The sequence below is a fragment of the Anas platyrhynchos genome, chromosome 1 (assembly GCF_047663525.1).
Source record: "Anas platyrhynchos isolate ZD024472 breed Pekin duck chromosome 1, IASCAAS_PekinDuck_T2T, whole genome shotgun sequence".
NCBI lineage: Eukaryota > Metazoa > Chordata > Aves > Anseriformes > Anatidae > Anas > Anas platyrhynchos.
Window position 1 is genome coordinate 102,988,111 of NC_092587.1, and position 72,089 is coordinate 103,060,199.

Sequence of the window (72,089 nt, forward strand, 5' to 3'; positions counted from 1 at the left end):
TTTTTCATTACCTATGGTTCTGCAGGAATCTGATGTGTTAACTTCAATGAAGTGATTTTTTATTGTTGTAATGTTAGTTGAAACATCCTGTTTAAATACATCAGCAGAATAAGGAAGAGTAAGGAAAATGTGAGTGTGCTGCTAAATGGAAGTGGGTGCCTTGGTAACAGCAGATACAGAGAAGTCCGAGTTACTGAATGCCTTCTTTGTTTCAGTCTTCACTGCTAAGGCTAGCCCCCACATGCTACTGAGCCCAGAAACAAGAGGGAAAACCTGAAGAGAGGCAGACTTTCCCCTGGTTGAAGAGGATTGGGTTAGAGGTTATTTAAGCAAGCTAGACACCCACAGATCTATGAGCCCCAATGGGATGCATGCAAGGGTGCTGAGGGAACTGACAGGCTTTGTTGCTAAGCCACTCTCTATCATTTTTGAGAGGTCTTGGAGAACAGGAGTGGTGCCTGAGGACTGGAAGAAAGCCAACATTACCTCAGTCTTCAAGAACAGTGCGACCCAGGAAACTCAGTCTCACCTCCATCCCTGGAAAGGTGATGGAGCAGCTCATCCTTGAGACCATCTCTAAGCACGTGGAGGAAAAGGTTGTGATCAGAAGCAGTCAACACAGATTCATCAAGGGGAAGTTATGTTTAACCAACCTGATAACCTTCTACAATGAGATGACTGGCTGGATAGATGAGGAGCAGTGGATGTTGTCTACCTTGACTTCAGCAAGGCTTTTGACAACGTCTCTCATAACATCCTCCTCATCAGGCTTCAGAAGTGTGGGATCCATGAGTGGACAGTGGGTTTAATGAGAACTGGCTAGATGGCCAAGCTCAGAGGGTTGTGCTCAACAGTGCTGATCCTAGTTGGAGGTCTGTGGCTAATGGTGTCCCCAGGGGTCAGTATGGGGTCCATTGCTATTCAACTTACCAATGACCTGGATGAAGGGACAGAGTGTACCCTCATCAAATTTCTATATCATTCATATAAGGCACTCATTATTTCTACCTATTTTATCACCCTTTTCTATTGATACATAACAGAAATACTCATTCACATCACTAACAAATAGTACCTATTAAGACTAACTGTTGCTGAACAGTTAAGACTTCTGCTGCTGAACCCAAATTAACAGAGAACCAGACCTCTCTTCCACTCAGATGGAAGAATCTTGTACACAGGGAAAAAGAGGATGCATGAATAAAAGCTTCAGGGATTTGAGCCTCTGAACCCAGACAATCTACTGGCAACGTATCTGAATTTCGATCAACAAGCATAACAGCGCCTAACAAAAACTGCTCGGCAGTAGCAGATTTAAAAAGTTACACATTCTTGAAACAAAAAGGTTATAGAATTCTAGGAAGTGTTTTTATCTCCATTACAGAAAATTCCATGTACCTCAGAACTCTGCAAGTGTTTTATAAGAGTTTTAATAACAACAGTGTATTCCACACAGTAACACTGCTTTATGGAAAACAGTTTTTTGTTGATTTCTTTAATCATTGTAATAGTATCTATATTGTACACAGGCGTATGGCCCTATTGAGAACCAAGCTTACTGTATACAATATTCTATATAATACAACACATTGTACAATATTTAGTGTGCTGATCTGTTTGACTTTGGAGTAAACAGCTTCCAGGAAAACAAAAAAAAAGGAAAAGCAGATGTTGAACTGAGCAGGTGATTAGACAAAAGATAGAACTTCAGTGTTCCCAGCAAAAACATTTTAAAAGAACACTATCAAATTGAACTGTTACTTCAACAAGAAGAGGAGAAAGATAAAGGACACTTGGTGAATATTAGCAAAAAAGCTAGTTTTATTGGTAGACAGCAGTGATCTACAGTTGTGCATAATAGGCTCCCAGCTCTATAAATCTGCTCTACTCCGCAGCACTTTCCTGAGAACGTGATATATTTCGAAGAAGCTCCATCTAAATGTCACCCTGAAAGCTTGCTGTGCTGAGGACCATTCTAAATGTCAGAACAGTCTCATGCGACCTATGACTGAATTTAGGATTAGTCTACATTACGTTTTCCTAAAATGAATTTCTAACACTGTTATGCATCTGGAATTTGGATTTTCATCTGTGCTGTTATCCAGTCTCCTTGCCTTCAAAAGCTCAGGCTTTTGTCAGTTTACCTTAGTTTCCAGGCTCAATGCACTTGGGAAGAGCAGTGAGCAATGATACAATGCAATGCATTCCTAACACATCCTCAGAAATAATATGAGTCTTGACTGTGTTTGGGATTTTTAGCTTTGCACAGATAAAAAGTCTTTCCTTTTACGCTGTTTATATTATTAGGAACTTCAGAGTCTGGCCGTGCTTCAATGAAACAGACATGCAACAGTGATGCATGTAAGCATGCAACAGTGGTTTAAAATGATTGAAGTTTTCAGCAAAACATGGATGGTGAAGAGCACGAAGTGGCTACAGACACTATGTCAGGAAAGGCACTCATTCTCAAGAGCTGTTTCCCCTTTCTCTGCTTTGTTTGGCTTTTCCAAACACTTTCCTACAACACCACCTGTCTTTTAGAGGCCAGTGTGTAACAGCCCTGTTCAGTTGTTAAAATATGGAAGAAATGTGACAGCAAAATGCTGTCTCTGGTCTCAGAGTCTAAGGTCAATCTACCTGAAACATGCCAGCCATCACTAAAAGATGTTAGGCTTCTGGAGTTTTAATAAAAATAAGTACTTATGAAGGATCTTTACTACTTCTGAGAAAGTGTACATCTATGTAGAGGAGAGAGGTTCTGTGAGTGACTTCACTGAAGAAAGCGTTCTTGTGACACAGATTAGATACAAGAGGAACCACATTATAAAGAAATGTTGTGAAGTTCCGTACCATAGAAAAACATTTAATCATTTTTTTGCATCTTGCTAGGCAACAGACAATGCAATTTCAAAATAGAAGGCACTGGAATACTCATTAGCTCCACTGTCCACAGTACTAAACGCGAAGAGATATAAAAAAGCTGGATCTCTACAGCTCTCATAACACAAGCAACACAGTCTTTAAACACATTTCAGGAAAAAGTTATTGAAATTCATTAAACATTTGAAACTTGACCTAACCAAGTTGAAGAGGCCATTCCTGCATCAAAATTAAAGCACAAACATATCAAAGGGAAAAACAAGATTTCTGAAAACAAGCATGGAATTAAAGATTGAAATTCTTAGAATTTCAGTTTGTACTCAGGTGAAGGAAATGCATACTTAAGCTTACAGAATACCAACTTGTTCAATTGCTTTATTAAATGATTAGTGCAACGTTCACTCTTTTGTTGAGATAATAACTAGCACTCAACTCCTCTTTTGTGTCAACTCATTCTATGTTAGTTCTTGGAAAAATCAAGGCATGAGAAAACCTTTGACAGAGAAATGGATTCTCTTGCAGAAGAATTCTAATAACATTTTCTGGGTTTTGGTACCACTCAAATCTTTCTGGTGAAATTGTGTGTTTTAGTAAGAAATAAAGCTAAAACTTCTCTTTTGAGAAAGATGGTTCTCTTTTAGAAGACATTTCACAAAACTCATAGTTTTGCCTTGACTGTTCTACCACTATCCATATTCTGACTGAATTTAATTATACAGTTTAACAAAAACTTATACCATACAGATACAAAAAAAGGATTAATTTCTACAAAAAATATATACATATATTTAGATTGTAAAAGTAACTTATTACAGAACTTATTACCATCTAATTACAAAATAACTCTTGGGCACACATTTGAAAGAGCACAGCTGAGGATTAGGCTATGTACAGCTTCATCAGTACCTTGTGATCACTGAACCACATAAATATCATGTTCTCAGAATAACTTCATAAGAAAAGAACTACAGTTAAGAAAACAAACGAGGCAAAACTATAATATTGTAGTCTGAGCTTAATTGCTGTATAAAAATCTGCTAAATAAAACACCAAAATAAGGTTTATGTAGGACTTAAGGTAGTCATAAGCCAGATATGCTGGCCCTCTGAAACGAGATTGATTTTGTCTTAAAGACTATATATGTCATTCTCATAACAGTTTGGATGACAAAATTGAATCAGGTGGCTGCTACTTATCTCATAATGCTAACAGTAGTCCCTACCACTTATCACGGTAATAAAAGGTAGCCCTCAAACTAGCAAGGGTATATAGAAGAGGTTAATAGCACAATCATCTAAATGTACAGTTAGTACTCTGCCAAATTCACTGCATTAGATTTTATTTAGTGTTACTCAACTGCATCCTGCATTACCAAGTGTAAAATAAATTGCATTTTTAGAGTACACTGTAATTGTTTTTATGACTATTTATTAGAAATAAATACTTCTACTGTTTTCAGACAAAATATATAAAAATTACTCCAAAATGCACATGTTGTTAGCCTCTTACCTTTGTTATAAAGTACCTAGTAATAAAACATTTGAAGAAGTTTAAAACTTCCTTTTCTTGTTTCTATTGGACATGTGGATTGGGTCAAAATGGTAGGCAATTCCACAAATTTGACCTTCCAATTGATTGTGTTACTATAGAAATACTACATGTGATTTTTCAAGAAGCTTTTAAGATTTTTATAAGATTTCTTTCCTGTAATAAAATGTCAAGTTGCTATGTTTTATATATACTGACCATGCAACAAGAAGTATCAGATGGATTAAACTCCACTATCAGAACTCACTCTCAGATAAAAGTAAACACTTAAGAGAAGCTGAAAGCACCATTTGCACATGTGTTTTGGACCTTCCACTTATTGCTTGCTTTGGTTTATGTCAACCTCAGGCATTATGCTCTAGGGACCCCTTTTCTGTAGGGAATTGTGCCCTTGCAGAAACAGAGGCAGAGCAAACTGCAAAAGAACAACCTGGCAGTACCACAGTAGTGATTTAAAGCAAACATTCAAGGATCAAACCATAGCATAGATGTTTATATTTCAGAACATTAACCAATTTCTCATAATCTTAGGAAACTGAAGCAATAGGAAGAATTGCCCACTATAGAATTTTATACTCTGTATCTCCTAATGTAAATACTGGCAAATCCGAATGCCCACACTCTTCTTCCAGGCCTACTAAAAACCCCACCAACAATTGTTTCATCACTGTTTGCATAATAATCTGTGTATTCAAGGCTATAATCAAGTGGGGGGGGGGGGGTGAAGGGGGGGGAGGGAAGGGTATGCAAGACTTCTTTCCTCCCCTGATTAACTGTGTAACAAACTAATTTAAATGCACAGGACTATAACCACTACATATTCACAAACAGACAATCTAAAATACTTTTTTTTTTTTTTCCCCTAACCATGTAAGCTTGTATGGACTTTCATTGGGAATAGCTCATCTTCAGTTATTTTTTGACCCTCCTGCATGCTTTGTGGGTGTTATGTGACAGTAAATGCACAGAATGACTTTAACCTGTCAGTTTAACTTTGAAGGATGTTACTGAAATGTCCTTGTTCATCAATCCATGGCAGTCATTTACCTGGGGACCTACAGTGTGAGAACTACAGGTCATGTTAGTATACAAACACACTCAAATTCATGAAATATAAAGCATATAGACCAAACTACCAATGCTCACACTGAAAAATAACCTCCCTTCCCTGTCTCTAAAAGAAAACTCTGGAAAAAGTTACCAGCTGAATATTATGAAGCATATATTTTAAGCTCCCTGCTTCAATCAGGAAGCAGTTTGGAAGTATTATAGATAAAGTCCTGAAGATTTTGAATGGAAATTGCTAAATAAATAAAATCAATTCACACAAACAAGATAATCTTGATACTTCAAAGTATATACAAAAAAAAAAAAAAAAAGTAAAAATCAACCAAGGGTCACCTTCATATATATATTTATACATTAGGGAAACTGAAAAAAAACACAACCACCATACATAACAGTGAATGCTTCACTTCAAAGCAAGGACTTCAGCCCCATCATCCCCAACATGTGTCTGAGCAGTAAACCTGTTGTAAGGCACCTAACTCATTCCCATTTTTTATTATTCATTTTCAGTGATCATTTTTACCAAAAGAATTTTCCTGAAGAATTATTTTCAGTTGAGTTTTAAATCAGTTGAGTTTTAAAGTTTGGAAGTGGGGCAGGGTTGATCTGTAGAAAACTAAAGCAAGGACAGGCTTAGGAAAAGCTGAGATAATCTGTTTTGTGGGTGTGTATCCACTGCAGGAGCTGCAGAGACCTGAACAGAGGTAAAACAACCAGGTTTATACTTTATCTGCTTTCACATCTGAGGGATTCTGGTACCCTCAATTAAGAGGGTGATTTGTACCCAAGAAAAGAGGATAAAAAATATGTTGTTTTCCACTGTGGAAGCAGAGAACCTTCCTTAAGCAGAGGCTGGCATTTGAAGAGCAGTGACCGTATTTTTCCCTGAGAAGCTAAATCCTGCCTGGCAATGCTTCTTTCCAAGTACCAGCTCCTGCTCACTAAATTAAGAAAGAAATGTACGGAGATACCTTTAACTGCCAGGTGAGGACAACTTGAGTGAGAGCAGATGCCCCAATGACCATGGTGGCAGGGGAAGCCAGGCCCATCTCACATCCCCATTTTGGGAACCCCACACCTCAGCCCTGCTCACCATGGGGCTGGGGCTGCCCCAGGGCATTTAGAAGGCTCAGCAACGCAACATCACAGCATGTCAGTGGCCTACTGCTTCATTTGTACACGCTGCCTGTCACAAAGTCTACCTCTTAAATAATGGCAAGGAAAACATCTCCCAAGGGATGATGTTTTGGCTTTTTAACCTGCTTCTGAAGTGAAGTACATTTACTGATGTCTTCTGTGCCCTCTCCCAGCCCCAAAGGGTACCTCAGAGGAGCCTGTGGATTACCTTTTCTGTCAGGGACTTGGTACCGAGCTGTCCTACCTCAATGTTTTTGCTCAGCTGGACCCCTTGCAGCCACCAGAAGCTCCCCTCCTGTTCCAGCCCAGCCCACCTGGCAATGCCAGGGCACCACAGCCCTGCGACCCAGCAGCACTCTCCAGAGCCCTGCTGCTCCATTTACACCTGGGTAAGAAAAGGGATTTAATCTCAAACTCTTCTTTTAAAAATAAGGGTAGTCTTTATCTTTCACCTTTGCTTTTCTCACACATTTCCACACTCCCTCAGCTTCATTCTGTATTCCTCCCAGCCTTTTCTAGGATCTTATGTTTTATACCTCTTACTCTCTCCCCCACCACCCTTATCTGTGATTGCATTTTGTACATACTTGTTCATCTACCTTGGCCTTTTTTCCTCTGCTCAGCTCATACTGTATTTATTGCTATATGACACGCATAACCTGTGGGCGGCCTTTTATTCATCCTTCAACACTTTCCATTTCCCTTCTGTGTTCCTCCTTTATATTGCTTTACCCTGTTTGATTTCAGCCAGCATTTCGCATGTTCTGACCAACCTTTGATATTCTCCTTTGTCTAATTCTTTATATCCCTAACAGAAGATCAAAATAGATCACAGCTACCATTTACATACTAGTATCCCCCTCTCCTACAAAATGCATGCACAGTGCTTTCATTGTTCCCCCTTAATACTCAGCTGCACTGTGAAGTATGTGGGCAGACAATGGTAGGAACAGACTTCTACCTGGCAAGCATTTGTGATGCAGAGGAAATACTACTTGGACAAGTTTACACAGACTACTGTATACGGTGCAGATACAGTGACCAGGGAAAGACAGCAGATAAGAAAATAGAAACCAACAGATGAGCCCAAGAAAGTAAAAAGAAGAAAAGTGAAAGCGAATACAAAGAATAAAACAGAAAAGCAAGAAGAAATAGAACAGGCTCAGCAATATTATCCAACAAGAACATGCTTCTACCTTAAAGCTAAACAAACCAACAAAAAAAAAAAACAAAACAAAACAAACAAACAAAAAAAACAACAAAAAACCCCACCCACAATAAAAATATACCACCTCAACTCCATACAAAACAAAACAAAACAAAAAAAACAAAAACATAAAACAACAAAAAAAAAAAAAAAAAAAAACAAAACACAAAGTGTAGAAAATTTGGGTAGTTCTAAAATATTTTGGATTATGGATTTTTAAATTTGGTCATAACCCAAAATATGTGCCCACTCAAGCTATTGCAATACCTTGTGCTAATGACAACTCTGGACCATTGGGCATTATTGCATTATTTTATGTTATTTTGCCCTCTTACTGTACGCTGCTGGCTCTCCCAGAGAGACATGCCTCTGTCCAACAAGGTGCTCAGGTTTCTCCAGCCACCGCCTGGCCAACACCACAGCTATCACCCAGCATCCCAACACCTGTGCTCTGAAGCTGACCCAACCACAACACACAACTCTCCAGCAGCCAAAAGTCCCCAAACAAGCAGCTCTAGCTCCCCTTTTAAACATGGGGCATACTCTTACTGGACCCTTACTTTTAAGAGTCTTTTACACCAATTCCTATTATTTATTTGTCAAGCTTGATTGTATACTCAGATGATAATCAGGCTTCCCATATGTGTAACACTTCATACACAGTTCTTATTACTGTTGAAGTGGGGGGTGAGTAATGAAAAAAGTGTAATTGATTTTATGGTTTATTCAAGTACAGTTCTTGCTTCTACTTTTAATTGTTCCAGTCTGCCAATATTACCCATGTCAGTGTTAAAATACCAGATCAAGGTAATTGGCAGCACAAAAATCTGATATTGGAATTTTCACCAATTAACAAGTTAACAGTTAATTAGGCTTAAACAACAACTGAAAAATCTCATTATCTCTGATGCTCCCACTACCTGAATTTCTCAATTACACCATGGTGGCCTACTTACAAGGAGCAAGGCAGGTAAGGAGCTATGAGACAGGGCAGATTGGAAAGCTCAGGATTTGCAAAAGACAGATGCCAGCAGCATGACTGTCAATAATACAACAGAATTCATGCTGGCAGTTCTTCAAGGAAAAACTTCCACCTGAGGTTCCCCTCCCCAAGTGCTAGTCAGTGTTTTTTTGCATTTATTAAGCCAAGAGTCATCTAAGAGCAAGAATATTAGGAAAGAGCTATGTGAGAAAGTTATACAGAACCAGAAGTAGCAGTACCTAGAGATATCTAGGTAGATATATCAAAAGTGTGACAAATAGTTGTAGTGATAATTTAAGAAGGTACTCATTTTTTTTCAGAAGTCAGAGAAAGGCTAAATGAATGCAAGTGACAAACATTCAGAAAAAAAAAAAATAAAAAAAAAATACCAGAAAAAAAGTTACTCAGAATTTTTTTCTTTTTTTATTTTTTTACTAAGGGGTTGAATAGTTGTCTTTGTCAAATCATCAAAACTAGTGTGATTTTAAGTTTGTGAAATCTTTCATTAAATCAATTAAGATAATCACTGGGGTGAGTTGATAAAAATAGCCCCGTCAGCACTTCACACTCAAACCATTAACAAAAGATACATAGAAACGGTCTTAATCTAAACAGGAAAATCAGCTGTTTTCTGTTGGGTTTAAACCACCTGAAAAGCAAGGCTGAAGAAGTCAAACAAATACTTTGCTCTGACCGTGACAATGGCCCAAGCTGGAAACCAGAAGACTATTGGAGAAACAGTATTATGAAACAGCCGTAAGTGGGACACTAAGCAAATAAATAGAAAGACAGGAACACCAGACTATGCTAATGTATACAGAATTAAGAAAAGAGTATATTCAAAAAGGAAACTGGTATCTTTTGCCAGGGAAATCTTTTTCAATCCTGCATCAGACACTTCTTGTATACAGAATGCACAAAGTACTGTAACACAGCTACAGATCTGAGTACACGCTTGGACCAAGTCACTGACTACTTCCATCACTCATTGCTAGAATGAAAAACAGCCTCAATTCATTTTTAGAAGCACACAGAATCCTTTGCTTCACTCTGCAATATGAGCATTTCCACCCCTCACCTCAGAAGTGCTGGGAAATCTACATTCCAGCAAATGAAGGCTGCATCGAAGGTGTTCTCTTTTCTTCTCTTTCCAAAGAGATGATGGGTTTGATACCCAAGTTAGACTAAATATTTATTTTTACAAATCTGGTAACTTTTTCGTAATACAAGCAAAATTTCAGTAGTCTATGTACAGTTCATTAGAGACATTGTAGTAACAAACTAAATCATCCATCAAGGATTTCCAGATTAAATAAGACTTTGTTTGTCCATCTGAAGTTTTTATGTCTGTGATCCTTAAATATTTTTGCATTGTTGGGAAGGGTTCGAGAACACTTCCATTTTCAGGGTCAGCGTAGCTAGTGCTGCTTAGCATCATTAAACAGGTATAGCCCATTCAAAAAGTGGTAGTGTTCATATCCTACAGTATATTTTATGTCTGTTCCTCTTTTAAACAAACAGCTAAATATCTCAAAATTTACAGTCATTCAGAGGCTTTGTTCCTTTGTTTTCCAATCTTACCAGTACAGAATAGAACAGAAAAGGAGGAGAGAGACCCCCCAACATGAAGGCAAGGTTAATCAAGACGTTAGGAATCTATCTCAAGTATAACAGTTTGGGCTGCAATTAGATCAGACCACTATTACCTTGGGGGGAGGCAACATAATGAGTTGTTTTTATCATATTTTTACCTTCAAGAGGGGCAAGAAAAGTTTTTGTTTTTTTTTCCATATCTGACACATAAGGCTATCATTAGTATTTAAGCAAAATGCCTCTTTAGCAAATCAGAACAGCAGCTTTTTTACTGTAATCCCTTTCTGCTACCATCAACATGCAAAGACCATCTTGGTATGGATTTGAAATTATACAAATCCACTGAAATTTATAAATATAGCAGCATGTTCTTTGAATTAAAACTGCAGGCATAATTACATGTTCATCTCCAGAAGTGCCACATGTAGTGCACAGTGTTGAGATGGCAAAAACTAGTAGTTCCCCTACTAGTGTAATGGTGCTAGTGCTTTTATACCAGCAGCTCAACCAGTCAAAGTGAGAGACAAGAGAATAAAACAGTCTTAGCTCTAGATTAATTTTGAACTTGATTTTGGAGAAAAAAAACAAAAAAAACAAAACAAAAAAAACACTTCTGCCTTAATTACAGACTTGCTTTTCAATTAATCAGGATAATTGAAGCATGACATCTTAAAATCTTCTAGCCTAACATCTCCCAAAATAGAAGTTTTTTTGTTTGTTTGTTTGTTTTTTCCCGCCAATTTAAAATCTTGAAAAACTTCTGGCTTCATATTCTGCTGGGTAATGCCACTGCATAATGTATCTTTCTTGTAAAGACTCGTGACTGAAGTATATTTTAACTCTGTTTTCCAACTACAATTGTTCCAAATAAAATAATTAAACTGCAGATGGCAAAAGAAAATATCCTCTTCTTGATCATTCTAAACTGATAGAAGCAAGCTGCACGGAAGCAGAAATTTCTCTATTTAAAACTTATTTTATATTTTTAAATCAGACTTTAACAGTAACATTGATACTTTTTTTTTTCCCCCTTAAGAACATATTTCAGTCACCTACAGCAAGGTTTTTAAACTCGCTATTAAGTAAAATGAAATGCTCCCATCCAGTGGTTATCCCCAGCATTGCAGACATAAGATCAGAAAGTAAAACAAAAATCTTTGCACTGAAGTAATTGTAAAAATGACCTAACAGCATGGAAAGAGCAGAATTTAAACAATTAATGCTTAATACTTTAGAACTGCCAGATCACAATTATAAAATATCTATTTGTAGAATAGATATAATTGAAAATGTTTATCTAATACCAACATTCTGAAATAAAATGGAATTTACTGAATTTCATGATTACTTTGTACAAGAATGAGTACTGCCATATTGTGAGATAAATAACTCCCATCTTAAAAACCTGTCTTCTGTCCTGTTACTTATAATGTGCAGCATCCAGAGCATCCAATAAAGAGTTCACTATGCTAGAAAAAATACAAAGGCACAGACAAAGCGCTTCTCTCTTAGGAGCTTTCAGCATTGTTTGTATTTCCCAAATGTTTCAACTGAAAGTGTCACCTCCAGATGTATTGGTCACAGATGACTGACAGCACTCTCTGTAGCACAGATACAACTGGGGAAAGTGCCCCCCCTCTTTAGTTTTAAATCATTACTCTGAGCACTGTTCTTTCAGCATTTGAAAAAAATGCTACTAACATGTCAATGGACTCTATTTGGCGTCTTGAAAGAGAGCAAATATTTCTCATGCACATAATGCATCTAGTCACACAAAGAACCAGTGGATTTTGCTGACTTGCCCTCAAATTAGAAATGCACCACAGGAGCTAACTATGAGGCACGGCAGCCATGCCACGTTCTACAAGCTCAAGTAATGCACTGCACATTTTTATGTCATGTCAGCAACTTCACCACTGTATTCATAAATATTAGATGCTGTTAACTCTTTCTGGGGTTCTGAATAACCTTCCTCTGACAGCAACAGTTTCTGCTTGCCCTGCTACAGGTCATTAAGATCAGTCAAATTCACAAGACACACAGATCACGACCTTGTCATATCCAGTCATTCAAAAGACAGCTTCAGTCAGAGAAAAAAGCAGAACATGGACTGCTATTTTCATGTTCTCTATGTACTAGCATAGTGTCTTTGTTATAAAATAGGCATAATGCTCCCCACCCACAACTGCTCTGCACTATTCCAGCAACCCATATGGTACCATTCATCTCTTCTCCTTGTCCTCCCCTTTTCTTGTGCTGTTCCAAGCTGAAATCCATGAGAGCCAAGCACAGAATGAATTATGAATTGAGGCTTTCTTTATTCATAAACACTCACTCCTCCCTATAAGCCTAGCCACTAACCTTAAGAGCTATTTCACTAATGAGAGATCAGCAAGCGAAGTTCCCCTACTAGTGTAATGGTGCTAGTGCGTTTATACCAGCAGCTCAGCTTTCTGAGCTGTGACAGCTTCTGCTTGGCTTCTGAAAAGCCCAGAAGGTATTTCTTTCAAAAGATAAACAAGAAATAAACAGCACAACCTGCCACTAACTGAGATCTTTGACCCACAAGCTAGCCATAGTTCCATATTTCACACCAGAAAGTACAACTCTTAAAACAATTGGTCAAATTCAGCCACTGGGAGGAGTATATCAGTGCAGGTTAGTGCAGAAGTGAGATGGAGAGAGCAGACCAAACTGCTGAAGAAACAAAATTGTACTGCATAAGCCATAAAAAAATTACTAGTTGTTTTCTCTAAGATGAGGAGCTTGAATGGGATTTGGACAAAGACTATCCCTATCCCAACACATCCAAAGCCCTAACAAGGCAGAGGAAAAAAAAAGAAAAAAAAAGAAAAAAAAAAAACAAACGTATTCTTGAATTTTCAGGATTGAAGGAGAAATGTCTCAGAACCTAGATCATCCTGGTAGCAGCACAACCCGCCTAAGAGGAGTTACTATGACAAGTTCTCTTGACCAGTTCACCTTGACCCCACAGCTCTGGAATACAGGGCCTGACCTCTCTGCAAATGGCAGGCACCACACACTCCCCAGGCACTCTTTGAATTTCTCATCTCATCATACCAGGTCCCCAGTGTAGTATCTGGGCATCCTACTACCTCACAGATACATGACAAGCCTCTCAACTGTGTGGAGCATTAGGCACAGAGATATTAAAGATCTACAAAGGGCACTCATTAAAACACTCATTGTTGGTAGGCCTTACTATTTGATGAGTGCCTTGTAGACAGCTCTGAAAAATTAAGTATTCTTACATTCAAAAAAGAAAAATGGAGCCATAGACCTTAGCAACCACTACTCAGAGTAGGATGCTAACAGGTATAGCTTCTGGGAACCTATAAGAGAAGCAGTTTTTGTCCTCCCCAGATGTTAAATCCCATTCCTGTTTCTGGAATTCTAACCTACAGGAATGAACCTTTCTCAGATATTAGGCACACAAACACTTCAAAAGCTTTAGAAGTACCAACCCTTTAAATAAATAAGCAGGGTGAAGGAGAGATAGAATAAATTAATACTACCACCACTGTGAAAAAAAAAAAAAAAAAAGTCTTTGAAATAGGGGCTGAAATTTAAGATTACCTAAGAAATAAGTAAGCAAGCCATGTAGATTATCATCTGGACTTGATATCACAGCCCAATAAATATTTTTAGTTACTTTATATGAAGTAGAATAGTATTAAGAATTGTTCTACATGTGAGGTAATTGTGGAGTCCTTCTGGAGCAATATCTTAAGAGAACTATCATTTTTGGTGTACACAAGTAATACAAGAGGGAATTCTGGACTCCAGTTGTCTGGATACAATCAATAAATCTTGTCAAACAAGCTTGAAGTTTAACTACTTACAATGTTGTATATATAAATGTTGAAGCTTTCATTTCAGATGTAACTTTGTATGTTTCAATAGATGCAGAGAGGGATTATTTCCCAAAGGCTTTCAAATATGACTTATTGATTGGTTAGTAATGAATTGGTACTCTAAGGCAAAAGCATAATTCAGATTTATCATTTTATGAACTTCATGTGATCAGGAATGTACTATCTTATCAAGAGTAGATCACGTATTCCAAGGTACTCTTCCCCCTTTTCCAACCACAAACAAAAATACCCTAATTCATTAGCTGTCCATGTCAGTGTACCCCTAATTCCTAAGAAAAGGAATCAAAATTAAGTAGAAAAGAAAGAGGTGTCTGGAAATCATTACAGTCAAATATATACTGAAAATGAAAGAAAAACTACAAATCTAGATGGAAAGATTATTTTGTGCTTGTGGTACAACATAAGTGAGTATCCATTTTATACTTAAACTTCAAAAAGTTATTTATTTATAGACAGTGGTTTGAATGCTCAACCCTTCAGTAACAAACAACATATTCTTATTTCTCTTTGGATTAAAAAAAATCCATCTGTTAACAGCATTTGTGTAACAAATGCTTTGTCTCTAATAAATACTTCTGCCCAATAGCTGTTCTATGATGAAATTCCTTGTTCATATCCAGAATTTGTAATTACTCTTTAATCTTAAGTATTTCTGAGAGAAGGGACAAGTTTCACCTAATTTTCTTTCATATCAAAACTTGAGTAGACAAAAAGTTATTAAAACTGAAAAAAGCTGTATTATAAAAATTATTACCATATAAACAATATATCTGAAGTCCTCATCTATTTAAGAGTCTGAGGACCACTTATTCTTGCTTCCTTATAAGTTTAAGGATTATCACTGTTTATGCAATATATATTAAATACTCAATAATATAAACATTAAAGCTTCAAAAGCTACAATTAAATGTAACAGACAAAAGACCAACCTTAACCAAAAATTCAGCTCCCTCATTTTTATAAGTAGGTTGATTAATGATGCAGTTTTAAATAATACCTTCCCTAAGAAAGTACTTCACTTGGTGCACAGATTCAGCCAAGTTTAGAAACAGCTGCTATTGAAGAACACTCATTTGTGGGACATTTAAATAAACGGTTGCTGAAGTTTAACAGCAGAAGAGAAAGAAAAAAATCAGCAAGTTGTATCATGGTAAACGCCACTTTAGCGCTGAAGTTCTGATCTTCATGGAGGGTGCATAGGACATTAAGGGAATCACAAACCAAACTCAGACAATTGAAATAAAAATTGCAGGTTTCTCAGCTTAACGCCCCAGAATCTAAGTTAACAAGCACTTAAATTTGGAAAAAAGGCAGGTGAAATTGTACTTAGCCAGCAAAGTTTAATATTCTGTATGTAAGAAGAAACTAACAAAGAAGTGCCCTTCCTAACAGTACTTCGGATATCTCAGATTAGGCACTCCGAAAATAAAGGAGATATTTGATCTTGAATTCATTCTTCTTTTATTGCTCACTTGTTATAGACAGATAAAACTTGCACAGCTCAAGGGTATTGTGAAGGTAAATTAATTATTTTGGGAGAAGCTATTCAGATATCACAGTGATAGTCACTATGAAAAGCCCCTAAGGAAATGAATAATTTTGACTTCAGAGTAAGGGTCTGAATAAAATGCAGGAAAATAAGGCCTGAGGCCACATGTTGTACAAAATAGTGAACATCTGTTCATTAAGCAAACCCAGTCCATCTCAAACTGAGTATGGGAAGAATACTTGCAAAAAAAAAAAAAAAAAAAAAAAAAAAAAACCATGGGTTAACGTAATTAAGAACTACTGCATAGCATACAACTGAAGGCAAACTTCTGTTGCAAGTCATTAACTGTTCTTGACTATGAACTCTACATTTTTCTTCTAATGGTTTTTATTATTGCATGTGGCATCCTTATTTGCTTCTCAGAAACAAAAACAAATCCCGCAACCTTTGTGACCACTTCGTCTATCAGTAGCATTACAAAATCTTATACCATAAACAGACAACTCTGCCTTGGGCTAGGGGAATAAAAGGCAGCAGTTGCTACCCTGTGTCCAATGCAGCTCAGAGATTCTTTAGAACAGAGTTGGCCAGAATGTTTTCACACTTCTGCTGATAAGAAGAGTCAAGAACATGGAGCATATTCTAGGTTGTGGATGAAAACGTGCTCCTTTAGTAACTGATTTTTCAAACAATTCATATCCCCCAACATACTGTCTTCCACGCCATAACTCAAATATAAGTCATATAGTTTTCTCTTCCCAAATTTTATTTTTCCAGTTCTCTACTTCTTACTAAAACTCCAAGATCTCCTTCTACTCCAACATTATCCCCACTCTTTTGACACATCACCTTGATCTTCTATTAGAGGTTTTTAGTTCACCATCCTGCCCTCCTCAGTCTAACCACCTTACGTCCGTCATTTTCATCTCCACTAATACTTAAGTTTTGTTCCCTAAGTTAACTTCGGTGCTTCCTTCAAAAAACACTACTCCTAGCTTCAGTTTCCCAAGTATTCCATATATCCAGACCTACTCTAAAATCAAGAGAACATTTCACCTTGACCCCAGACACTATACCATTACATTATCTTCTTATCCCAAGTATTTTTGACAGAGTACCTTATGGATCACATTCTTTACGTCTGGGTAGAGTCTGACTCAGAATCAAACTCATTACCAAGCCAGCTTTTCTTCTGTCAAGAACTGTTTCAGCTAGCCTGTGTTCAGCTTGGGATATCTCACACTTGGCTAGGTGTTCACAGAAGCAAGCAAGCAACAACAAAAAATACCCCCTCCAGCTTACTGCTTAAGTCAAATATTAGTTAATACTTCTAATTTCATCTTTGAACTAAAAAAAATAAGGAAGTTCCCCCCAAACACATTTATGAATACAGAATAAACTTGAGATACCTTTCAAAGACAAATATTTTCATATTCAAAATATAAATATATTTTAACAAAACACATAAAACTTGAATTTCACTTCCTAATTTTAATGAGGAAACCAGAACATACCACTACAAAAGAAAAATGCCCATTCATCTGCATAGCAGTAAATATGATATTATGCTTTCTCCCAGATTCAATTGGAAACATGATAAAACACTGTTATGATGCTGACAGGCCTCAGAAAAGAAACACTTTTAAAAGAAAACAGTGGGGAGAGTCTCCTCAGGTATACCTTGTTTTACCTGCATACCTGAAAAGTCTGAAAGGCAATAAGGCAGCTACTCAGAATATTTGTTCTAGTTAGATTCCATGCACTGGAGCTGATCTGTTGAGCTCTGCAAGTAGCACATAACATATGTAACTAGCCACCTCTGTTAAGGCTACACCCTTAACACAATAGACCCATTAATCTGTGTTTAAATAGCAAATGTGGTTGGGGTAGCAGTAATTACCTGCCAAGTCACGATCAACTCTGCCAGCTGACTACTGCCATTGTCTCCTTCCATAACAAGCCACGTTTCAGGCTGTGTAACCTCATCTCCTCCTGGAATTTTGTACTGGCTTTGCACAACTACCTCAGCAGCAACCAGAATGTGAGCCTCCTCAAATGCCTTCCCTACTTGAACTGCTTGGACGTGTAGCCACCGTGTGGTGCCACATGCCCAAAAGGTGCACCCTATTTCTAGTACACCTCTTTGGACTATATCCATGCCAGTTATATACTCCTCAACTTCAGCAATCATGACTTGATAGTCACATGATATTGTGAGCTACTTCCATACATGATTCTATACTGACCCCAGGGCGATGACAAGGGTACCAACAAGGAAGTGCAGTGCTTTCCCCAGTCATTGTTTTCCAGGAGGAAGAAGTCAGCAGGCACACTGCTTAAACAGGCGTCCTTGTTGAGGCAACGTTGTCCTCAGTAGTGTGTCTCCCTCTCCTCTGGGGTGTCCCAGTTTTATCCCCTCTGACCTGGTAGCTATTCTGACACATGGGACTGACACATGTCATAAAGGCCACTGGGCTCCTCCTTGGTAACATGTCTAAAAACGTGCATGTATGTGCCCCTTCTGAGCTGGGGGCTGCACCAGTTCCACGAGGGTCATTACTTCATGGTTGTCTTCCTCTGTTGCCCTTTGGCCAGCTTTTCCTGATGCAAGTGTCGTGGGCACAAGCCAAGCCACAGTCTTGTCAGCATTGTCTCAAAGCTTGGTTTGTTCCATGTTTTTCTCTCTTTTCCTCTGCATACATGCCCAGCAACATACACCCCCTGTGCTGGGCACTTGAGGACAAGGTGTTCCGCAACGGACCAAACAACACAACTGCAGTCAGAAGATCACTATGCTCTTATACTATGTCCAGCTGCAGGTGAAATCACAGGCATCAAACCCATGTGATGGAACCAACCTAAAAACACATGTAGACAACACATTCCATTAAGGAAAAGGTGCAATAGCAAAAACCAGCAGCAGGGCAGACAGGAAGAGCAAGACTGGGGCTTTGAATTCAGAAGCTAGTGGGAGGGAAGTTGCCTCTCGCAAAAGGAGATTTTTCTCCTCTTTACCAGGAGGCAAAGAGAAACATTTCTAGGACAGCTGTCTGCCCAGCAGGGCAAACCCTCACCATGGGCTCCTGCCCTCCCCATGACAATCCTCACTCCCTTGATTTTTAAGCTATTTTCGCCACTTTGAGTGAAGTGCCTCATCTCCCTAAGTAGAAGAGCCTCCAAGCACTCGCTCCACCAGACGGCTGTGTGATCCCAGTGCCTCTGCTTAGGACACAGCAAAAATCTTGCTGCACATCACTGTCATGCAGCTGTGACAGGCACTGGCTCCAGAGCAGGGTCTTGGGAAAAATCAAAGCTCCTAAAGGAGTTTCAACTGGTAAAACAGAAGCATGTTGATACAGCATATCCGTGCCAGCTGCCTGCCTTTGGGCACTGCAGAGGTAACAGCTAGTGTTACCTTCAGGAAATTCCACCAACTGATCTGGTAAGTTTCTGAGTCTCAAGAGACTTTGGGCCCTGCCTAACGCTGCCATGGATAAAGTGATTAATATTAAGTTTCATTATCACAGTATCAAAGTATCTTGTAAATTTACCATTTAAAGTAAGATTCTGAGTAATTTAGAAGTTACTCAAAGCATGGCTGTTTGGAAAACCAAATCAGAGAACATAGCTTTTACACTCTGCAGATACTGCAATGAAATCAGCTGTTCTCCTCTTCTGCTTTGCTCAGCACTTTAGATTTAAACTCAAATACAACAAATCCCATATTTATTTTAAGGACTTCAAACCAAAAGGTTTGTAAGCTGTTGTTTTGTACCTCCACAACCTACAACTTGAAAATACCATGTGTTTTTTGTCAGAGAGGTCAATATTTTCAAGCCTGAATTCAGAGAAGTGGAGAATAGTTCAATCAATTTATCACAAAATTAGTCCATCTAAAAAAAAAAAAAAAAAAAAAAAAAAAAAAAAAAAAACGAATCCCAACTCATGCAAGATTTTTTTCCAGTAATAAGCTTAATTCTCAGAACTCCAGACTTTGATTTTTTTCCCCTTCCTTAAGAAGTATAAAAAATTGGCTGAGAAAGCTGTCCTAATTAATATTCAGTTCAGCGATTAAGCATTCTCCCAAGTGACCTATATGTGTAATAGCATCAAGAACCACCTGCTCAAACTGTTGTTTTGCAGCGAAATATTAATCCCTTGTACCTTCTGTTACCAAGCTTGGATGCCATCTGAAATTCAAAAGGGAATGATTCATTGTAAATGCTTTGTAAACTCACTGAAATTTATACAAAAAAAAAAAGTAGCAATATGTACAAATAATTTGGAATAATGTAGTACAAGAAGCAGTTTATAGAATTTTAGATAATCTCTCCTTTTTGAAGTTCACTTCATAAAATATATGTATTAACAAACATTCATTACCACAAATGAAATATATATTTTTTTCTTTTAAATAAACCTTGTCTTTTTTCTTTTCTACAGAGAAATGCAAGGGATACAGCTACTTCAAAATGCTTGCATCTGTTCCTTAAGGAAGAGGTGTTAAGATAACACTTGATAAACATCTATTGCTTCAGAAGTATTAGCATGTAAGGGTGTACATGTTCCCTTTGCACAAGTCTGAGTTTCTCACTAGCACAACATACATGAATGTAAGTAGAATATTTCTATATGAACCATTGGTGCAGAAATTTGTCTATATCTGACACCTTTATGCCTAACACGGAAGTAAAACTGCAAACAAGACTTAGGACAACACATTTGTACTGCCTGATGGCAGGCAAGTGGAAGGGAAAAGAAGCAGTCAGATAATTGGCAGCGTAACAAATCCAAAGGTTAACATCTGACTTCAACGACTTCAAGAGTCTTCCCATTTCAGAAAAGTCTTTAAAAAAAAAAAAAAAAAAGTGCCCTCATATGGTTTCTGTCTTGGGACTACATATGTGAGAGAGACCTTTAGACCTCAGCTTCGTTCTACATTGGTAAGCAACAGATCTTAAAGAGAGATCTGAAGGCAGGTAACAAAGTTCAGAGTACAAAAGAAATTTTGCAAGCAACCTGGACAGCTCTTTATGTGGAAAAAAAAAAATTAAATACAATGATTTAAGTTATTCTCAGCATCATTCCTAAACTTATTGTACAATAACACATCTTCCCCTTGTCCTGGGAAAGCTAGTGTCAACCTGATGCAAGTGAACTGTACATAAATTATGCATAAACAATTATTAAAGGCAAATTCTACAATTGTATTAGAATTTCATGGCAAGGTTTTGGTAACAGGAAGCTGCGGCCCATGGAGAGCCCCTGCAGGAGCAGGCCCCGGGCCAAAGCTGCAGCCCATGGAGAGGAGCCCACGCAGGAGGAGGAGGCCTGAGGGGAGCTGCCACCCACCCATGGGGGACCCGTGCTGGAGCAGTTTGCTCCTGGGGAATGGATGGACCCCTTGGTATGGAGCCGTGTGGGAGCAGTGCTTGAAGAGCTGCTGCCTGTGGGCAGCCCCTGCTCAGGAAGGACAGCATCCTGTGGGAGGGACCCCACAGGGAGCAGGGGCAGGAAGTGAGCAAGAAGGAGCAGCAGAGACAAAGCATCAAGGTCTGACTTCATCCCCTGTTCCCCTGCACTCCTCAGAGGCAAGATGGACGCCAAGTGCAAATGAGAGAGGGAAAGTTGTTAGCTTTTAGTTCTCACTGCTGCAATCTGTTATCAATAGGCAATAAACTACATTAATCTCCCTTACGCTGAGTCTGTTTTGCCTAAGAGTGTCGAGAACATGTCCTCAAAGATGAAGCCTACAGAACACTCAAAGGGTTTGAGCAGCTGGCCTTAAGAGTCCTGAAGTCAAGTTGGGCATGCCTTCTAAAATCTGTCTTCACACAACTTTCATTTCTCAGTCCTCATCTGTAAAGTGGGCTGCACACATCATAGTGGAATCTTATGAAGGAACACATTAAAGGTGTGACAGATTCCAGTATTATAGTAATAGGCACAAAGCAAGTACCGAAGAAATGTTATAAAAATGAAATACACCACGTGAAGTATTTTGTTTTCACAGCTTTACCTCTGTTACACCTAATCTTTGGTAATCAGAGATAAAAGCCAAAGAAAAACCTTGAAAAGCATAACGATAAAAGCAAAGAATTCTGAGTAATAATCACATTAGTTGACTAATGTGATTATTAACCTCCCACAATCTAACTAGACCATATTGACTTGTGTGTTCATAAGGCTTTCATTTAATTTATGGGATTACTATAGAACATTGTAGGCTGGTTGTAAAACACAGACAAAATAAAACCATCCAACCAATTTTTGGAGGCAGATATTCAGATGTTTTTATAATTTTGAATATGAGCAACTGAATCAAACTTTTGGTATCTATAATGTATTTATTTTTGGAAGACATCAGTGGGAATTATATAGCTCTGAAAGGTTAATTGCAGCTGGATGCTTAACTGTTTTACCTCTTCTGAGCTATGAATGGTGAGGACCCTGTATGTTTGCACAAACTAAATATAAGGAAGCCATAGGCTTTCACTTGGGACAACTTGATTGAGATGACTGATGGGGTGAATACTCCCAGCTGTTTGCCCTTTCTTTGCTAAGCAAATGGACAAGAGGCTCAAGAAACAGCTTGCGTTTCCACAGCTTATATCTCAAGCATTCAAGGTGAACCAGACCAGCTTCAGTTTGACTGAAACGCTGTTTTAAACCATGAGAGTTGAGGGAAGTGAAGTCATGAGGAAGCTTTAATGCCCACAGTCACCCAGCAGAAGGGACCTTGCAACCCAGATTTGTTCCACTAAAGGCATTTATTTCAGTAGTGTACTTTCTATGTTATTAAAAATGGCTCACTTTGTATGTTTATATTGCTATTAAGAAATAAAATCCTCCATATAAATAGTACAACACATTCTGATTTCCATATTAGAATAGTTGTGTTTCTTTTCACAGTAGATAACACAATATCAAGTCTCAAGGCAGTACTGCCTTGTGGAAGGAGACAAAGAATCTATCTGAAGAACTCTTTAAACACAACACTTATGAAATATACCTCTTAGCTCAGAGAAATAAAAGTACATGTTAAATGTTTACTCAACAGGTTAAAACTAGTTTTGTACCCATGATATAAAAATGAAGTATGTAGTCTGACCTTCCAAAGCAATTTTAATAAGAACTAGAAGCTATAAGCCAATAGCACTATAGAATAAGATTTAGAGAGCTGGAAAAGAAATCGCCTAGGTTGGAAGAGACCTCAAGATCAGAGTCCAACCTCTGACCTAACACTAACAAGTCCTCGACGAAACCATATCCCTAAGCTCTTCATCTAAACTTCTTTTAAAGACCTCCAGGGATGGAGACTCCACCACTTCCCTGGGCAGCCCGTTCCAATGTCTAACAACCCTTTCGGTAAAGAAGTTCTTCCAAACATCCAACCTAAAACACCCCTGGCACAGCTTCAGCCCATTCCCCCTCATCCTGTCACCAGGCACAGGGGAGAATAGACCAACCCCCACCTCACTACAGCCTCCTTTAATGTACTTATAAAAAGCAATAATGTCATCCCTGAGCCTCCTCTTCCCCAGGCTGAACAAGCCCAGCAACCTCAGCCGCTCCTCGTAAGGCTTGTTCTCCAGGCCCCTCACCAGCTTCGTCGCCCTTCTCTGGACTCTTTTGAGCACCTCAGTGTAGCGAGGAGCCCAAAACTGAACACAGCACTCGAGGTGTGGCCTCACCAGAGCCGAGTACAGGGGGACAATTGCTTCCCTAGACCTGCTGGCCATACTGTTTCTGATACAAGCCAGGATGCCGTTGGCCTTCTTGGCCACCTGAGCACACTGCTGGCTCATATTCAGCCGACTGTCCACCATCACTCCCAGGTCCTTCTCTGCCTGGCAGCTCTCCAACCACTCATCTCCCAGCCTGTAGCTCTGCTTGGGGTTATTGCTTCCCAGGTGGAGGACCCGGCACTTGGCCTTGTTGAACTTCATGCAGTTGACCTCAGCCCATCGGTGCAGCCTATCCAGATCCTCCTGCAGAGCCTTCCAACCCTCAAGTAGATCGACACACACACTTAGCTTGGTGTCATCTGCAAACTTACTGAGGGTGCACTCAATGCCCTCATCCAGATCATTGATGAAGATATTAAAGAGGACTGGCCCCAGCACCGAGCCCTGGGGAACGCCACTAGTGACCGGCCTCCAACTGGACTTGACTCCATTCACCACGACTCTTTGGGCCCGGCCATCCAGCCAGTTTCTAACCCAATGAAGCGTGCGCCAGTCCAAGCCAAGAGCAGACAGTTTCTTGAGGAGAATGCTGTGGGAGACGGTGTCAAAAGCCTTGCTGAAGTCAAGGTAGACCACATCCACAGCCTTTCCCTCATCCACCAAGCGCGTCACTTTGTCATAGAAGGAGATCAGGTTTGTCAAGCAGGACCTGCCTTTCATAAACTCATGCTGACTGGGCCTGATCGCCTGCTTGCCCTGTAAGTGCCGTGTGATGACACTCAAGAGAATCTGCTCCATGAGTTTCCCTGGCACTGAGGTCAAACTGACAGGCCTATAGTTCCCCAGGTCTAACCTCCGGCCCTTCTTGTAAATGGGCGTCATGTTTGCTAGCCGCCAGTCAACTGGGACCTCCCCCGATAGCCAGGACTGTTGATAAATGACGGTAAGCGGCTTGGCCAGCTCCTCTGCCAGTTCTCTCAGTATCCTCGGGTGGATCCCATCTGGCCCCATCGACTTGCATACATCCAAGTGCCTTAGCAGGTCGCCAACCATTTCCTCATGGATAGTGAGGGCCACATTCTGCTCCCCATCCCCTTCCACCAGCTCAGGGTACTGGGTGCCAGAGAACAACCGGTGTTGCCGCTGTGAGGAATGTTTTAACAATTCCAATTCGTGTCCATAAATTCATGTGCATAAAGAATAATTCTGTTTGAATCCTGTCTGCCTCTGGGCCCTGCACTGGCAGTTTAATTCTTGAACCACAGATGCAGTGTGCCCCAGTCTCCCCCTCATTCCAGTCAATTTATCACGTCTTCAGAAAACACTCCTTAAATTTATGAACCTGTTTGCTTTTGTTATTCCTGACTTCTAGTTCTAACAGTTACAGCCTTTTTTCCTGTCTTCTTCAAGATTAACTTAACACTGCTATAGATGTGTCTGTGAATGGCTGGGGAAGAATGTTTTAATTACTAGTGAAGCGTCAAATAAGAAAGCTGTTTGTGTTTGATGTCTGGGAGTTTCAGAACAACTGATAACAACTAGTGACTGTTATGGGATACTATGTGGATCCTTGGTATCTGGCCAGGGGGGGCCAAGAGATTAAGAGGAAGAAAAAAGAAGCTGAAGGACGGTTGGGAGACAAGACCTGTGGAGAGTGTACAGAGAGTGTTCCATAAACTTGGAATAGTGCCAAGTAAGTACAAAGGGTGAGAGGAAGACTACGAGCCTTCAGCATGAAAGACCCCTAGAGACCCCCAGAGGAGACTGATGCGCATGCTCCAGTAGGAGGAACTGGACCCCGGAAGCTAATTATAATAATCTACTTTTTTAGAAGTAGTAATGAATATGTATTAGTCTAGGTGCATAAAAATCAGCTGCTTGATGTAACTGGTGTGCGTCCTGGTGGAGCAGAGACTCCCGGTGCACCCAGCGCTGTTTGCTTACCTCTATTCCTTTATATTCTTTTAATAAATCCTATTTTTTTATTTAATCCTAATTTGAATCCTGAGCCATTTATAACACCGCCTAAGACTGAGGCGAAGAAGGCATTAAGCACCTCCGCCTTTTCCTCATCTTTTGTAACTAAGTTCCCCCCCTGCATCTAGTAATGGTTGGAGATTCTCCTTAGTCCTCCATTTTGCATTAATGTATTTGTAAAAACATTTTTTGTTGTCTTTGACTGCAGTAGCCAGATTGAGCTCCAGATGAGCTTTGGCCTTTCTAATTTTGTCCCTGCACTGCCTCGCAACATCCTTATAGCCCTCCCAAGTGGCCCACCCTATTTTCCAAAGATTGTAAACTCTCTTTTTCCTCCTAAGTTCAAGCCACCATTCTCTGTTCAGCCAGGCCGGTCTTCTTCCCCACCAGCTCGTCTTTGGGCACGTGGGGACAGACAGCTCCTGTGCCATTAAGATTTCCCTCTTGAAGAGCACCCAGCCTTCCTGGACCCCTCTGCCCTTCAGAACCACCTCCCAAGGGACTCCACCAACCAGTGTCCTGAATAACTCAAAGTCGGCCCTCTGGAAGTCCAATACAGCGGTTTTACTGGTCCCCTTCCTGGCTTCTCCGAGAACGGAGAACTCCACCATTTCGTGGTCACTCTGCCAGAGACAGTTTCCAACCACCACATCTCCCACCAGTCCTTCTCTGTTCGTAAAGAGAAGGTCTGGCAGGGCACCTCCCCTGGTAGGCTCACTAACCAGCTGTGTCAGGAAGCTATCTTCCACGCTCTCCAGAAACCTCCTAGACTGCTTTCTCTGGGCTCTGTTGTGCTTCCAGGATATACCTGGGAAGTTGCAGGCCCCCACGAGAACAAGCACTGACGATTTCACAACTTCTGTCAGCTGCCTGTAGAACTCCTCATCAGCCTCCTCATCCTGGCTCGGTGGTCTATAACAGACCCCCACCAGGATGCTTGCCTTGTTGGCCTTCCCGCTGATCCTAACCCATAGGGACTCAACCTTATCATTCCCAGCCTCAAGATCTGCAACATCAAAACTCTCTCTGATATAGAGAGCCACACCACTCCCCCCTTCCATGCTGCCACTCCCTCCTGAAGAGCCTACAGCCAGACATTGCAGCACTCCAGTCATGAGACCAGTCCCACCACGTCTCCGTAATGGCAACCAAGTCATAGCCTGCCTGCCGCACGATGGCTTCCAGCTCCCACTGTTTGTTACCCATGCTGCGTGCATTGGTGTAGATGCACTTCAGCTGGGCCATTGCCTTCTCTCTCAGCCTTGCCATTGTTCCCCCAGCACAGCTCTAACAAGTCTTGTTTCAGCCCTGTCCCCCTTCTCACCAAGTTTAAAGCCCTCTCAATGAGCCCTGCCTGCTCCTGGCCCAGGATCCATTTTCCCCTTAGAGATAGGGATCTGTCCGTGGCCATCAGGCCAGGTGCCAAGTAAAGTGCCTCATGGTCAAAAAAAAACCAAAATTTATGTCTTGGCACCAGCCTCTGAGCCACGTGTTTATCAGGTGGGCTTTCCGTGTCCTCTCTGTACCCCTCCGTGCCACCGTAGGGATGGATGAAAACACCACCTGTACTCCCGCTCTATCCACTAACCGTCCCAGTCCCCTAAAGTCCCATTTGATGGTCTTCAGGCTTCTCTCTTCAACGTCATCACTGCCAGCCTGGACTATTAAAAGAGGATAATAGTCAGAGGGGCGAACCAGGTTGGGAAGCTTTCTGGCAATGTCCCTGACCCTGGCCCCAGGGAGGCAGCAGACTTCCCTACGGGTAGGGTCAGGCCGACAAATAGGTCCCTCTGCTCCCGTGAGAAGGGAGTTGCCCACAACCATCACCCTTCTTTCTGTCCTGGTGGAGGCAGTCCTGAGGCATGGAGTCGACTTCCTCGCCCTAGGCATCCTCCTGGGCAGACTTTCTACCTCTTCCTCAGCTACCGGCCTCTCAAGCTCCAGGGCCTCAAACCTGTTGCGTAAGGGCATCTGTGAAGGTGGGGCCGGTGGGGGGGTACATCGCCTGCGATGTTGAGCAGGGACCTGTCTCCATTCCTCCTCAACTTCTAGGTCCCCTCCCTCTGCCCGAGAGCAACAGGGCAGGGGGTCCTCCCCCATTTGGGGGGTCTCACCCCAGCACCTTCAGGCCGCGCAGGGAGTTGCTCCACCAGTCTATCTCGCGCTCACACTCCCTGATATCCCTCAACCTCTCCACCTCCTCCTTGAGTTCTGCCACCAGGCGGACCAGGTCGTCTACCTGCTCACACCTCACCTCACGCACACAGTGTCTCTGCCCCACGCAGGTGGTAGCAACAGGCTCAGGCACTCCCTGCACCCAGAGACCTGAACTGAGCAGGCAGTCTGGGTGTGTACAGACTTCCAGGAGAGCACTGTGCCTGGTGTACACCATTGCAGCTGAGCAGACTGCCCTTAGAGGTGTTCGTATGGGGGGGGGGGGGGGGGGGGGGGAACGCTCTGCCCTGCCCGCGCCAACTGCCGCGCCTCTCCCTCCTGAGGTGCCACGCGCTGTGTGCCCGTCCTGGTCGCAGCGCTCCCTAGGGGCAGCTTTTGACGGCTGGGGAGGGGGCGCTGCTGGTTCCGCTACGCCTCGTTCTCCTCCCTTGCAATGGCTGCCGGGTCCTGACGTCATATTAATGTCATCCTTGCCCATCCAGCAGAGAGTAGTCAGACACTCAATAATGGAAAAAAAAAAATAATTTCCCTCACCCTTTGGCTATGATGAAAAGCAAGCTTTTTAGCCAGTAGAACAAAGGAATTACCTAAATGCAAACAGACACTATAAAATTGTATTACAGAATCATCTAGGTTGGAAAAAACCTCCAAGGTCACTGAGTGCAACCTCTGACCCAACACTAACAAGTCCTCCACTAAACTGTATCCCTAAGCTCTACATCTAAATGTCTTTTAAAGACCTCCAGGGAGGGTGACTCAACCACTTCCCTGGGCAGCCCATTCCAATGCCTAACAACCCTTTCAGTAAAGAAGTTCTTCCTAACATCCAACCTAAACCTCCCCTGGCACAATCAAGCCTAACTGCAAATAGCATACCTGAATAATAGCTGTAATTTCTTCAGAAGTGCTCTGCATCAGTAGGGGGAAGAAGAATGCCCTTCACTGGCTTTTGTAAAGAAATTAACATACAGGAGAATGTTAGAAACTGAAGATTGTATTTTCTCTACAGCTAGTGAATGACACGTTGCTTTCTCCCTTCAAATAAAGTACACATATGGTAACAAATACACCTATTATTGAAGTAGTGCCTTAGATCTAAGATTACAAAGGTAAGATGCACGTACTTCACATAACGATACTTTCCCACACAAAAAATATATTCAGTGTTTTTGAATTCCACAGCACAAAATAATTTCTCTGTTATTATGATACAATGCCTATGGAATACTGACGCTATCATTGGGCATAGGATTTAGCATCACTGCCTTGGGATGATCAGAAAGGTATGATTGACTTAAATTTACCCTATACTAATAAATTTTACATCTTAATGTATTCAATCACATACAATGAACACAAGGGAAAGCACTGTGACAATCTATCAAAAGCCTTTCAAGCCAAGGCCACATTGCTAACCTAATTTTTATTTTTCAGTCTAACAGCTTTAAAGTAAGTTTATGTTAATATTAACTGAGAAGGTCCCAGTGAAGTCAATTACAGACACACCCTAATTTAATCGACCCCTGAATTTAATCGACTTTTTCCATTTCTGATATACAATCTTTAAAATCCCACCATTAAATGTGTTCCCTCTTATTTTTCCTTTAGCAAAATAGGTCCTTAAAATGACCCAATTAGCCATTTTTAGTTTTATGATTACAAGTAATCATAAATCTGAGTAAGACTTAAGAAGTTACAGATTTTTTAAAAGACCACTAATGTGTATTTTAGCACAAAAAAAAAACATTTTCTAAGTTTACCTCCACTTTCTTTGTATATAGTTATAAAACAGTTTCATAACACTTTTGTGCTTTCCAAGCAATGCATTGATATAATTCTTATGGAAAAAAAAAAAAAAAAAAGGAGAAAAACCATGTGCTCTGGTGTTACATTTTCCAGCTACCATTACAGCACACATGGAGAGAAGACCTAACTTAAAGTACATTTAACTAGTATTCCACATTATTGCACACAACTTGCCTGCCAACGGATTTTGTCTCCCAATCACAGGTCTACTTTCACTTATTGCTTAAAGTTTATAACTAACTCAATATCCAAATATGTCAAATAACATATCACCATTTCTCAATCACTTCACTTTACAAATTATTTGGACCACCAGTTGCCATTCCACACTGATCTCTATCTAAGGCCTTTTTCGCTTTCCCCCTTTCTGCAAAGGAAGCAAGGAACTCCACCTGCACTCAACTTTAGGAACAACCTGTGTATCGTAACTTTAAGCACTTATCTGCTATAGATCATTTTAATTTTCATCTCTGTTTCTAATTGTCTGTAGGAAAGAAGTATTTGCTTAAAGACGGAGTACCAATTTAAAGCAGTAGGAGCCATTTCACAATGGATTAGTCTGCACAGCTGGATTTATGTATCTACTTCTCTTAAAAGTTTTAAATGGCCGCCCATCAATTCTGCATCTGAGCACCTGCGGCATGTAAACCAGCAACTGAGAACTGCAGGGATCATACTGCTGTATGCATAGCACAACTATTAGGAACCACACTTCTGTTCAGAGATACTGAGCTGCAGTCTTCATGATTACTAGTGCTAAAATGATTTGGTTTGACTGAACTATCTCCAAAGCAGGTCAAACAGTACAGCATATATAGCCTTTTTAGCATTGAAGGTGATCTTTGGAGGATGTGTTTTGACATCGGAAAGTATTTCAATCAAAACACGTGCTAGATGAAACCAATTTTATCACTCTTAGAGTAACCCTTGAAGATCACTTATAATGGTCACAAGGACCTCTTTTCTACTTTAATCTAAAATTCCAGGTAATGCACATATTAGGAGTGCATTAAAATGCTCTTAACCTGATTGGATTTCTAAAGGGGATGAAAGGTGAATAAATGGCTAAGTGTTACAGAGAAGTCTGAAAACTGAAATTTCCAATTCTGAATTATTTATGAAAAGCAACATAGTAAACACATTGAATAGCATTTCTTATTAACTTGTGAAATTAACATTGCCAGCAATTTTCACAATACAGGTTTCAAGCCTACCTTTCCGTCAAAGAAACTTCTCACATTTTCCACAGCTCTAATGCCAGACAGAAGTACACCACAAAACATTCTATTCCCCCCCCCCCCCCCCCCCCGTTCATTACAGTTGGATAGAACTCAACAGGGACAGAGGTCCCCATATTATGACCAGTGTTTCTCTGGACTGCCACTGGAGTGGAGTCCCAGTCCTTGGGATTCTCAGGAAAATAACAGCCCAGAGATCCTTGGAGTGTTATACCAGGTGTAGTAGCTCTTAGTGGAATTTGCAGGGCTTCAGTATGGCTTACTGAAATTATGAGTCAGGAATGCTAATGATTTCAAGCTCCTTCGGATCTCGATCTATAGAATTGCCCCCATTGAATGGGAAAGGACAATAAAGAATTATTAATAGACAAAACAATAGGAAACATTCTAAATTGAATAAAACAATAGTCTGGTTATGGAAAAAAAAAATAAAGCACCTATATTAAATAGGAAATAAATCCTGATCTATCAGAAGTAACATTCATTGATTATTTTTTTTTTATTTTTAAATATTTTGGTAATGACAGTGAAACCTGAAACACTGTTGCAGACAGCAAAATGCTATGAGGATGACAAAAGTGTAATAGAATAGATGCTGATGATACATACAGTACAGTATATAAACACTGCACTGGTGAGAGAACACAAAATATTAGTGAGACAACAATAGGTAAAGTAGATATATTGCCACAAACTGAAGAAGGGAGAACATGGTTAAGAGGATGTGCTTGAGTTAGTAATAATCTGCAAATTGATTAAATCCCTTCTGTGTCTGTCAAGAGTCAAATCATAGATTTCCAAGGAAAGATTTGGTCAGAAACAGCTTCTGGAGTAGTCAATAGAATAACAACACAGAAATTATTAGACATTCTACTGAAAAAAAAAAAAAAAAAAGAAAAGAAAAAAAACAACACTTCCCAGGTTTAAGAAGAAATGCTATTTTTCAATATTGTATCTGGCAATACACTACCAGATGGCAACACCAGTGAAAGTTATTTTTAATTATTAGCTGGAAACGGCTAGCTTCTCCACAACATACTAGTGATGCTCATGAAGAAATGACTGCAGGAAAGAAAATACTGCAGTCTGTAGAGCACATAGCAAACAGTTTTAGATCAAGCATTCAGAATAATGCTTGAATAGTTTACTCACTATTCTAATGGTGATTGGGGAAAAAGTTGCAGGTACTAAAATGTAAATAAAACACTTTATCAAGAATTTACAGAATTTGGGGTGAGTCTATGTGGGAATGAAAGCACACAAGCTGTTCTGTTTTACCCTTGAGTATGTAAAGCCTTACTTTGCAAAAATATGGAGAAAAAGATCATTAAATCATTAGAAAATAAAGTAAAATCTGAGCCTTGCTCAAATGCAAGATGCAAGTACAATCAGATCCTTAGCTATTTATGATTTTTCATTAAGTTGCCGCACACACAATATTGAACTGATTATATACAATTTCAGTTTACTTTCCCATGACATACAATTATCAGCCATCATTACATAAGACCAAGTTATAGCTACTAAAATAAGATTTATATATCGTGACATATCAGGAGATATGCATAGCAAGAATGACTGGAGAAAGAATACAGGATTTAAGATATAAAAATATAAAATATAAAATACCCTCTGAATTCTGTCTTGCTTTATTGTGGACTTAGATGTGTAGAAGACTATTTTCTACTGCATTTCAAGCAAAGGAGGGTACTTCAAAGGAAGTACCTCTGGGAACCCACAGCAGGAGAGAACGGAGAAAAGAGCACATGAGGGAAAGGCTTTAGAGTCACATGTTTATTATCAACTAGTGCAAGAAACTAAGTAAAAGCTGAGTTAAATAAATGGATTTTCAATATTTGCAGCAAAAGGCTTCTAAGTTAAAATACCTCAGTAATTAGCTCAGATGAAATTTAATTACTCATAGAAATACCATTGTCTTCATTAGTAACTGGCCCTTTGCTATGGATTATCACATAAATCTTTTCCCATACTGTATCTAATTGGAAGTAAACAAGCCAAACCTTGGTGTAAACCCATTCAACATACACAAATTAAGCCAGTATTTATGCTAGATCTTATTTTCTAAGAACTCCAATATCCATTTACGGTGCCTAATAAAGAATCAAATGCGACAGTAATGCTTGGCTGGTCCCCTGCCAAAATGCTTGATGCTGAGTCCCTGCCTCACTTAAGTGTATAAATTGATATAGCAGATCCTCCAGCTCCTAATCTGAGGCAACTACTTTCCCCTAATCACAAGCTCCATGTTATGAATTAAACATTAAGACATTTTCAAGAAACATCTACGTGAGCGAGAAAGAAGATAGTCAGGAGAGCAGCTCCATGGGGGCACTGGATGCACAGCATCACGTTGACCTGGCCGTGCCAACAGCCTGTGATACTCCAGGGAAACCCCCCCTACCCCCCACGGGACATCCCTGCAGGGCTGCAGCAAGAGTTGAGCCACTGCCACACCCTTTCGGTCTCCTCGAAAAGGAACAGTGCTGGACTGGTGCCAGTCAGATGCTGCTGTAGACCTGTTTTTTCCAGTGTCTTCATCTCTTTAATCCCCCAAAATGAAACAGCATCAAGTCCATACAGCCGCATGTAATTGCTGGAGATGTTGGCTGCATGGAGTGATGGCAATATCCCAGTCTTGGGTACTACAATACAATAAGCAAGATGCTTCTGCATAAGGAGACAGCCCTACCACCCAAGGCCAGGAGCCGCTCCTTTCAGACACAGTTGGTTTGAAAGCCTGTGGGACAACAATACTGTGCCTTATACACATCACGGGCAAGTCGCTGTAATAGGTACTGCAGACACTTAAAGCAGCGGTATTTCCTCTGTCCCCTATTAACATCATGCATTTGGAAGGCAGGGCACAGCATTTAATACCTTCCCAGAACTGTGAACAAGACACTAACTAGAACTCTCTTATTACAATGACTTACAGAGTAGATGTAACAGGTACTTGCATATTATCTTCTGTAGAAAGGTTAGTAAGTTCTCCACACTGTATTCCTACAAATCACATATTTACTTAGTAATATAGGTACACGAACTAAGAATTTACATACAGATTATTTAAAGAAGTGAAATTCTTCCTGTTACTTGGAGCTACCAATACCATTTACAGCATGCATGCAAAACAGTAAGAGTAGTATTATATGTAAGATTTATTAGCATGATACCAAGAAAAGCTTCTGTAAAGACAGGCCCTGCAGCCAGCCTCCAAACAGCACATGCAATGACTTATTTCAGTTTATATCCAAAAATATTACTACCAAGGCAAAAATTAGCATTAAGCAGTATATTATCATAGTTACAGAACTCCTTTTGCCCTGTAAAAGGGGAGAGTGAGTGTTGGTCAAACAGTTCTTTATACATGTAGGAAAGATGAAAGCTGTTTGCACAATTCACTGGTTGTGTCCACCTGCTCACATCCACAAACAAGTAGATTAATAGGCATCATATTAGATGTAACAAAAAGTCAATATAGGAGTCTGGGGTGGGGGGGGTACGGGACGGTAGAGAAAAACACTTATGGTATGAAAAACACTTATGGTATGTTGGCTCTAAGCCAGCAAGGAAGGTTGAAGTTGCATCTTATTGACAGAAGAGTTATAAATCCATACTGCATCCCCTTCTCCCTGAAGGCATCTTCAAGGCCTTCTTACTACTGCCTTGAAAGAGGAAAATACTAGACATTAAAGTGTCATCAGCTCTGGAAATCAAAGGTGCTGTCATACAATCTAGTGTTTTACACTCCAAATATGAGTATCCACTGGAGATTAGCAGAAAAGTAGATCACTTGCAAGGGATTAGTGAAAAGTGTTTAAACTTTATCTAATTTATATAGATCATAAATACAAATTAACCTGAGCTACACAGGAATTTATGGATGTGAAGACTGCACAGGAAAGTTTTAGGTGTTAAGCTGAAAAAGTTTTTTTTTTTTTTTTTTAAAAAAATCACCATCCTTAACATACATATTCCCTGCTACAAACCTGACTAACTCCTGTCTTCATTTGCTTACATGGTACTTGCAACTTCCTTTTGTCTTAATTTGATTTTTTTCCCCAGCCTCACTCTTGGATCAAAGTGATTATTACCTCTCAATACACTAGGCTAGCGTAATACAAGTGCTCTAATGGAAATATCTATTTTAACCTATGACAGTTATTACTACAAAAACAAGCAGCAAGAAGAATTAGAACCATTTGTTCTCAGGCTTTTATGATGTGAGGACACTGCTGCCTTCAGAGAGCTTGTAAAGCTTTCTCACAGAAATGCTTTCTGGACTTTTCTGTATAAATTAATTAGAATGCTTCATTTCCCAGTATAACGTTTGCCACAATCACCTTTCCAAGAATCACCTCTTCTAAACAACTAATTGCAATATTTTCACAATAAATGTATTACTTTTCTCCAGTTTCACTGGAGAAAAACATATCACACACCTCAAGGTAAATAAATATTTAAATACAAACAAATTAAAAGAAACATTTTAAATGCTATTGTTTTGTTTATTTGGGTAGCCTGAGAATTAATACAGGGTTCTTATCAAATCTAGAAAATGCTGAGGAGCACAGAGTGTCTGTCCTTTTTTTTTCCTTTTACTGAAAGAAAAGAGTATTTCAAATTTATGTAATCTGTCATCAGAAAGTCCCAGGCCTTCGCAGTGAATGACCTTGTAGAGAAGCAAAGAATCTACTAGGATTGGTAAGATTTACGAGCTGACTGCAGTATAAGGCATAAATCACAACATTACTTTCACTCAGTTGATATGAAGAAAGACTGCACACAACATGGATGGGACAGAAGTGGTTAAAAGTTTCTCCATTAGATTATATTCCTATTAGACCTGTAGTCAAATTTAAACACAATTAATCTAAATTATTTGCTTGCTTTCTTAATTACAGTAAACCCAGAAGAAAAAAAAAAAAAAAGTATAGCTATCTTGAGAGCTCACAAAGCTAAAGCTCATCATAGTTTGGTTATATTGGCCCTGTGTACATGATGCCCCTCATCACACATCTACCCCGAAGGTTATTCATCTTCAGCTTGAGAGTACAGAATCATGAAATTAACTCTTTAAAAGGGTCTGGATGAAGGAAAACAAAATGTCTCATATAAAAAGATAAAAAGATAAATCAAGTAGCCAAAGCAACCAAATTACATAGAAGAAACAAATACATCAACGGTACAAAAATGTTAATGACTATTAAAATTGGATTTAACAGGCCATGAAAGATACCAACCCTTAACACAAAAACAAACATGAATACAGTAAATAAGAGACCTTTCACATACAGTTTAAACTTTTTGTCTTGTGTCTGTAAAACTTCTGTCAAAAACAACAAAACCTCCATCAGATAAGGTGCCTATTCAGCAAAATAGAGTTTTATTTCATAAATTTGAATAGAGCATCTCACTCCCGTTTTGCTGAAGAGTAGCAGGCTCAATGATCTCCAAGAGCAGCATGTTTAATTACATGGGAAGCCAAAATAAATGAATTCCTCATAAGAGGCATCTTACTCTTTTATGGACCTTGTATGTTTGATTACATTTGTGGGGAGGGATGGAAGTAGGGAGGAGGAAGTGTAGGCGGTGCAGCCATTGAAGTTTCAAGTTGGAGATAATGACACTGAGACCTGTGAGATGAAGTTCGCAGTTTCACATGAAAACCTTTCATACGTACGCTTATTTTAAGATGTGTATTATTTTAAGCCCGTGCCATGTGCAGTGTACTTGAAGTACAGCATGTGCTTTCTGATTTGTACATGCTAGAGCACTGAAGATCATTCTCCAGCTGATGGACATCCTAGTGAAACAACCAACACAGACTGATTTTGCTTGTCATATACTTGCATAAATTAATATGTAGAATTGCATCTAGAATCACAAATGCCCACCTCCTCATCTTTTTTTTCGATAACCTAGAGAACAATATTTCCAAATCTCAATCACCTTTGTAGAGCACAGGTGACCATGCACTGCCCTGGCTGAGCCCACCTTTGAGCTGACGTGTAGGGACAGAAGAACCTTGAGAGGTCTCTTCTAATCACAGCCTACTGAAAACATCTGACCAATTTCTATGTGCAACAAAACTTAAAAATATTGTATATTTTTCTGCATCAAGTGAGAGTTCAAGGAAAAGTAGTGACATGCCTTTCACACAGTACTCTTGAACCTTTAATTTCAGTTGGACAGTGCTAAATATCAATACCATGAAACTTGAAGCCTTACACATTTCACAAAGTTCCTCTGAGAACATAATGCTACTTTAGGGCAATAAACTTTAGAAGTTTTCTGCCAGATTAATGGACCTTACCACTGAAGGCAAATTCCTACGTGCACTTCAAAAACAAATCTTGTGTAAACAGGTCATTCCTTAATTTCAAAATAACCTCTAAAACACAGCAAATCAAAACAGAAGTCAATAATGGGCAAGTGCTTGGCACATGCATATACATATGTGTCTGTAGTATTACAGTTTTCATAATAAAGTTTCCTTAGGCAGCTACTTTACAATAAAGAAAACACACAGATTTTATTACCAGTAATGATTGATGTCAGCCATTTTGAAACAAACTGCAGACAGAATATAAAGAGAATGGCTTGCTTTAAACTTTAACTATACACTAAACTATTTCTCAGCAAAATGAAACTTCTGTTCCTCTCAATAAACCTTTTTTCTTTCTAACTTTTGAAGTTCAGAATATACGTGTAATGCTATTTGCATGAACTTTGCAAAAAGATATCTAGTAGATGTTATTTACTCACTACATTAAATGCAGCTTGAGAAATGAAAACATTTTCACTTTCACAAAAATATTTAAACAGCCAAGAAATAATCAACTTTTCTACTACTTATTAGGATAATGGAAGCAACATCCTTATCCATGTATTTTTAATGAAATGATCTTACAACTATGAAGCATACTCCTGAAGCACTGAAACATCATTTAACAAGATGGAAAAGCTGTGACTTATATTTATCTCATCCAGAAATGAGCTGTCAAAGGTAAATTGTCATGTAATTAATTGTGCATTTACTGGCAATTTTTGAACTGTGAATGAAAGGCTGTACTGAAATAGCAAGTCATTGCATACTTTCATCTGATACATTCGAGACAATTCTTTGAATACCACTTTCTCTGAATAGAGTGCTAACAAGAAGATCCTCCCTTTAATAAACTGTCACCTAATAAGTATTACAATATATATATATATATATATATATATATAATTTTTTTTAATATTTCTTAGTTGGCCATCACTGGATGGATTCCGTAACTGATGATGAGATAAAGACTCGATCTTCAAGAAATAATTTACCTCCAGAGAGAGCACTGGCATGGCGTAAGAGGGAGTTGGTGCAAACATGGCATAGGACAATCTGCCTTTACATGCCTGCAGTTCAGTAGTCTCCAGTTCTTCTACTTTTATTCAAAAGGGATCTAGAAGGGCTACTGATAGCCTTTTAACCTCGTTTCACTCTACCCCAATGATACTACTTGTCTACTCTGCCTCTCTCTCCCCATCCGTTCTTTATTTTCACACCATTCATTACTTACTGAGCATGTTTTATTCAGATGCTTTGGCAGACTGTTTGCCTCAGGTTTTTGCTTTGGGAAATTGTGATTTGTCATACCAGTTACCAATAGGCAACACAGCTTTTGAGATACCTCTTTGGCCGCTTCAGTCAAGTTTTGCCATTCCAAAACCTTTGCGGGGCTGCATTCATCCTGCAGGAGTGAGGCTCTAAGACCAGAACAAGTGGCAAAAGGTAAAAATAGATTCATATTTCACAAGCATCATCATTCAGTCAGTACAGGAGCTGATGCTGTGGAGATGGGCAAACTCAACTTACAACAAAGTGGCTATTAGGGTCAGAACCCATGACAGTCCTGGTATTTTTACTTTAATAAAGCTTTCACAGGACTTGTTTGCAGGGAGCTGTGTTTTTAAAAAGGTTAAAAATGACCTTACTGTCAGGGGTAGGTGTTTATTTAGCAAGTAAAACTTAAACAGTAGCTGAAAACTGAAAGTAATCTTCCTGAAAGACAACTCTATTTCAGTTATCCAACATATTAAACAAACTTATTTGAACTAGGAGCTTCATGACTGAATATCCTTTTAGATATTCACTTCAACTTACCAAGACCTGATGGTTTATGGGTACGGTAACTTTTTAAAATAAATTACATGCAGAAAAAAAAAAGACAAATCAATCCTGAAATACTTGAATTTAAAATCCAATATAAATAAAACTCTGAGCTGTATTTCAATAAATATACATTAGGACACTTAGTACTTGTACAGGTTCCAGGATAAAGCGTTTTATACCACACGCATTGTATCATTCTCTTCACTGCCAATTTTAATTATTTTTTATGAAGCTTACTACAACAGCGACTGCCAAGAGTATTTTTGAACTATACATTTTTATTAAAATATCTACAACACTATTTTTGAAGGAAAGATTTATACATTAAAATATGTATTTAAAATAAAATAAACTAAATCACTACAGAAATCACTCAAATATCTCTAAATGCTTTAGGCTTCCACAGTAAGGAGACAGAAGACAGGGCCAGCATAGTCATTGCTCAGTTCCTCCACCACATCTAAATTCAACCACCTACCAGAGCTCCACAGTGAGGAAGCTCTAAGAACAGAGAGGGAACAGCACTGCAACACAAGATAACATGTAGAGTTCTGGTTGTCCTATCTCCCATTATTCTTACTAGACCACTTGGACATAGTGGACAAGCAGAGGTTGCGAAAGCCTGCCATCCAAATCTAAATTTGGATCAAAGCACAAGTCTCTCAGCCTAGGTGCAGAATCCCAAGTGAGTGCTCTCCAGCTATCCGTAATAGGATGCTTCATGGGAGAACAGTATGGATTAGTTTTATTTTGCTGGAATGAGTTTCAGTTTCATTTAAAGGAAATGAAGTGATTACTTTGAAACAGTTTAATGTATTCTACAACACATTCTTATAATCTTTGGAGAGACATTAAAAGTACATATATTTTTCATTAGCACCTACTTATGTAAAAGGGGATATGAATTGTAGCTGGTGATTTGATTTAAATGAAACTTTTACAGTATATTTAAGTAGAGTTTGGGGTTTAAGCTAGGACTACAGAGTGATTCAGAAATGAGTATAGCAGTTCCTCCAGGTAATCTCTCCTCCCAGTTCTTCCTATCCCAAGTATTTGCTTTCCAGAAAAATGTTTCCTGCCTAAGTAATGGAATACAGAGCTAGGACTCATGCTTCGTTGTGGCTTTTGCAGGCACTGACTTTGCCCCACAGATTTTCCCTTCTGATAGTGCCATTAATACCTAATTAGATAAAACATGCATGCATTCTCCAAAGCACAATACATTCCTAAAACTTATAGCATATATTCACATATATACACATATAGACATGTTCTAATCTGTCTGTAAGTACACATATAGTTTTTAAACAAATGATTGCAACTTCCCTCATTTATGCTGCCAGCCAAATGGGCAAATTTTCTATTTCAGAGTGCCTGTGTATCAAGAGGTTCAAAAATGAGGAACAGCAATTTGACTTAACCTGATTCAGGAATTCTGCAAACCTATATAGTCCTTTTCTCCCAAACACTTTTTTCCTCCCAGTACATGAAGATGCTTAGGCAGTATTTACTGCTTCTAATGAGAGGAAGGAAGGTTATGTAGTGATTCAAGATGAATCACAGCAGAACTCCCCCCCTCATTGCTCAACCACAACAGGGCACTGCCTTCTCACTGTGCTCCCAGGGAAGGATCAGCAGATCAGCTCCAGCAGTGGCTGCTCTTCCTGTGTCTGTAATACACCATCTACCGCTACTCTGGTCCTGCAGATAGTGGAAATTGCACACTTTTCATCTCAGCAAATTTTGGATGGGATTTCAGGCACTGGGGCGGGGGGGTGGGAAGAGGATAACACTGGTATAGTCTGAGGAAATCCTTCATGCTGAATATCAGAAGTCTGCTGGAAACAATCCAGGTATGAGAATCCTTTCAAGGGGAATGCTGTGAACAATATTAAGTGAAGCTTACCCAGCAGCTGATGCTTTCTCTAATTGACTTGATCTGATGACCTTCCCATAAGTTGGGAGAAACATCTGTTTGAGATGTTGCTGAAGTTATATTGCTTAAGTACAAACAGTAACTTCTTGCAGACAATTATGGGGCTAAAATTTTGCTGAAAACGGTAACTTTATAGTTGCAGGGAGTTGCATTATGTTCCTGGCTTGTTGGAAAGCATTTAGTTTATCTTATTTTTAGTAGAGAAATTATTTTGTAGATATATATTTCCACACAATCATGGAAAAGGACCAGGTTGAAATAGACCTTTGAAGTCATATGGATCAAGCCTCCTGCTCAAAACAGGGCCACCTTTACTGTTAGATCGGGTTGCCTAGAGCCTTGTACTGTCAAGGCCTGAATATCTCCATGGATGGTTGTTCCCAGACCTCTCTGGGTAACGCATGTCAGTCCTTGACCATACACTCAGTAAATAATCCCCTCCTTGTCTCTGACTGTGAGTTTCTTTCCTGCACCTCATGGCTGCTGCTTTTGTGCATATTTGAGGAAAGTCTCTCTGTGCCTTCCTCTACATCAGTCTGCTGCCCCCTTAATGGTCTGTGTCCCTCCACTGCAAATTTTGTCACCATCTTATTTCAGTGGGCCCAGAACCTGATACAGTATCCCAGATACAGCTCTATAAGTGCTTGCTACAGGAGCACAACTGTTACCACCAGCCCATCTACCACGCTCTTGTTAATGCCACAGATGATGTAGCTCGTTTGCATTACCTCCAGGGCATGCTGCTGACTCATATTTGTTACTGCCCACCAATGCATCCACGACCTTTCCCCGAGAGCTACATTATACCTACACTATACACTATAAGAGGTACCTCCAGATCACCTGTGGCTTTGCACATAGTATTTTTTGAAAGGCTGGTTTGAAAGGATGACTTTAGACAGCAGGTTTTTAGTGAAAATTAACACAAAAACAAAAGCCTGCCAGCCATCTCACATGCAGCACCCAGAACAGATCTCATTTCTTCCTCTGTGCATGCACAGATCTCATGCACCAGTAGGTGATGCCACAGGCTTTGGAGGGGCTAGGTGACCAGTTGGCCAGCAAAGCTCCCTGCACACAAAGCAGGTCCAGGCAGCAGTGCCATCTGGGTCCTACTCAGTGTCACCATGGAGCTGCCTATCTTCACATCAGGAGACAGGAGCTCGGTTATGCACATACACTTGGCAGATTTGGCCATGCTAAAGGCAAGCTGTGACACTGCAGTGTCAGTTTGCGACATCAGGATTAGCTGAAGTGTGAAATTGAAACCAATGTTGGGACTCTTACTTCCTACATCAAAGCTTAACTCACTTTTTTCTCCTTTAAAACCAAAGCCACTAGCTACTGTATAAATGTAGTGTTATATGTGCATACACATCACATATATATATAAAATATTGATTCCTTTTATTAACTTGTCAGACAAGAAGATGGTGAGAGGAAGTTACTTAGAGATTTTTTTAGCCCAGTGATATGCAGTGGTTAGAAATAGGCACCGTTTCTAGTGGCTCTTTTCAGTACATCTGACAGATGTACAGTTCAATACAAATTAGTTTAACAGTAATTCCAAAGCTTAGTTTTTCAGTTTCTAAGTAGTTAGAATTGTTACCGTATTTCAGCATCCTATCCATAGTCAAAACTAGTTAATAAAGCTAGATCTGTGAAAAAGTCTCTTTAATCTATCATCTATCCAGGCCTTTCTTCCCACAAAGAATCCACAATAATCTCAAGACTGAGAAATGAGATTGTTATTCATCGTTTTTGGAGTATGTTTGGGGCATATGGGGGAAAAACATATGGAGCACACATGGTTTTTCTCAATAGCACAGATAAAAAGATGGAAGGGAGATAATTTGAATACTTATGTTCAGCTTTAAACATCAACCTGGTGACTCTGAAGCCCAGCAAAAACGTTCTTTTACTGTTTCTGAGGGTATACTGACGTATCCTGTACATTTCAAATTAAATGCAACACTGAGCATAACCTGCTTTGTCACTGGATATAGTTACCACATACAAGAACAACAAAAACATCCCACAAGACATTGTTTCAGTTTAAAAGTTAAGATAATTTTCTCCAAGTAGAACTGTGCTGGGAGGGGGGAAAGAAGTGTCTGGGGGCCAGAGATCAACCCACCAGCGACACCCATTATTTTCTAGCACATGCAGTCTGGGCTCTGAAGCTTCTCTGCTTTAGCATATTGCACAGCCTTTATCCTTGATCATTGAAGAAAACAACCTGTCAATGCTTTACACTGACAACTTTGAGAAAATAGATTCAGAAGGATTTTTTCTGCATACAGAAAAAGGTGCTTAGAAGCATACACCCAAGATTACCAGCATTACTGCTGCACTCTTCAGAGAGCACAGATGCCTTTTCATTTAGCATCTCCAGAGTTTCAAAGACAGCACCTACCTACTCTACACAGCCATGAAATTTCACATATTATGAAACATTCACTTCTTTTGCAAATCTAAAACTTATTAGATTTTATTATTCATCGTCTGTCTCTTAAGACAGCATATCAATATTAACACTGCCAGAGAAATCATATAGTTGGAAGTCTTTTAGGTTACCTGAACAAACAATCGAGCAATTACTGTTGTATGATATTCTCAAAGTTTGCCAAGAAAAGAGACAAGGTTAGATGCTTCAAAACATTCTTCAGGTTTCTTTTGGTTCAATGTTAAAGAGAGAAAGTGTTTTTTAATTACCTATGAGTATAAAATATGTGCTGGGGTTCTTCTGGCAACAGAAGAATGAAGCTGTAATATTCAGGTAAAGGAGAAAAGCAGAATGGGTGTAAAATGCTGGAAGTGACACATTTGACTAATGTGCGAGAGCTCAGAATAAAATGAGTCTCTTTCATACTTCAATCTGCATTTGAAACTTACACTGGGTAAAATGAAGTAGTTAATGGTATGCAGTATGTAAAGAGACCAAGATATGAGCATTCCTCTTCAGTTTCCTGGACCTCAAGAAACATAATAGCTTGGGTAACGTGTAGAAAGAGGCAGGAATAACTGTTGAAAAACAAAGGGTTTTTAATTTGAGTTTACTATTCCAATTGGAAATGGCAGTAGAACAAGTGTTGGGAGCTCTCTAACTTCCATGGCAACCCATTCACACTGAAGTTATGTGACTCAAAAGCTGAGTTCTTTAAATGCAGACATATGGCTTTAAAACCTTTTTGATTTGATGCCCAGATACAGGATAATTATTTCTTCATTTTATTGTCCTGGTAGACTCTGAGTATTCACACATCACAATTTTACTCAAATTACTTGAGTTCTCCTTCACTTTTCAGTTTCCTGCAAGGCTTTACTTTTTTTTTTTTTTTTTTTTTTTTACTTCAAACAAAAATGTTAATTGAAATCCACAGCAAAATTAAAAGATATGTCTGGTAACTTAAAGAAATTTCATATCTTCTAAACACCCTGTACATGTCATTATACTGAGAAAGTATGTTACCTGCTTTTAATTTACTACTTGATTGCTAGAGGATTAAAAATTCACATTTCACTTGAAGGTTTAAGTAGTCATCAGCAGTTGCAGTATGTATTCTCAAAAGGACGTAGAATACACTTCTAGCACAGTATAAGTCTACCAACACTGAAATATAGCCAGCTTTGTAACATTGGGCCTAATTAAATTAATTTCTTAATATACACACACCACAACCATATGATTTCAAATGAAAACAAAATAGCATTGCTCACATTTCATATCTTTTGTCCCCATCAAGAAGTTATTGCCACTCTTTTACATTAACAGAGAAGATAACATTTTGGATAATTTAAACCTTAAATGCAACAAAGCTGTGTTTTGGTAATTATAGAAAACACACATAAGACATGACCAGACTTCTCCCTCCGTGAGAAGTGTAGTAGTACTAACCTAGCATTTTCTAATCCATTGCTTTGTTTCAAGGCAACACTCGTCAACTTGGAAATTATGTCAATGCTCATATGACTAAGACTAAGCATGTGCTTAAGCATCTACTCATACCAAAACATAAGATCATCTCAGATTTAAAACAGTGCAATACTCAATGCCTCTCATTGTCCAGAAATTCTAAATACACTCAGAACCCTGGAAGGCACCTTTCACAGTACAAGTGAACACAAAACAAATTATTTAAAGTTACTGTTTCAGTGTTTCTTTCCAATATGCACAGCAGAAATAGCTTCACCATTCACCAATATTTCATACCATACTTGTTGCATTTTAATACAATACCACAAGAATTCTTCAAAGAAATGTTTTTCAAGTCAGTGACTGCAATATCAAAATGGAAGCTTTTTTAAAAGAAAAAAAAAAAAAAGTCTTTAAAACAACAACTCACTTTTTTTTTTTTAAACACAATTTATATCACAGAAAACCTTTTTGCATATCTGGTGATTAGCTGCAAAATGTTCATAACTTATCCCACAGATATGCTGTACAGGTTTTTTGGTCAGCTTTTAATATCTGCAGAGATAATATCAATTTCCATACATTTTATTCTCAGTAGAAGTTTCCTACAGAACTGCAACACATTGTTTACAGACAATTTTTAAGCCTAGAACTGCAACAAATCTAAACACTATTATCATTCCAGCAGTTAAGAACTACCACTTCTGTCCAAACTGCACAGTGGAAAGGTTCCACCATTGGTCATATGCACTCCCTGGCATCCTTCTTGTACTAAAATAAGATAACCTGTAGCTGGAAAAAGCACAGCATTTTTCCCCACTTGGGAGAAACTTTGCAGCTGGGAGAGTGAATTAAATGCACGACAATCTCAGCTCACCTGTAACATTTCCTGAAGTTGACCTGACATATATCAACAGGAAACAGCTATCTACTTCCCTTTAATTTCAGTGCCTTTGAATTGTCATTTAGTTTCCTTCCCACCCTGTTCAACACAAAACAAATAAATGACAAAAAAAAAAAAAAACACCAGAAAATGCTTGCATATTATGTCTCCCATTACCTCTCTCAGTACCAGACCTTATAGTATTTAGATCAGAAACATACAATAATGCTTCATTATGCAAATAAAAACACTAACCTAGACATTTTTGCCTCTCTGCATTCTTGCAGCTGTTATTATGCATTACCATCAGTGAGATGGAAACACAACATGGAAAATATTTATGGCACGCAACAAATATTTTGAATATTACATGCTTACTGCAGATATCACAGCTAAGTAATGCAAAGTGTCTCTATAATCTCTTCAGCAACAATTTCCAACAATTTCTCCAGACCTAAACAATTGGAGACACACTCCAGTCACAGAGCACAAGAAAACAGATCCAAGCATCTATATAATCTCATAAGGCACTGAGACAACATTTTCCAAACATCACTTGACTTTTCAACTGAAATATTTCAGATTAGTCCTTGTCAAACATATCACACAAGTTCAGAACTTCAACATAAACCCTTGTTTCTCCAACAAATCCTACACAATATTAAGCAAATAACAAAATTGCTGACCAAAAAAGGAAGAAAAAAAAAAAAGTGAACCTTTTGAACAAACAGCTGAATATTAAAAGATTTTCACTTACCTTGTCCACTGATCTGGTAACTCCACAGCAGCAGAATTGTTGCTAATATCCAATGTGTCCACCCAGTTAATCTGACACGTTGTGGTCTTCCAGCCATTGCATTATTGGATGCTATATAAAGAAAAAATATTGGATGTTTAGTTATAACAGGAGATATACCTCAGGGTGGGAGAAGAGTAGGGGATGTAACACAGACAAAACACCACAAATTTCCTCAGTATGCATCCCCCATTACATTAATAAATACCCCTTTGTAAAAATGCTTTTTAATTCAGAACCTCCCTTACTCTGTTTGTTCAAGACTCATCTCATATGCCATTACAAAATGGAAGTAAGTTGCTTTGAAAATGCTTGCATCTACCTTTAATACAGAGGTCTTATGTTTAGCAAAAACAACAACAAACACCAACAACATAAATCAAACAACAGGTTCCAATCTTGCCCAGTTTAGGAGTCCTGAACAACAAGAGCTTCACTGAGTGATACTTAAAAGTTTTTCTGTGTAGTACAGCATTGTTCCAAGACAAGGCTGCAACATAGAACAACATTACTTTTGAGATTTTTCCCTTCCTACTTACCCTCTCATATGGAGGAAAGGAAGGCAATAGAAACTACAAGACTTTTCGTGTTTGCTCTCCCTTCCCTCTCCCCCCCATTTATTGTGACACAAACCTCCACTTTTTCATTTAGTCAGTTATACAGTTACTGGCCCAGGTCACTCTGTTTTCTCATGTAGTTCAGGTAGCTGTTTATAAGTTACATTTTTTTTTAACCTCAAAACTGGCTAGTGAAACCAGCTCTTTTGCAAAGAAGAAAAAATACTCCGTGTTGCAAACACCTTGATTTTTTCACTATGAGTTTGTTTTAAACTCTACTGGAACAGCTGCTATTTCAGCAAAACATTGCCCTCCCTCATGCTTGATAGATTCTCTGCTTCCCTTCTAATTAAAGCATATGGACAGAAAAGGGGCAGGAATGCTACAAAACATTGTTTGTTTGGCATCGCCTTTTTAACTCAGAGGAAAGGAGGGGTAAATAAACTAAAAATTGTAGTCCCAAAGAAAATATCTAGAACAATTAATATGAATAATTTCCCTAGAAAGTTGGGGGGGTTGTTTGTTTTATTATCTTGTTTTATTTTTTAAGCCCCTGCAAGTTCAAAAAAGCAGATTTGTAAAAGTAGCATCTTGGAAAATAGTTTAAGGAAAGAAAATTCATGAAATAGAATAACAGATACATTTGTAATTCTCAGTATAAGCAAACAGATGGTATTCAATTAGTTATTTACCTACTTTACTACTATTAATTAAAATCTGTAAGATAATTTTTAATTTCACTGACTACAGAAAGCTAGAGTTTGACAGAAAATTGACATTTGTATCTATAGCCCTGTTAACTGCAACATAAATATCACAACTAAGAAAGCATTAAGATAGTACATATGAACCCCTCAGAGAACCACTAGTGTTTAAGAAGTTTTTACTTCGAGATTCATAACTAATGAATAGAGAAAGACAACTGTTCTATTTCTTATCTTGTGAAAGAGATAAAAAATAAATTACACTTAAAAATAAAAAAAGAAAACATGCAACAATAAAAGGTCAAATATATGCTGAATTAATGAGCGATTCAACACAACTTTTTGCAGCTGTGCACATACAGAAAAAAATAATAATAAAAAAAAAATACAACTACATTTGCCAGATAAACAGCCAAGAGAAAATGGCAAGAGTACCTTCTTGCCATTTGTTGACAATTAGCTGTAACTAATTTAGAGTGAGCCAGGTGCAGCCAGTTGGCAGGAAATCAGCTAACATGGATAAATCTGTCATACAAAGGAGTGTAGCAAAGTCTGAAAGTAGTTATAGATAAGGCTTTTGCTGAAGCAGTATGGGTGTGAAAGACTATGACATTTTCACTCGTGTTATCAGAGATGTATTGCTGACTCCATTACAATCCAAAAATAAAAGCTAAAAATAAATGAACACAAAACATCCTTTAAAGTATTTGGAATCTTCTAATCATTGGGATTTGCTGTTGTCTAAAGGAATAGCAATGATATATTAGAACTTTACCTATTACAGTTTGCAAATTCAAAGCAAAAATAAACAAATAATAATAATGCATTTTTACTGAATAAATACATACGTACCTGAAGCCAGATTCTGAGCTTCCTTAAATGCATGAAAATCCCTGGCACAGGCAAGCATCTTTAGACCCATATAACCAAAAGCATAACCTGATCTGATGCATTTAAAAATAAATTTATCACTGAGGTATTACGTTGTCTGTTACAAAGACTGTATCTTCTAACCTCATTTCTGTTAGTGCATTACCTAGTCCATTATAAATACAAGATCCCTCCGAGGGCCATCTGTGGAACCAGATATTGTCCGATGAGGTCCTCACTGCAGTATCCGGATTGTTTATGCAGTTTAATGAAGAGCAATGATAAGATTTTTCCTATTTAAATTCAGAAGCAACATAAGAATGGTGCAGCAACATCTGTATCACATCAGAGGTTTTCAGTACTATTATAGCTGGGGTAGAGCATTCCATATTCTCATGTCTAACTGGTAGCCACTGCTTTCGTGCTTAGCAGGTGAAAAGTAATGAACTCCCACCTACGACCTCTAAGAAGCTAGGTGGAGGGAAACTGAACAGATAATCAGATACACCTGTCAGTTTGGAGACATCTGTGGCTCAAGTTAGACATTAAAGGGGTTCACAAGCTATGTATCTTACTAAATCATTACTAAATCATTAATTCAGTAAACTATAGGATTTGCTTTCAGAGCCTTTCAAAACCTAAGTGTCCTGGTTTCAGCTAGGATAGCGTTAAATTTCCTCCTGGTAGCTGGTACATGCTGTGTTTTGGACTTAGGAACCCACAAGCTTTTCTTTTTATTTTTTATTTTCTCCCCCATCCCACCAGGGAGGGTGAGCAAATGGCTGTATGGTGCTTAGCTGCCAGCCAGGTTAAACCACACAAGCTTTTTGGCTCCAACATGGCACTCGAACCCCTGAGCCTGAGGTTGAGTCTCGCACTCAACAGAGTGAGCCAGCATAGCAGTTAGTACCCCTGTGTGGGTCCAATTCCCCGACAGGGAGCCCCCAGAGCACCTTCCCCAGCGTGTTTTTTTTACGTGCACTACAGGGACTTTATCCCCTTCTACAGTATGTAACAAATTTGATAGGGCAGGTCTGGCTCGGTTGGCAGATCCCCTAGTGTCGACTAACCAGGTGGCCTTTGCCAAATACGTATCCCAATTTTTGAGTGTCCCAGCACCCTTTGCCTTCAGTGTACTCTTTAACAGTCCACTGTATCACTTGATTTTCCTGGAGGCTGGTGCATGATAGGGGATGTGGTATGCCCATTGAATACCACACTCTTTTGCCCAAGTGTCTATAGACACTGGGCCAAGAGACACTTGGGCCAAGAGGTTGTTTTGGAAATGAGTCCCATTGTCTGACTCTATTCTTTCTGGGGTGCCATGTCACCACAGGACTTGCTTTTCAAGGCCCAGGATAGTGTTCCAGGTGGTGGCATGGGGTACAGGATATGTTTCCAGCCATCCAGTGGTTGCTTCCACCATTGTAAGTACCTGACACTTGCCGTAGCAGGTTTGAGAGAGTGTGATGTAATGAATCTGCCAGGCCTCTCCATATTTATATTTCAGCCATCGTCCTCGATACCAAAGAGGCTTTGACCGTTTGGCTTGCTTGATTGAAGCATGTTTCACAGTCATTAATAACCTGTGCTATAGCGTCCATGGTCAGGTCCAACCCTCGATCACAAGCCAGCCTGTATGTTGCATCCCTGCCCATCGGGCTTTAAATAATTCACCCTTATGTTGCCAGTTCAGGTCCACCAGAGCCACTTCAATCTTAGCAGCCTGATCCACCTGCTGGTTGTTTCAATGTTCTTCCGTGGTCCAGTTCTTGGGTACAAGAGCATTTACATGGCATACTTTTACAACCAGACTCTCTACCCGGGCAGCAATATCTTGCCACAATGCAGCAGCCCAGATGGGTTTGCCCCTTTGCTCCCAGTTCTGCTTCCGTTGCTGCAACCACCCCCACAGGGCATTTGCTACCATCCACGTGTGAGAAACAAAGTTGTGTTTTTACAGTAGAATGTGTTTTTGCAGTGGAAAATTCCACTATCTTTGCATGTCCAAAAGTGATTGTACAGGCATGACAGTGGCACAACAGTGAGGAGTATGTTCAGCAGGTAAGGGGAAGGTCCCACCGTCCCAAAATAAGGTGGATAGCTAAGAAAAAACAGGATGAGCAGTATGAAATCAGTAAAGCCAAAAAAATCACAGGCCCTGTAGTCATGAGACAAGGAGGAGAAAAAAAGGAAGAGAATAAATTAATGGTTGATCAAATAAAATTGTACGTATATGGTATAGTAATAAGCATAGAGTAGTTTGTGAACCTGTAGTACTCAGCCAATGAGAAAACAGGAGGAATCAGGTGTTGGGTAATAGGGAATGTAAGGTTATGATATACTTTTACTGTGCGCTCCTATTTGCAGGACACCTGCCATTGCAATCATGAATAAAATAGCTTCACAGAAGACCCTGTCTGAAAAAAAAATGAGATTTTTCTCACAATTTGTGTGCTCCTCTGGGATCTTGTCACCTTCCAGAGAGTTATTGCCGCCACAGAAAGGAAGGTGCACCCCACTGATTTTAGCAGGCCCACTGGGGGTGGTGGGTTGTCTCAGTATGGCTGGCAAAGGACCGAGACTCTTAAACGGAAGACAGGCTCTGCAAAGCGCTGGGGAGACGGGAGATCAGTAGGCACAAGCACAATTGTTGAGAGACCAGGTAATTCTAGTCACGGACCAAGGTAAGACAAGCTTTACTGTATTGCCCTGGGGGGTCAAGGAGACTCTTGTGTGGAGTGTGAATGAGACATACTTTTAGCATGAAGCAAGTGTGGAGTCCCAATCTGTGGTTCTGTAGTCCCGTGAGAGGTGCAGCTGGAGATGGACGAAGCGAAAGATGAAAGGAGGAAAAGGAGTCTCAGTGAATTACACGCTGGAGCAGTGGGAAACAGAGAAACAAGCTGGAGGCACCTTCCCCCATCCACTCACTCTCTTCCACCTCTTCCTTTCACCAAGTAGCACAGGAGGGCTGGGAGTGGAGGCTGCAGTTGGCCCACGGTGCTTCATTCCCACCTCTCCTTCATGGTCACTCTCTCCCCTGCTCCCGCATGGGGTCCCTCCCACTGGGTGCCAACCTTTCTGGGCTGGTCCTGTGTGGATTTCTCCATGAACAGCTGCTCTTTGGGTGCTGCTCCAGGTGTGGGTCTGTGCTGTGGGTTCTATCCATCAGGATCGGGTTGCTCCAGCTTGTAATCCCCATGGGCAGCAGAGCCCTCCCAATCACCTCCTCCTGCATGGGCTCCTCTCCACGGGCTGCAGCGTAGAGATCTGTTCTGCCATAGTACACCATGGGCTGCAGGGGGGGACAACCTACTCCACCATGGGTCTCTCTGTGGGCCACGGGGGGGCTTCAGCTCCAGCACCTGGCGTACCTCCTGCCCTCCTTCTGCACTGACCTTGGGGGTCTGCAGGAAGGTTTCTTACTCCTCGCTCTCCCAGCTGCTGTTGTGCATCAATTTTTTTTATTTTTATTTTTTCCTTTTCTTGAATGTGCTCTCACAGAGGCACAGATTGCACTGCTCAAACTGCATGGCTTTGGGCAGCAGTGGGGCCCTTTGGAGCTGGCTGAAACTGGCCTAACGCGAGGTAGCTGCTGGATTCTTCTCACAGAGGCCACCACTGCACATAATACACGGAAGCAGCTAGGTCATTGCTGGCCTGTAATGTATTGGGGCTTATTGAGACAGGTGAGTTACATCCATTGACAACAGGGCAGGGGTCGAATAAACTATCTCATGGTCAATGAACCCAAAGTTCTTGTCTCAACACCAGCCTCTCAGCCTATTATTCATTACCTGTGTTTTCCTAGCCTGGGGGAGTCAATGCCCTCCCTGAGGCTTTTTTAAGGCTGAGGGCAATATTGATTATTTGAGTCTATGAATACTGAGCGCAGAGCCCCACGCCCTGCCACTCCAGCAGCACGCCGGCTCTGCTGCTCGCGGTGGGCAGAGAGAAGTCACCGCAGCCCTGGCAATACGCAGTGCCCTTCAGCCCCTCTGGCGGGGGCAGAGTGCCAGCGCTGCTGTCCTGGGCCGCCCCTGGGGAAGGGAGGGCCCGAGCTGCCCCTGTAACAGCGGGTCAGGTGCTGCGGCTGTGCTGGCTGGCCTCGGTTACTGAGCGTGTAGTCATGGGCGATGTAGTACATGAGCAATGTAACTATTATTGAGGACCCACAGAGCCAAAGCCCCCTTGAGACCCCACACAGAATTAAGAAGACTCCAGATAATCCTGTTATATACGGAGTGGTAATTCGAGCTGAGAAAATGTTTGATATTAATAAAGAAGGGGGAGATGTGGGAGTGTGGCCATGGGGTTCAGCAAGCCCCATGCTTGGTGGGAACATCCGACTCTGAACGATGAGGCCATCAGGAATATAAAAGAGTTTAGAGGGAACAAAGAAGGGTGATTCAGGAGACTCCATGCAGTCTCCAGTTTCTTGTTCTCCAGCCATTAAGACGTGGAAGTTTCTGGGTGTTTGCTGTTGTTCAAAGTTGTTTGACCAATGAAAAGTTGTTTTGAAAAGAACTGCTGTGGGGAGAAGGGTATGAGGGGAGCCTGTCCTCAAGATAAAAAATAAAAAGGCAACACGATATAATGAAGTTATGTCATCAATAAAGAAGCAAAAATAAGGAATGAAAATGAACAGGCTAGCGGAACGGAGACCAGGATGGGAACAGGCACATTGATTGCCTCATGAAGATAGGTTCGGCCAAACTCAGCAAACTGCTCAGAGAAGCTCATACTGAAAGTCACTGGAAATGGGCGCACCGGAACTAGAAAGAAGCTCAAGCTGAGAGAAGCGGACTTGTGCACACAACTGCCTCTCGCTGGTAAGCAGTTGTGCATTATGGGGAATCATACGGCCTTAGAAACAAAGACTGTCCTGGTAACCTTACAGCTTATTCTCCTTATTAACAATCAGACAGCTTATGATCCTGAAATATGGGACCAAACTGAGGTCAAGGTGTGGGACTCTGCAACTAAAAACAACAAGATTGCAGTGGGATTGCTCAGCACCTGGCGAGCAATCTTTGAGGCTTTACAGAGCCACGTGGAGCCACAATCACAAACGTGTGGTTTGCCAGACAGTGAGGGAGCTTCGGGCTCCTTTACTGATCCGACTGCTACACCATCAACCCCCCCACCTCTACTGCCATCGAAGGCTTTTGCTGTTACACCCCCTGCTGACCTGGACGTGCCTTTTGACCCAGGCCTATTGGCCTTGAAAAGGAGATGGATATGCTTTTCTTCGATCCGGGAAGAACTGGATACATAAGGCCCGAAGACCGAGTTGCTTGACAACTTAAAGCAAGCCATATTGTTCAAAAGGAATGGAAAATGGAGACTTGTTTGTAATCAAGAAAAGGAATGGAAAATGGAGACTGTTCAGTCATGGAACAAGGATTGTTTGTTACCTTTTCTGATTGTACATATGTATAGGTGTACTCGAGTTTAGTAAGTCATGGAACTTAAAGGATTGTTTGTTACCTTGTCTGATTGTATAGGCATACTCGGGTTTAGTATGTAAAAGCAATGTTCTGATATTTAGAATGTTTGATGTTTGTGTGTGTGCATGTTGGTGGAGCGTAGACTCCATGCACACCCAGCGCTGTTTACTTGCCTTTTATACCTACTATAAATATTCCTTTTATAAATATTACTAAATTCAGATTGAGTTGAGACTTCATTTATAAAAATCCTCTAGTAAAAAGAAACAGTGTATTTCAACGTTTGGCAAGGTGTTTTTTACCTTAGTTAGGGGTGAGTGAATTAGAAAACACTATTGTAAATATCTCAGCTATAACTGAAGAACTAGAAAATAACACTCTGGATGCAGTCCAAGCACTACAAAAGGAGGTAACAGGTTTGTCAAAAATAGTACTCCAGAATCAAATGGTATTAGAATACTAGCCTCAAAAGGAGGAGCGTGCACTGTAATTAATTTTGGAATCATAGAATAATTAAGGTTGGAAAAGACATTAACGATCACCTGGTTCAACCATACCCCTACCACTAATATCACCCACTAAACCATGTCTCTAAGCGCCTTGTCCAACCTTTTCTTAAACACCCCCAGGGACAGTGATTCCACCACCTCCCTGGGCAACCCGACCACTCTTTCTGAGTGGAAATGTCAGACCACTCTTTCTGAGAGGAAATGTCTTCTAATTTCCAACGAGTGTACCTAGCCATGCCATGGGCTGCCAGCTTCTACAAGAGAATACTGTGGGAGACCATGTCAAAGGCTTTGCTTAAGTCTAGGTAGACTATGTCAACAGGCTTTCCCTCATACACTAGGCAGGTCACCCGGTTATAGAAGGAGATGAGGTTGGTCAGGCAGGACCTGCCTTTTATGAACCCATGCTGGTCCCCTGCTCAAGACAGCTCTCTACCACCACATCTTCCACTAAGCCTTCTCTGCTAATGAACAGGTCTAGCAGGGTAATCCCTCTGGTAGGCTCACTAACCAGCTGAGTCAGGAAGCTGTCTTCCACACAATCCAGGAACCTTCTAGACTGCTTCCTCAGGGCTGTATTGTATTTCCAGCATATGTCTGGGAAGTTAAAGTCCCCCATGAGGGCAAGCACTGGCGATTGAGCAACTTCCACCAGCTGCTTATAGAACACCTCATCCATCTCTTCATCCTGGTTTGGCGGTCTGTAACAGACTCTCCACAGGATGTCTGCCTTGTTGGCCAACCCACTGATCCTTGTCCACAAGGACTTTACCTTTTCATTACCAATCCTGATCTCAACAGCATCAAAATACTCTCTAATATAGAGAGCCAAGCAACCGCCCCTCCTAAGTTGCCTGTCCCTTCTGAAGAGCTTGTAGCCATCCATCACAGCATTCCAGTCACGGGAGTGGTCCCACCAAGTTTCAGTGATGGCAACTAGGTCATAGTTTGCCTACCTCACAATGGCTTCCCATGCCTCCTGTTTGTTGTACATGCTGCATGCATTGGTGTAGATGCATTTGAGTCATGCCCTCACCCTCAACCCTGGGACTGCTCCCCAGGGTCATCTCTATCGAGTCTAATTCCATCCCCCATCTCCCTTCATACCTAGTTTAATGCCCTCTCAATGAGTGCTGCCAGCTCCCAGGCTAGAGTGTGTTTCCTGCTTTGGGACAGGTGGGACCCATCAGCAGCCATCAGGCCAGGTGCTGAGTAAACCTCCCCATGATTATAAAACCCAAAGTTCCTGTGTCAGCACCAGCCTCTCAGACATGCATTAATTAGCCTGGCCTTCCAGGTCCATTCAATATCCCTCCCTACCACTGAAGGGATAGAGGAAAACACCACCTGTGCACCCCCTCCATCCAGTAATCACCCCAATCCCCTGAAGTCCCTTATGAGAGCCTTCAGGCTTCTCTCAGTAATTTCATTGCTGCCAGCCTGAATTATTACTAGTGGGTAATAATCAGAGGGGAGAAAAGGTCAGGAAGTTTAAAGTTTCATTACAATTTTCCTAGTAATGTCCCTGACCCTCTCTTCCCCTCAGAAGGGAGTCACCTACGATCATTACCCTTCTTTCCTTATTGTTGGAGGAAATCTTGAGGTGTGGAGTAGACTTCCTTGCCCTAGACACCCTCCTGTGCAAACAATCTCCCACATCCTCACCACCCTGTCCCTTGAGCTCCAGGGCCTCAAACCTATTGTGTAAGGGCACGTGTGGAAGCAAGGTGTGTAGGAAGGGAGCTCACTCGTGATGCCAAGCAGGGACCTGTCTCCATTCCTCTTCATCTCCCAGGTCCCCTCCCTCAGCCCAAGAGCAACAGGGCAGGGGGGCCACCACTATTTGGGGTGTGTCTCCCCAGTGCTTTCTCTCAGGCATGGCAGGGAGTGACTCCACCAGTAAAAATAAAGATGTTCATGGACTGTTGTGGGGTGCAGCTCAAACCCATAACCTCAGCCCACAGTGAGGGGCACAACCACTAAGCTACAGGTGGCCTCTCCTCAATTATCTCCCTCATCCCACACGGGAGGGGAGTGAGGGTGAGTGAACAGCTGTGCGGTGCTAAGCTGCTGTCTGGGTTAAACCACTACACTAAGTAACTATCGATTCCTCTATACTCTCTGATTAAAATTTAAAGTGAAAAATGTCAGTATTTTTTAAATCTGTTTGTTTGTTTTTCCATCAGATTAATGCTATGAAGAAAACAATACATGTATAGTGCTAAGAGAAATAAAAATGGCCAACAGGCATACTGTAACTATGAATTAATGATACCTGAATGAAGGCCAATATGTTATAAGGTATTTAGCCTTAAGAAATCAAATTTAGCTTCAAATATTTTGTGTATGGGAAATTCTCAGTTTCATTTTTGTGACACACTCTGGATTCTCATGGCAACTACATTAAGATTGAAAAGTTTGGGATTTGTTTTTCTTCATCCTAAACAGAAAAAAAAAAAAAAAAAAAAAAAAAAAAAAAAAAAAAAAAAAAAAAGCAATAGAAAGTTTAATTCTTGGAAGGCTTTAGCTTTTAAGATTTTTCTTGATGTTGTTCAAATTATAGTAACTGATAGAGGATTTTATTGTATCACCATAGAGAGAAGCTAGTTGTTGGAACTATAAGAAGAGGTTCTGTTGCCACCAACCATTCAAAAAAATTATTTCACAAATGACCAAATAAAAATCTTTGTTGTTGCTGTTTATCTTCTGGTGTTGCTGCCTCCAGGGTTCATATTTTCAAGCCTTTCTGAAAACTGCAGCAAAATTCAGTCTAAGACGCCAAGAATGGCAGGGCAATGTATTTAAAGTTTGGGGAAAAAAATCAAAGAAACAAAACGAGAAGCCTCTTAGATCAGATATGTACTTTCTTGAAAGAAAATAAAATGCTGCATGGTGAAGTGTGAACATCTGGCTTACCTCTTTTTTTTTTTTTTTTTTTTTCCAAGACCAAAAACCTTTCAAGCATATATGTATAATGTTACACAATATCAACAGAATTTGGTTAAGTTTGAAATAGTCAGCTCTACTAAACTTGCAGAAGTCTTGCTTGCAAGCCTATTTATAAACCTTAATTTTCACATTCAAAACATCCCTGCATACAGTCTCCTACAGGTTATGGTTAGACTATATCACATGAATAGCTTTGGCACAGGAGAGAAGGCCTCTAAAGTCATTTAGTCCTCTACATTCTGCCCTGGACTGTATCCAGCCCTGCTTTCCCCCTGCTGAAATAGGAACATAGCTATCATTACCTATTACCAGTCAGTAGCATCTACCACCAGAAAACACCATTTACCAGCATGTCCTTGCCATGCTATAAGTTTACACATGAGCATACATACATTGTGTGGCTGTATAGATATTTTTCACCAACTGTAAGATGTTTACCACCACCACACAAAGTCTGACCCAGTGTATTCCAAGAGACGTAAGCTTTGCTGAACAAGGACAGTGCATCAGCTTTGTATCAATCCTAAAAGAAGAATATCCACTTTCAGTTATCACTGTTATTTCGGTCTTTAAGTGTTTCTGATTCATGAAAGAGAACAAAAGAAAGGAGTAAATAAAACTGTGACCAATAAGCATAAGTTGCCTAATTACAATCATTCATGCAATCTACTTTTGCATTAACATAACAAAATCAATATAATTGACTTTTGTTGCCTAAAACCATTTGTTTTGTTTTTCTTTGCAGTCTCATACACTAAGAAATTAACTTACAATGCATTAAGAAATTCCAGATAACTGGCTCTGTCAATACAGAATGAAGGATGAGGAAAAACTGAGTAGAAGAGTAATATATTTTTCACAAAATATTGGATCCCATGAACAAGTTAATGATGTTTGCAAGGGAAAAAATGTGAGAACCAAAAGTTTTCAAGTTGCTGAGTGATAATAATGGTGCCATCTATTGTGCATCCATCACACTGAAGTACTTGACACATATTTTGGACTGTTTTCATGCATTTTCTTTATGATGACTAATAGTGGCATTGCACCATCTGAAATAGCAGCCCATCACACAGAGAAAGGTATATTAAATTAAATTTACCTGATAACAACTTTGATCTCAGAAGCACATGGAGAAAATACCCAAGGGTTGGAACTAAATATTGTGAGAAATAGCCATTTCTAAGATGAAGGTCCATAACAAACAGAGAACAAGGAGTAAGGACAAAATGCACTGCCTGAACACAAGTGCCCCTCTTGAGGAACCATTATTCTGATATCTTTGTCCCTTATCATAGAAAGAAAGCAAAATCAGCATAGAGACACTTCACTAGTGGCTTTTTATTTGGTGAGACTGAAAGTTAGACTTCCAAGACTCTCAAGGTACCTCAAGCAATGCAAAGATGTTTCAGAACAAGTATGTGTACATGGACAAATTTTACTCTGCTGCTTAGGAGGATGTACAATTACTGTGGCTCAGATAATAAGCTCTAATTTCATCTCTTTGGAGGTGGAATTTTACCAGGGAAATCAAGAATTTTGGGGGTACACTTTCATCTCGCTCAGCCAGAGCACATAAGGAAAAAAATCCCTACCCCCATCAGATCAATGGGCATAGTGACGATGTACACGAGTGCCATAAAGTCTATTTAATGACTAGAAACAACTCTCAGATATTGGGATATGTCATGCACAAATAGAAATGATAAATTGTTGCTAGAACTTGCTTGGGAAACCTTGCAGCCCTGCTCATTCCTGGGAGCACAGAAACAGAGCCACACTACAGCTTCCCAACATGGGAACAGGGCTGCAGAAATGAATTGTTCGGTCTCCTGCAGCAGTCAGACTTGCAGGTTGTAATAGAGTGTACCTAAGGAATTGGAGATGGCAATCTGATTTGTGGATCAGCTCAGCTACATAAAAGTCGTGTGGTAAAGTCTGACAAGGTTCATCAAAGTCTGCCACCTTTCACAACAGCAAAAATATGAATAATTAAGCCTCAGTTGTACTGTTTGATATGTTGTTATTACCAAATCTGCCTGAGAGCAAGTTTAGTCCCTACTGGTTTTTCCTTCTCCTTTTTTTTTTTTTTTTTTTTTTTTCTTACAGTTATAAATGGACATAATAATGTTGCACAACTGTTTAGAAAAATTGTAAGCTGAACTGCTGAATACATTCCAGTGAAGAGATTTGATCATGACTTAGTAACTTACTATATGTTTTTTACATTATTATCAATTAATGTTGGCATAATAACACTTGTCTATCCCCCTGCCTAAAATCATCTTGACAGACTTGAAAAAAATTCCAGGACAGAGTAAAATTGAAGAATGGGAATAGTCAAAAATTCATGTAATTTTTTGAATGGAGGCACGAACAGAGATAGGAACAATTGGTTAGATTTTTCCTGTTACATTGGTATGTAAAATCCAAGTAGCTCTAAACCCCAGTGGAATAAGATAGTTAATGTTCCACCCATACCAGTAATATCATACCTTCATGTATTCACAAAGTGCATAATTTACCAAAAAGTGTTTTGAGAGCAGTCTAGCAGTTTTCAATATTTCTTGGAATTTCACATCTTTCTAAAGGATAAAACTCCAAAGTTTAGCTGTCTGGGCTTGTTAAGGGTAAAAAGCATGGTAGCTAATAAATTTTAAAACCCTCTAGAAATTCTTTGAATGACTTTCCCATGCATAAAAATGTTAAAACTAATGATTTAAAAGACTTGAAACTTCAGAACTAAGAACATCTATCTCTAAGGCCAGAAGCTTTTTTTTTTTTTTTTCCCTGAACAGGATTCCATAGAATTTGGCATATTAGATCTATCTCTCATCCAGTATTTTATAATTTTATATATCTAATTCTAGTCTCTAGCTATTGTATTTCTGTGACAGAAACATCTTGTTTATGGAGTGGACAGGGAAGGAAATGTTTCTGCAGCCATTGTTTTAGATCTGTTTCTGGGGGACATTTGCCTTATGTTTAAAATAAAAACTTAAGCATTCTTGGAGGCCTAGGGTTTTAGAAGCTGTCCGCATCATTGTTTAAATTGGTAAGAATGGGAGAAAACATTACACTGAAAATCAACGTAATCTACTTTGAATTTAATACCATGGTTTCCCCATAGCATCCTAAATTCTAGAGGCCCAGCCATGATCTGAATCAAACCCCATGAAACTGTGAGGTGCCAGGTAGAGCTGATTAAGAAATTCAGCTGATTGAGAGAAGGCCAGCAGACAAAAGAGGAAAAAATGAAAGGAAAAAAAAAAAAAAAAGAAATCAATGCTTGAGCATCAGTACAGTGTAATAAAAGCAATAGCTCATTTTGACACCTTCACTGAATTTATTTTGGGCTAATATCAGCATTATTTTTCCCCATGCACCTAAATTTAACCACCTAGTGTTCAGTTGCACATTTCCATGTTGTCCAGTATAGGTGACTTCCGCCTTGGCTCCAGTTACAGACACATTTCTTGTCTCTCTTTCACAAAGACTGCTACTCTTCTTTGTAAAGTACTTTTCTCTAAAGGTAAAGTAAGTTAAATACGCAAATATGCATTAGTAGGATATTAGAGATTAATTAAATACTGCAACTATGATATTCAGATAAGGAGGTGCGCAGGCTCCAGTTATTTCCAAAGGTGCAGACCTTTCTCCTCACAAAATATTTCATCAGTAGAGGCTTCATAAGTGGTCATTTGTTGTTCTTCATAATTTCTAGCTGACCCTGGAACAGGGTTTAGACCCTCCAACTACTCCAGCTACACAATTAAATGACTAAGCCCCTGATCTGTAGGTATTCCTAAGCATTTTCAATGAGCTAAACCATTAATCTATTTCCCACATTCATTAAGATCAGTTCTTCCACAGAAAAACCCAAATATTCCAAGGGGATTGATGTCAGATAAACCTTTTCTCCACTACTCAACTAGACAAAGGAGAACACCAGCTCAAAACATTCTTTAAACAGATGACTTGGCTTCCAGTTTTATAGGTACATTAGGCAATTTCAATTGTTGCTTGAAAAAGAGCCTGATGACCTCTCAGTCCTGAAACTGTGTTGATTTTAGCATATATAAGAAGTAGTCAATGAAGGACAAAAGAAAGTAATAGCACCCACCTAGTACTTGAACTTGCAAAAATATTTATATCAGAAATGTAAACTTAATCCTAGTCTAGTTTAGTAAAACCTTATCAAGAAATAGAGTAATCCATCAATTTATTTCTTTTCCTTATGATTTCTACATGTGATTAGATAAAGGATTGTTGTTGTTGTTGTTGTTGCTGCTGTCGTTTTCCACAATTATTTTGAAATTTCTTTATAACCTGTTTAATATAGGAATTATAGAATAAAGGAATCATCAGTATAGACATTTTTCTCTGTGTTAATTTGGAGAGTTCTACTGACTTCAGTGCAGATACATCTCATTCACTCTGAAGTCAAAGAAAGTTGTGCAACTGAAATTCATCAATTCTCAGAGAACAGTACACTAAATAGTATGGCAGGAGTTTGAGCAACATGTAGATCAGGTGGCAGTCCTCTACAAACATGTAAAGGTTATTTAAGAGAAAAAAAACACACATGTACATCTAATTTCTGCATGTTAATTAAAAAGAAACCTGTAAGCCTGTTGTTTTGTGCTTTCTTTAATAGTAAGAGACTTCAGCTGCACATAGGTTTTTAATGCTAAGGAAGACATTCAACATACATTGTAACTGTTAGTTATATCAATGTCCTTATGAAAATACTGTGTCTCTATGAATCATTCTTATTTCTCTGATATGTTTTATATGGAGTCTTGGATGGGCAAACACCTTCTACTTGCATTGAGCTTGATCTGCAGTAGAGTACGCCTACTTCTCACTGCCCAGAATGAGACATGAGACAAGTGAATCAATCCCTTTCATAAATTTGTCTTTGTACTTCTGGGTTATACTGTGTGTAGTGACCAAAAGCAACCACCTGTACACTTGCTATCTCCAGCTGCATCAAAATGCCTGAGAAAAAGAGTGTAACACATACCAGTCATACACGAGTGCCTGGAATGTAATATGTGACATGTAGCTCAACAATTAACTTCCATTAATCTCCATAATGTTAGGAATAAAATACAGTTGATTTTTACACGAGTATTTTAATTCATTAACTATACGTATTGTAGGTCAAATCTGAAATAAATGACCCAGTATCAACAACTTTAAGTAATGAGCCATATCTTTGTCTTGCAGGATAGTTATTTCCCTGGATTTACAGCTGGTACCCTGGCTATTCTTGACCCAAGATTTTACCATTAAATTAAGAGATTATTTCTGCAATCCTAAAGGCCTACGTAAATTTCCATCTTAAGTATTAATGTTCCTTCTTGACCATAAATTCTTTAACTATAAAGGTATGTTTGCAATGGATACCTTTCCTCTTATCCATAGGAAGCATTATCCAAAGTTATGGAGACTGAAAACGAAAGGTTCCTGCCATGTTGTTTGCAGAGAGCCTGAATTTACAAGGTTAGGTTTTCTGTGGTGAAACATGCCTATGCTGAAGTACCATCAAGGTCATTTGCATTTGTATTACTTTCCCCAAAGCTAATTACAACTATTTTTATTGCCTAACTTTTTCTTACTATTAACATCAACATAATTGAATATACCATACTAGTCCCAGACTAATAAAGGAAGTCAGCAATTTCCAATTTACATACTGCACTCTAATACCTTTTATGAGCTAATCTGTTTTGTATATTGTAATCCGTAATTTAAAATAAAAGACTTTGGCGTTTTTAGGCACTAAACTGTCCTTAAAACGAGACGAACGACCAAAACTCCTACTGCCCCTCTTCAGACGAGCACTTGACCAATTCCTCCCCGAGCTTTACCACGAAGGGAAGCGCAATGCAGCCCAACGGGGTGCACAAGGCGCCAGATGCCACCCCCCCTGTCCCGGCAGCTGTTTCGCCCCCATCGCTCCCCGCCCTGCCCTGTCTCTTCCGAGGGAAACGAGCCTCCTGAGCTACTTTCCTGGCAGCACCTTCCCCCTCTTCCTCCTCCTCCTGCCGCCCCTTCCCCTCCCCGCGCCGTGGGGCAGCCCCGGCTCTTACCTGGGCATCCCCGCAGGCAGCCGGGAGCCCACCAGCCCCAAAACGCGGTGCCGGGGGGCGCCGGCCCAAGTTTATCCGGGAAGGGCGGCGGGCAGGTCCTGCCAAAATTAAAGCACCCGCCCCAAGCCCACGGGGTCCGCGGTGGGCAGCTGCCGCCGCGCAGGCAGAGCAAGCCCGCTCGCTCTGTCGAAACGGGAGAAAGGAGAAGGAGGGGGGCGGCGAGAGGATGGCTTGTGGCGGTGCAGCCCTTGCATCCGAAGGGAGGAGTTAGCGGCACGGCCGGCCGTGCTCCCGGGGAAGGGGATCCTGCCCTCCCGCAGGAGGCACCGCGGGCGGCGGCTGCAGCACCACGGAGAGCGGCCGAGGATTCCCCCGGGACCCCGGGACTCCTCCCGGGCATCCCTCCCGGGAACCGGCCGGGGGGCTCCCGACAGACACCCCCGGCTGCCCGAAGAGCTGGCCAGAGCCCAACAAGAGCGGCGCTCACCAATTGTATCTCGTTGCGCAGAGGTCGAATGCACCAGCGCTGGCTGGTAAATTTCATTAAGCTGATCCTGCGGCTGAAGACACTGAGATAGGGAGGTTATGAAATGATTGATGTCACGTACATACAACCAGATCCATAGCAAACCCCACATCGGGGTACACCTGACCCATGGGATCACCTTCCATCTCATTCCTTTCCCCCCTCCTTGTTCCGTGGGTGAAAGTGCAGTGCCTCAGTGGCACCTTATTTAGCTTGGTTGACAACTCTGGAAGCTTTCATGGGCCTCATCCAAACAGTGAAGTATGATTTGAGGTCCTCTAGATTTAGAAAATTGCTATAGTGAATGTAATACCTCAAAACAGAGAAGTATGGTTTAGTGAGAAGCAGTCAATACAGACTGTGAGTGTAGAACTAGTCCTTTTGTATAAGCAGAGATGAGTGTTAAATAAATGGGATAACCATTGACATCTTCGGATCTCCAGGTGGAAGGGAGAGACTACACCTTTTGTAAATCTCAGAGGAAAAAAAAAAAAAAAAAATCCAGAAATGAAATACTTATTATTGCCTCCGGTGTTCATACAATATTAAACAAGCATTTCAGGTGTTGTGGAATATGTGTTACTACAGGAGCAGAGCTAAGTTATTCTGGAAAATAAAAATTGATATATGAAATTTGGAAAGGAAATTTCCATTACTAATTATTCATACAAACAGTAAACAAACAGAAACCACATCTTGCTGCTTTAGAGATTGGAAAAAAAATTAAAGGAAGGCTTGGGGAAAGATCATCAATGATCAAGACAGACAGGAGGAAGGTAAGGTGAATCTTAAAAACAGTACTGCATGACTTCAGTTCATCAAAATGTATATGATCTATTTATGTTCGTGCTTTCTCTAAATGTGTGTACGACATGAGAATACAAACTACAGCTGTGGAAATGGAAAGGAGTATGAAAGGTTGATTGGATGGAAAACCTGTGAAAAAATACTCAAATTTCTAAAAAATTACTAAACTCTTTGTGACAGCTCATACATTTTCTACCTAAAGTAAAGGGGCTATGAGAACTGAAAGGGTGAGCTGATTTTTTTAATTATTATTATAATTATTAGCATAAAATAGATTAAAGGAATCATTTAATATATACCAATATCTACACACAAATAGTTAAAAATTTGCTCAAAAACATTTTTAGGCTAGCTTAGCAAGAAATAAAATACAAAATGGAAAATATCCCAGAATGGAATAGTCCCTCAGCCTTCCCAAGATTTTTACTGCTTAAAGTATATTCTGAAATTCCCTCTTGTTCCACTGAGCTTTCTATTCAGTAGATAATATATATATATATACACATATATATACATATATATGTATACATATATGTCAAAACCAGTAAGCCAGTAATTTATGACACTTTGTAAAATGGAGCAAAAGTAGAGGAAAGATCAATCTTGAAAACACAGGATTCGAGATGTAGACAGTAATATAAGGTTATAAAAAGGTTTACAGAGCAGTAACACACTTAAAATCTCCTCATGCAAGCTTTCCCAACAACAGCCTGAAAGCAGGTGTGCCAATTAGTCTGGTCACAGATTGTGCAGTGAAGACAGAGGCCTCTTTAGTGAAAGTGTCTTGGAGCATATCCAGTACCAGTACATGACAGTGGATATGACACTGTCAAAATCAAGGCTGCTATGTCTTCAGATTCATAAGTCACCTTGCTATGCAGATGGTCTGAGAGATGAAGCATGGTGGAAGAACACTAAAATGCTAGTGGCAGAAGTCATGAACTGATTGTGGCCAACTGCATGAAGCAACATATAACATAGCCTGCTGTGGCAGAGAAGAGTTCCTTTGCATCCCTGTGCTTACCACAAATTCCCAGTCAGACGGCTTGTTTAGGGCAGTGAACTGTTCGGTATGCTCAGTTTTCAGGATAATCAAATCCTTATGGTTAACATTTGACAGTGCAGGTAAGATTGCTCTAATGTGGACTGAGCTCTTGGCATTTGTGGTCTCGATGCAGTTTCTACGGGGAAAAAATTTTGCTCAGGCAGTACAGATTAAAGTTAAGTAATGGTCAAACAGTTATACCCAGAAATTATTAGAGACTGAGTAATGATCATCTTAGGTCAGAATTAAAATTACTACATGAGCTACACATTATCTTCAGACTTCATGCAAGGGATCTTCCTTGGTTCTCTGCACTTGTACTATAGAGAAGGCAGGTGTCTATTACGTTAGACAAGAGATAAATATGGAACAGCAACAACAAAAGGCTTCCTTCACTGAAGAGTTTATAGTCTAGTAAGGTAAAAATCTTGATAAGAATAATGCGCTCACTGTGTGGGCAGCATAAGTTTTATGTGTTCTTAATTATTTATTTATTTGCTTCCAAGTGCTTTGGTTTATAAATGATATGATGTGTACATGCAGTGTTGATAGTCAGATAACTTAATTGTTTCAGTAGTATAAAAAGGCATATGATGTAATGTCAATAGACTGCACCTTGTGTGCATTACAGAGCTTTTCCATGTTGATGCTTATCCTCTAGCGACAAAGCTAATGATTCCTAATATGTATACAGGGTAAGAGAGAGACTGCTGTGATAGACACTTAATAAATGGTTAAACAGATTGGTGGGAGAGCCAAGAATAAAACCCAAAATCAAATCTTGGCTTTGAACTGTTTTTGGAATGATATAAACAGATGCAAAAGGTTTGAATGCAAATAAAACAAGAACAGAAAAAAGCCTGAGGGCAAAATTACAAAAGTAATGCAGCTATTTGCCCATATGTACAAACTTAGCTTCCTTTCTTCACACAGACCATCCTAAAAATATGCTCCAAACAATGCCAAATTTAGGGGATGTTTCCAGTAGTAATCCAGGCTCAAAAATATTAGTTAATTAGTAAGGCATGATGAATTTCCTTTTGTAGGTGTTTCAGTAACATAGTATGTAGCTAATTAAAAAATAAACATCCAAGTGGGTATTCACACCTTCTAGCTAATGTCATCTGAATTATGCCCTAGGAAAAGCTTCTTTCCACTGACTCACAGAAAATCTACATTTCTGATCATTTCACCTGAACAGTTTAAAGTAGATGGTTTGCATCCTCTACTATCATCCATTTGTGCTGAAGCAAAATAGAACAGGAAATACATGAAACAGAAAGAAAGAGAAGAGAAGAGAAGAGAAGAGAAGAGAAGAGAAGAGAAGAGAAGAGAAGAGAAGAGAAGAGAAGAGAAGAGAAGAGAAGAGAAGAGAAGAGAAGAGAAGAGAAGAGAAGAGAAGAGAAGAGAAGAGAAGAGAAGAGAAGAGAAGAGAAGAGAAGAGAAGAGAAGAGAAGAGAAGAGAAGAGAAGAGAAGAGAAGAGAAAAAGAAAGGAAGAAAGGAAGGAAGGAAGGAAGGAAGGAAGGAAGGAAGGAAGGAAGGAAGGAAGGAAGGAAGGAAGGAAGGAAGGGAGGAAGGAAGGAAGGAAGGAAGAGAGAAAGAAAGAAAGAAAGAAAGAAAGAAAGAAAGAAAGAAAGAAAGAAAGAAAGAAAGAAAGAAAGAAAGAAAGAAAGAAAGAAAGAAAGAAAGAAAGAAAGAAAGAAAGAAAGAAAGAAAGAAAGAAAGAAAGAAAGAAAGAAAGAAAGAAAGAAAGAGAGAGAGAGAGAGAGACCTGGACAGCTATTCTAATTGTGGTCCAGCCACCCAGGATTGGGAGCATTAATAGCTCGGGTGCTCATAGAAGATTACTGTTAGGTAGCAAGAGGAGCAGGAAATTACCTCCTGTAGTCAAAACAGGAAAAGTGGCTAGACCAACTGTCTTTCCTCTCAATAAGATGATACATATCTATCTGCATAAATCTCAAAAAGCCTGAGCTTCATGTACGAACATTTGGCACACTGAAATGAATTTGGATTTTGGCAGTGATTTCAGCAGGATCAGAATTTTATTAAACAGTTTTTAGTAGACATGACATAGGAATCTGTCAACAGAATGGGAAAAAGATATAGAATAGGTTGTATATGTAATAAAGTCTCTCATTAAGCCTCTAAAGAAAGAAATCTACGCAAGTCACTACCATCGTTGCTGTGATTCACATTTTCTTTTTAGTTGCATGTCTACTAACCCCTTCCTTTCCCTCCAGTTAGCCAGATTTATGTTCTACAAGCCCAAAGTAGGGCATCTGACACTTGTGATGGTAAACTGATGGGATGAATAAGAACAAAACCATTATTTGTGATATCACAGACACATCAGTATAAAATAAAGTATTTGATTACCAGGAGGAACTAAGAGGTCATTTACCTTTTTTTCCAATTACTTAGCTTAACAATTGAAACTTTGAATGATAATTTGATTTGAGTTGTGTCAAAAGCAGTTACACTACTAATAATAGTACTGCCTAATTACCAATATCATCATGCTTTTGGGTGAAAATTAACCTCATAAAACCCTTATGGTGTAGAAGGTTAAGTACTTAGATTACTTTGTACCTTGAATCTGACCCAGAATCTCAGTTTCATAATGCCAAACCAATTTGTAATTGATTTTATATCACCATTGATTATTACAACAATGTAAGACTTCATCCAATTGAGTTATAGAGGGGAAAAAAATCTATCACAAAGATACAGAAGCATCCATCAAAGATACATTTAGAGCAAATGGACAATACACTTTTTTTAAAAGTTGTAATTGTATTCAAGGGAACGACATTTAGCAGCCATCGACTGTAGGTTATTGAAATATTCTCTGACCTTGGCTCCACTTTCAAATGGAAAGCAAAACCACAAATAAAACTGCAGGGAATAAAGAAATTGAATTTTGGTCTCAATTACTTGTTTTGCAAATGTTCAATAGTAAGATAATGATCTTAATTACTCTCACAACTACCAATTTTGGAATCAGTGCTTAACCAAAAACCACATGCTGAATAACCCTATAATCCGTAAATGGACAGAGTTCATTGCAGATGGAACCTATCTACATATACACAAGTGCTTACTAGAGCACACCATTTATTTTGGTAAGAGCATGGTTTTCTTGCCAAAACAAATAGACCAGTATACTCCTTGGAGTGGATAAGCCTAAGGAGTGTACATGCAACATATTATGGTTTATTTCATCATAACTACATAAGATGATAAAACTAATAATTATTTAAAATTATTATGTATATATTTAAAATTATAAACTATGATGATAAAGTTGCAGCCACATTGGGTAGGCATTTTCCACCCTACTACATCCTGGTACTTAAAGCCATAAGCTTTTTATTCAAGTTACTACTTCCTTTAATGCAAAATCAGAATGCAAAAGAAAATATTTTTTTCTTTCATTTCAGAAAGGACAGAAAAGTGTAGAAGTTGAAAGTCAGGCCCAAAAGTTCTAGTTTATTGAAGAGTTATTTATTTACAGCTTGTAATGTCTGTACAATGAATTTAGCTGTTAAGTAAAAGAGTAGGAAGAGGAGAGAGAGAGAACAGAAGCTCTTTGCCTGACAGCAGTTGTTAAAGCAGCACTCGTGATTATCGTAATGGGTTCACTTGTCAAATGCCTTTCATACCAAAAAGCTGTTAAATGTGAAGTTGAGGCTGTGGATTTTTTTTCCAAAGAACCAGCACTCCTTTTCCCCACCCCCACCTCCCCTAATGAACATTAAAAGCATTTTAGTGCTTGAAGGAATCTTATTTCCAGGGGGATATCACAGCATCTACCTGTCTTCTGTTGGTTCTGAACACTTTGTTCATAACTTCAAACAATGAGTCAGCATGTAAGATTTCTTTAGGATTTACTAGTAACAAAGATATAATTTTATCTCTTTTGACCAGTAGCATTCATAAATAAGCTCTATTTCTCACTTCGCATTCCCTAAAGAGAATGAACATTCTACCAACTGAATTGATAGCCTTTGCTCATCTTTTCAGCTTTTTAGTGGCAAAGTTTCTTTAAAAAATCAAAGATTAGTACTGTTCCCGTATCAGTCAGTAACCTGACCCTAAGACTACACAGTGACTACACAAATGTATGGACTCACCCCCACTGTCAATAAATAAATAAATAAATAACCCTTCCTCTACTGCCTCAGAGGCAAAAGCTTTGAAGAGCAGAAAAGAAAATAAGCCTTTGGTCCCTTACAAAGGACACTTCTCCTATGCCTTCTGCAGGGTATGGCTGTCACAAGCATGGCTGCTGCAGGTTGAATAGCAGAGCACATTACTGTAGCAAATGCAAGTAGCTGCTGCACAAGTGAAGGAATCTCGGGGCTTCCCCCTGTTTTCTGGTGCTGTAAATATATAAATAAATAAATAAACAAACAAACAACAATAGAAACAGATGGGCAAACAGTGAAAATTATAACAACTGAAAAGACTGATGATTGCTCTTAATAAACGAGTTGTTTAGGCAACTACTCCACCCTTACAGTGGTGGAAGGGGAACAGTTTTAGCCATTTAGCCATCAAAGTAGAGCTGAAAATATGAAGATGCATCAAGAGGAGAAAGGAAGGAAGATATGTTACTTCTGATGTTTTCCAGTAAGTTCAGTGAAGTTATTCACTGGGTATGCGGTAGCCCAATTGTCAGTGGATCAGGAAACATATCATTCCAAAACATGATTGGGACCATGATTGCATCTGTTTTTCCTCACCTCTTTTTTTTTTTTTTTTTTTTTTTTTTTTTTTAAGGGGTATTTTGAAACCACAACAATGTTGCTAGGACAAGATTTAGACACATAAAATCTATAAACAAGATTCAAAGGAGGGTTGAAATTCCCTTTTTTTTTAAAAAAAAAATAATATTATTTAAGACTCCTACTAGATGCACCGCTTACACTTCCAGATATGCTAAAATAAATTCTAGAAGATGGAGGGTTGTTTGCTTTTGGTGTTAGGTTGGGGAAGCTGACTTATTTCCTTTGCCCTTTGGTGTAGGCAAGTCATTTCACACATGTATATGATAGCTATCCTGTTTTAAGGACAGGAAAGAATAATGTTTGTGTGCCTCATAGATTTGAAAGAAATTTATTTTGCTTTTCTGTGTATGAAGAGAACAAACTTCCAATTACATTTTGGAGCAGAGATGAGTATAGGGTTCTGTATCTCAGCATTGCTTGAGCTTTATTGGAAAATACTCATGGAATTATAGAATGGTTTCAGTTGGAGGGGACCTTAAAGGTCAGCCAGTTCCAACCCCCGTGCCATGGGCACGAACACTTTCCACAAGACCAGGTTGCTCAAAGCCCCATCTAATGTTGTTGTAAAAACCTCCAGGGATGGGGCATCCACAGCTTCTCTGGGCAACCTATTCCAGTGACTCACCACCCTCACAGTAAAGAATTTCTTCCATGTCTAAATCTACCCCCTTTTAGTTTAAAACCATTACCCCGTGTACTATCACTACACTCCCTGACAAAGAGTCCTTCCCCATCTTTCCTGTAGACCCCTTTTAGGTACCTGAAGGCCCATAAGGTCTTCCCAGAGCCTTCTCTTCTGCAAGCTGAACAACCTCATCTTCACAGGAGAGGTGCTCTAGCCCTTTGATCATCCTTGTAGTCCCCCTCTGGGCTTGCTCTAATAGATCTGTGTCCTTCTTGTGCTGGGGACCCCAGAGCTGAACACAGTACTGCAGGTGCGGTCTCGTGAGAGCACAGTAGAGAGGGAGAATCGTCTCCCTCGCCCTGCTGGCCACACTCCTTTTGAAGCAGCCCAGGATATGGTTGACTTTCTGGGCTGCAAGCACACATTGCCAGTTCTTGTTGAGCTTCTCATCAACCAACACCCCCAGCTCCTTCTCATCAGAGCTGTTTCTCAATCTGTTCTCCACCCAGCCTGCGTTTTTTCTTGGGATTGTCCCAGTCCAGATGCAGGACCTTGTGCATGAGGTTTGCAAAAGCCCACCACCTCCTGAGTCTGTCCAGGTCCCTCTGGATGACATCCCTTCCCTTCAGCACATCAACTGCACCCCACAGATTGGTGTTATTCGCAAACTTGCTGAAAGTGCATTCAATCCCACTGCCCATGTTGCTGACAAAGATGTTAAACAGTGCTGGTCACAATACTGACCCCTGAGGAACGCCACT

The 72,089-nt window shown here is 39.7% G+C and overlaps 1 long non-coding RNA gene across 1 annotated transcript; it reads right to left on the bottom strand.

The window, feature by feature from the left end:
* Positions 1 to 17,337: 17,337 nt before the first annotated feature.
* Positions 17,338 to 48,932, bottom strand: LOC140001445 (uncharacterized). Its single transcript, XR_011806678.1, has 4 exons — positions 48,689 to 48,932; positions 48,505 to 48,596; positions 46,353 to 46,463; positions 17,338 to 18,658 (listed from the first exon to the last, which is right to left on the bottom strand). It is a non-coding gene; the product is annotated as an uncharacterized lncRNA (long non-coding RNA).
* Positions 48,933 to 72,089: the final 23,157 nt, after the last annotated feature.